We start from the raw sequence: 69466 nt of genomic DNA, 5'->3' as shown, positions 1-69466 counted from the left end.
GGGCCTTAGGAGCTGGGCTGGTCTCTGGCTCGTGCGGTGCTTTCTGCTGTGCTTCAGAAGCTGTTATAAGGCAAGCGGCAGTGCTGCTTGAAGATGCCCTGCTTACTGCCTGGTAACTTGGTGCAGGGCACTATGGCATCACTTCTACACAGACGCTTTGGATCAGGCTTGGCCACTGGATTAGCTAGACTTCTGCGTCTGGCCTGGTCTGGCACTTCTAATGATCCTGAGCTGTTAGAGCCCAAGTGTGGGGCAGCTGGACTTACTCGGGGGCAAATCTCTATAGTAGCTGCAAAGAGCTACATGTTTAGTGGCCAGACCAACCTGGTTCTCCACAGCTGTCTTCAGACAGAGAGCTGCATTGTTTGATGTGCTAAGATACAGTCCAAACGAGCCATCACCGATCCCACATTTAAGACATTACTGGCCCAGCTTGGTGCCTCTGGGATTGGTTTATATGGACTTTCTTCTGGTGTTACAGGAAGGGCTTAAGGCTTGGAGTTAGTGGAGGTGTTTGAGGCATAAGCCCTGTGTGCTGTGGCATGTGGGAGTTTAAGTGGAGGTTTTGGGGGTTCCTGTTGCAGTGCACTCTAGGAGGCTTCGAGGAGCTACAAAGCATGAAGGCAGAGAAACGGGAGATGCTGGGACTCCCGCCACTTCCGGAGGACAGCATCAAAGTGATCCGCAACATGAGGGCTGCATCCCCACCAGCATCAGCCTCTGACCTCATCGAACAGCAGCAGAAGCGAGGGCGGAGGGAGCATAAGGTGAGGCCAAGCATGAGACAGACTGAGAGCCTTGCTTCACCTGTAACAGGACAGTGGTTCATGGGGCAGGCCAGTTTTCCCATAGACATGAGTCCTGCAAGCAGTGAGAGAAGAGGGGCAGGGGACAGATGAGCCTGGGTAGGCCCTGCACAAATACTTTTCCCCCTTAGCATCCACACTCTAAATCTGAGCTACAGGGTATTGGTCTAGATAAATCTATGGTCCACCCCAGTATGATGCTGCTTTTGTTCATGTGGGATACTGGTGTCATCTCAGGGTGACTTGCTTCCCTAAGTGAGATTCCCCATATCTCTATTGACATGACATTCACCTCGCCCCACACTTGGCTGACTTCTTTCTTGGTTCCAGGCCCTGATTAAGCAGGACAACCTAGATGCCTTCAATGAGCGGGACCCTTATAAAGCTGATGACTCCCGTGAGGAAGAAGAGGAAAATGATGATGATAACAGCCTTGAGGGCGAGACCTTCCCCCTTGAACGAGACGAAGTTATGCCTCCACCCATCCAGCACCCTCCGACTGACCGCATCACCTGCCCGAAGGGGCTGCCCTGGGCCCCCAAGGTCAGGTCAGTCCTCAGCACCATAAAGAACTTCTTGGGGTCAGAACAAGCTTACATTGCCCTTCTGGGGTGCTGGAGTGTTCAACTTCTCCCCCCCACCCTGTCCCAGGCACATAGGGTTGATGGTTAAGGTGAGAGATGAGTTGTAGCTCCTTGGTTGTAGACAGTCATTGTATCATGTAATAACAACAGCCAAGCTCCTCTGGCAACTCTCCGGTGATTACATTGTTAAGACCAACCATCCCACTAGCAGGGACATGGGCAGTGGAGGTGTTGGCAACATGTCATTGATGGTGGTGGTTTATGTTGTGATTCTTTGTAGAACATATCTTGGGTGTGTCCCTGGGGGCAAGATCGCTACAGCTTATCCTGGGAATGATCTGCCTGGAGTGAGGTTTTGGGGGTTTCATGGCAGCATTTTGTTTAGTTCAGGAAGTTCTGCTGCTCAAGATTGCTTTTCCTATCTATGAGTGCTGTGGTGTATGGGAAATGCTTAGATGTGAGGCATGATCAGATGGGATATGTTTTCCCTTCCTGTCCAACAGAGAGAAGGACATTGAGATGTTCCTGGAATCCAGTCGCAGCAAATTCATTGGTTATACCCTGGGGAGGTGAGTTGAAAGGCAAGCCAGTTTACTGGCAGCACTCAACTAGAGGGGAGGGAGTATTAGGCAGAGCCAGATGGTGGGTCTGCTGTCTTGGAGAAACTGCTCCCCTTTCCTTCTGAGCAAGAAGGGTGTTTGTCAGACTGAGCGTGCAGTCTACCTCTCTCTCTTCAGTGACACGAACACTGTCGTAGGATTGCCTAGGCCCATCCATGAGAGCATTCGGACCCTGAAACAGGTGAGTGCCCCTCTTCAAGCTCCCGTCCTCACTCTGTGTGTTGTCCAGGGGCCTCTGTCCCTGTAGTGGGTGGCCCCTCCTAGCACAGTCATGGCTTGGGCCAGCTGTCTTTGAGCTACAACCCTGCTGGCCGACAGGCCTGGAGCCTTCACCTCTCTCTCATTTTTGCACCTCTGTCCTTTTAACTCTCTCCAGATTCCTTTGTCTGCCCTGCAGCTGGTCAGACTGGTTAGGGTAGCCCTTCCCCAGGTGTGGCGACTAGGCATTGCTGATTCAGCCTTTGTGGAGGAAGTATTCAAAGCAGTTGACATCTGCACTGTTTGCTGTCTAGTTAGAGAGGGTTAAATCCAACAAGAGAGCAGAGAGGTGTTGCTCATTGCCATTACCTGTGCTCAGAAAGATGATCAAGGAGAAGGTAGTGATAAATGAAATACTACAGGCATCTTCTTAGTGCCCCTCCTGATTTTACCTTGTGCGTGCAGCAGCTGTGGTAACTAGCGCTGGGCTTCTGTCTCATGGTTTGACCTTCCATGCTCTTGTCTCTGCACAGCACAAGTACACATCCATTGCAGAGGTCCAGGTTCAGATGGAGGAGGAGTATCTGCGCTCCCCACTCTCTGGGGTGAGTGTCCTCTTGGAGTTGTGCGTTGCAAGGGGTGGAGTGAGACAGAGGGCAGAGGCCTAGCTGTGGCACAGGTCCTATGGGGGTTTCTTCAGGATGATCTGTCCTCTGTGATCCTCACAAGGTGACCTCCTGCTGAGCCTGCAGTGCTGGTCCCTGAGGTCACTGGAGAGAGGTGGTCTGGGGTTGTGGGGGCACTTATGTCTGGTTCTGTAGAGCCTGCCCATGCACCTCAGTGCGAACCAGCCTCCTGCCATATGTCAGAGTCTGGAGGTGGCACCAGGGCTGGGCATCTCACCCTCTTCCTGTCTTAGGGGGAAGAGGAAGTGGAGCAAGTCCCTGTAGAAATCCTGTACCAGGGGCTCCTCCCCAGCCTGCCTCAGTACATGGTGAGTTGTACCCCCTCTGCTGATCCTGCCCTTGCTCCCTGAACTTCAGCCCTTCTCTCCTTCCTTGAGGAGCACTGTTGGGCCCTGTCCTCCTTCATTCTTCAGACTAAAATGGGTTTCCCTGATCACAGTGCTTTCCCCCTCATCCTCTCACCTCTTGATGTGAGGAAAATTCTTCTTTGTTGGTTTGTTCCTGCCTGCATCCTTTAATACTTTGGACCCATCCCTACCATTGTTTCACCCTAGGTGTGGCTGTATTTCAGTGGCAAGGAGGAATGATGATGAACCATGTATCCAGTCACAGGCCTCCCCTGTCCATTGCCAATGTTATCCAGTAGCACATGGCTAAGGGAGAGCAGTTTGGGGCAGTAGAGTCAGTACCTCCTGATGCAGCCTGCCATCCTCACCCAGCTCTTCTCCACAGATTGCTCTGCTCAAGATCCTGTTGGCTGCAGCCCCCACCTCCAAGGCCAAGACAGATTCCATCAACATCCTGGCAGATGTCCTGCCTGAGGAGATGCCGTGAGTGCAGCTTGTGGGTGGGGTGGAAGCTGTCTGTGTCCCCCAGCCCCTAACTTAAGGTTTGGCCAGGTTGTTCAGGCTAAGAAGGCTGGGATCTGGCTGCTCATTGGATGGGAGACCTTTGGGGAATCTCAGAAGGGTGCAGATGGTGCTGGGATCCCAGCAGCAAGTACCTTCCCTCTGTTCTGGGAGGTGTCACCTGTCTTATGACAGGCACATTCCCTGTGGTTTCAGCCCAGAGCATCAGGCTAAGGCCAGTCTATTTGTGATTTCAGTCAAACGTGGGGGACTTTTGTTAGTCATGCTCCTGAATTTGGGCAGCTTTCTAAGCTCTGCATTTCCATGATGCAATTTGTTTCACCCCAGAGGTGACTGCATTTCAGCTGTGAAGTGGAGGAGGTACCAGCTATGCACGTGGTTGTGGTTTGGAGGCTTTGGGCTGAGATGTAGCTTGTTTACTGATGAAGTAGAATGTGAGGGGAGGAGATGCAGGAAGCAGCCTGGAGAGGTCTAGGGGCTATTGCCCTGCTTTATCTTTTCATCTGGGTTATCTGGTGCTGTCTCCTGTGGCTGTGGGTTGCTCCTCACTCTGTGCTAAGATTGTGGCTTTGTCATCCAGAACCACAGTGCTGCAGAGCATGAAGCTGGGGGTGGATGTGAATCGCCACAAAGAGATCATTGTCAAGGCCATCTCTGCTGTCCTGCTGCTGCTCCTCAAGCACTTCAAGTTGAATCACATCTACCAGGTGAGCCGGTGTGGGGACCTTTGCTGGGCACAGCTTACCTGGGGAGCAGGCAGCACTGGGGGTAAGGGCAGGGGCTGCCTGCTCAGCTGCCTGCCTTGTCTTTGGTCTTAGTTCGAGTACATGGCCCAGCACCTGGTGTTTGCCAACTGTATCCCACTCATCCTCAAGTTCTTCAATCAGAACATCATGTCCTACATCACTGCCAAGAACAGGTGACAGGGGGCTGGGAGCCTAACACTTGCACAATTAGGGTGCCACACTGACCCTGTCACAGCTATGGGCTGAGATCGCTGCACACGGAGGGCCACTGTGGGAGAGGGGAAGGGTATCATCTTGTGGAAGGGTACCCTGGTGGGATCCCAGTCTCGCTCTGCAGTGGGACACCCAAAAATAGGCCACCCACTCCCTCTCCCTGACAGCTTGCAGCGTGGCCCCCAAGAAGGAAGTCGGACTCTGATCTCACCCCAGACTCCTTTTCCTGCTGCCTGAATCAGTAGCAGTGTCCCATCTCTATATGGGCTTGGGCAGTTGGGAGCCCTTTGGGGCAAATGACCACAGTGACCATCTGCAGGATGCTGCTGCACCATGGGGTTGTGGGTGGCAGGGAGTCCTGCAGATGAGTCTACTGTTCTGTCCTCAACCCTGAGGTATTGAGGAACAGTGGAGACTGATGCCCTCTCTCCTCCTCACAGCATCTCTGTCTTGGATTACCCCTACTGCGTGGTGCATGAACTCCCGGAGCTGACAGCAGAGAGTCTGGTAAGCTAGGACCCCCGCCCCACTGTCCCTCCCAGGCCATGGCACCCCTTGCTGGGGAGGGTATCCTTGGACAGGTATTCTTTTGCATTACAGAGGGGCTGGACAGAAAGGAACTGTCCAGTAACATGTGCAGGGGAGGTGCTCTTCTGCTTCAGAGTAGGTGGCTATAGCTTGGGAGAGTAGGGGCTCTGTGCCTTCTGGGACAGCCTTGGCCCTCAGTTGGCTTCACAGGGCTTGGGATGATCGGCAGCAGTTGGAAAGACCCTGTGCATGCTTTCTGAGCAGGGCAGGCCTAGGCAGCTCCTCCCAGCAGCAGCACTGCATTACTGCTGGGCTGGGCCACTCATGCCCCCGGCTCTGCTCTTCCCACAGGAAGCAGGCGACAACAACCAGTTTTGCTGGCGGAACCTGTTCTCCTGCATTAACCTCCTGCGGATCCTGAATAAGCTGACTAAATGGAAACACTCCCGCACCATGGTGAGTAAGGAGCCCCTGGCAGCTGGGCTGAGTCAGTGCAAAGTGCTTCGGCCTAGGTGGGCATGTTGGAGGGGTTGTAGATCCCTGCCCTGTGTCTTAGGAGCCCAGGCCTTTGGCCTAGCCTTGTCTTGGTGCCAGGTCCAGGCTGACTTACGGGCATGTTTTTCAGATGCTGGTTGTGTTCAAGTCAGCTCCTATCCTGAAACGTGCCCTGAAGGTGAAACAGGCTATGATGCAGCTCTATGTCCTGAAGCTGCTTAAGGTGCAGACCAAGTACTTGGGACGGCAGTGGAGGAAAAGTAATATGAAGACCATGTCTGCAATCTACCAGAAAGTGCGGCACCGGCTCAACGACGACTGGGCCTATGGAAACGGTACCGCCTCTCTTGTCCTCTCCTGTGCTGCTCCACAGAGCTCTAATCTAGCCCAGAGGGCACCACTGATTGGGCATGAGTGGAGGCTTTAACACCAGCCTGGGAGGACTCATTGCTTGCTGGTGCTGTACTTCCATATTGAAGATGGGTGGGGGTGGGGGAGCTGCTCCCACCATGATAGAGCCTCAAGTTTCAGGTGGAACCTGGCTGGCTGCATCTCCAGTCCAAAGAGGACCCAGTGCGTGTGATATAGCCAGTCCTGACACTACATCCCATCTGCTATCAGAACCTTTGCTCCCCAGCGTAGCTGAGCGACACATTAAGGAGATGGAGTTTCCACAGTGCTAATGGCTTGGTTCAGTGGGACAATATCTCCACTGTTGGCAGAGGCCATGTATTGTCAGACAAAGCTAGAATTACTCCCCCAGCCTCTGAGTACCCTGTGTTGTTCCCCCTGTGCCCAGCTGTTGATTGCTGATACCCTGAGGGGGCCAAAGGAGGGTGCTCTTAAGCAGAGTAATGCTGATTAGGATTGGCTGCTCCTTGGCAGCTCTCAGTTGGCACGGATTGAGAAGGTAGGCTCTGCTCCTGTCTCTCAAAGGCCTCATGCTCTGCTTTGCTCCATGCCTAGATCTGGATGCACGCCCCTGGGACTTCCAAGCCGAGGAGTGTGCCCTACGAGCCAGCATCGAGCGCTTCAACTCCCGGCGCTACGACCGGGCGCACAGCAACCCTGACTTCCTGCCCGTGGATAACTGTTTACAGAGTGTGCTGGGCCAGCGCGTGGAGCTGCCTGAGGACTTCCAGATGAACTATGATCTGTGGCTGGAAAGGGAAGTCTTCTCCAGACCCATCTCCTGGGAAGAACTGCTGCAGTGATGCCTTTTGCCAGGCTGGGGTACCAGCAGAGACTTGGTGCTGGGGTGGACATGTTAAGGGGAAGTATGGTGCTCCAGTACTTCGGAGTTCCCTCATGAACAGGAGGCATCATCCAAGAGTATATTGGATGCTTATCTTGCTGGGATCCTATGACCCCAGCTGACTTCCTGCCCTTTGGGCAGGGGGCTAGACTCGATGATCTCCCGAGGTCCCTTTCAACCCTAATGTCTATGAAATCTATGAAATGTGGCTGCCTGCCTCCGTCTGGCACACATGAGGGTGTAGCCCTGTTGTTATGAGCCTCTGCTGGTCCTGGTGAATCTTGGGCTCCGGGGTGGCTTTGTCTCCACACAGACTCAGGAGGGGCCTGCAGCTAGGACAGTCCTCTCCCCTGCCACCTGGCCCTGTCATCTCCCAAGACACTAAAGTCTCAGAGTGGGAAGCATGTTCCTTTGCCCCTCTGCTCACCTCAGACGGCCCTGGGAGTTGGATGTGGGGGCTGTTCTAATCCCCGGTCATGGCCTTTGTTGGCGTGGTGCTCTGCTTTCCTCCTGTGCAGCCGAGGTCATACTCCGTTATGGGCTGTGAGCCTGGGACAGCTGTAGCTGCCTGGCCTATGCCTCTCACTCAAAGCACTTGAGGTTCCTGCTTTAAAACCAGGTTCGATCCTCCCTGATGGCGACCCATCCAAAGCAGAGCATTACATTAGCCGCCTACCTTGTTAGACTGTCCATTCCTAACTGCGCCTTCCCCTGGCAGAGAAAACAGCAGCCTCTGCCAACCCCTGTAATAGGTGGGAGAGCAGTAGGGGAGGGGACAAGAAGGTGCTGCTGCATGGAGGGGAGAGGCCTGGGGCCCAGCTAGCCACCAAGTGCATGCTGGAGGTGGGTGCCGTGGTGCTCTTGTCATTGGGGTGGGGCTAACATCAGCCTGACCTATGCCAGGACCTGGTATAACAGGCAGGATCTGTAGCAACAAGGCCACTGCGTACAGAAGCAGCTGGGAGCTCTGCTACTGGGCTGCAGTCCCACCTCTGCCCTCTGGATGGTGCGGATGAGTTGTACAAACATATAAATATGGTAACCATTCTTCTTGTGTGATCTGTCAGGTTTTTAATGTCTCTATGACTCTTTCCATTAAATAACCTTGTGCTTGGACTCAGGCGCAGCATGGCATGGGGAATCGTCCTTCCTGCCCCCCTTCCCAACCCTTGTGGCTACTCCTACCTCCTTGCTCTCAGCAGAGGCAGCCTCAAGTGTGGGTCTGGGTGGGCATCTGACCACCCATCCCTGTCTCGGGTGCCAGCACGCACCTCTAGACATGAAGGGGGTTTCTCCTGGGCCGTGCACTGATAGGGGCAGCTTTCCAGCATAATCGCATCCCCCAGGACTGCGCTCTTCTCCCCAGGCCCTGGTATTGAGTTGTGGACTCAAGTCACACAGAAGGAGAGTCTCTTGAACTCCCTTGCTGTGGTGAGAACTGTGTTATGGCTGGGAATCTTGTAGGCAGCCAGTCCTAGATAAAGCAGCCTCCTCTTCCTGGGGCCATCAGCATATAGTAACCATGTACCTCTGCCATTGTGGCTGGGTGTTGGCATGTGGTGGGGAGAGGGGGACTTGGTTGGGGCAATGGCATGGGAGGAGCTGGGTGCTGGATAATGGTTGCTCAGAAATGCTAGGGCTGATCTCAGTGGCCTAGGAAGCCCCTTTCAGGCTGGGAGGTGAGTTAAGATTGGAGCAGGAGAAGCAGAACTTACCCTTGCCCTTGCCTCCACCACAGTCCTGCCCACCTCCTGGGTATGTGCACAGATTGGCACGAGCAGGAGAGGAAGGGAGGCCAGGAAGACCCTGGGAAGCTGCTTGCTGTGAAACCTCAGCCCAGCAAGAGGCATCCCAATGCAGGACATTAAACCAGCACAGGTGATGCTCTGGGGCCAATGGGGCAACAGGCGGAGGCCCAGCCTGCGTCTCCACGCTTTCCTGGTGCTGTGCTGTGCTGGTGACGCAAGTGCAGTGCTATCTTGGCAGCCAAGTTTGTTGCATGCAGCTCGGATCCTACACAATTGCAGTCTGCGTCTTGTCTGTGCCCAGCTCTGTGGCTGGCAGCTGGGGCCTGGCATGACTGCCAAGCCTCTGCCCTGGAGCCTAGCCCACCTCTCCGTTGCAGCTGAGTCCTTTCCCCTGTCTTGCCTGAGGCAGGCTGGAAGCGTCAGGGACCCTGGAGCTGGGGCTGCTGCAGTACCAGAGTTAGCTGCTGGTGCTTTGAGGTCAGAGTCACGGGGTACTGGGCACGATGTCATGGCAGCTTGGTTGGCTCCACTTCCTGCCTCTGCCATAATGCATCTCCTGACAAGCTCCGGGGGCTGTGGGGAGTGAGCTGGGCCCTGCGTCTAGCATGGGCATTGCCCAGCGAGGTGTGGGCTAGCACTAGCTTCCCAAGCGCTTGCTGCTGGCAGCCACGTTCCAAGCAGGCACTTCCTGGCACGGCTTCCCCAGCCTGGCTTGCCCTGCCAGCTAGCATGCCGAAATGCTGCCGCGCCTTCTGCCCCAGGCCTCTTGGACGGGAGAGGGGAGTGCTATGGAAAGTTTAACAGCAGGGGCCTCCTGGGTAAAGCAGAAGGGTGGAGTTGAGGCGCTGCATGAGAGAGGAAACCGCTGTCTGGTATCTCTTGCCACCTTGGCAGGGAGCTCGCTGCATAACTTGGCTTGTCCCGGGCTTGGCTGCCTCATCTGCTTTGTGTAATGTGGCAGTTCCTCCCAGGCTCAGAGCCCCTGTGCCAGGTGCTGTACGTGTCTGCAGAGAAAGATGACCCCTTCCCCAGCTGGCTGAGGGACCAAACAACCAAGACAAAGGAGAGATTACAGTAATCCCTCCTTTCCCTGTGGCTGGAAAGCAAAGGACTCATTCATGGTCCCTGAGAGACTGGCAGATGATTCCTGACCACTGTCTCCTTTAGCTCCTCAGCCTGTCCTTGTCTGGACCCAGCTTGTAAGGTTTTATCACCCTCCTCTGAAGCACTGCCTGGTGGCCACAGCCAGCAGTAGGGCCATGGCTGGGATGAGCTGGTACCTCCTGCCATTGCACAGGGACCTCTGGAGGACCTGGCTGCGGGGTCTTCTTGTGTGGGCCTGACATCAGCCTTTCTTACTGATGTTCTCCACGGTAGTCGCTTGCCTTGGAAGATGGGCCCCGTGTCTCCCTTTTTGTTCTGAACAGCTGTCAGCTGTAGCCACGAGGTGGCACCAGCCCAGCCGGAGCTGGAGGCTGAAGTAGGTCCTGCAGCTCCCCGTGCCGTTTTGCACAACCCTGCTCTCATCCACCTGCTCTGATCAAGTTCTTAGCTCCAGCCTTCTCCTGGGCCTCTGCCCCCAGCCACGGTCACCTCTGCTCTCACAGGTGCAGCACTGCTTGGGGCCTGCAGTGCTGGGCTGGCTCAGGAGGGACAGGTTTACTTTGTCCCAGCAGCAGGTGATGGAGCCTGTGACTCTCAAACTTGTGCTGTGTTGCAAGCAAAAGCAGGCTGGGATCTCCCAATCTGCCTGCCCTGGACTGGGAGGGGGAGGACAGGCTCTGGGTTGCAGCAGCTCTCTCTATTCACCTGTGGCTGTGGGCTAGGAGCTCCCTAAACCCTGAGTCCTGGACCTGCTGTGGTCAGGCTTCACAGAATCCTAGAAAAGGAGGGCTGGAAGGGACCTCAGGAGGTCATCTAATCCAACCCTCTGCTCAAAGCAGGACCAGCTCCAACAGGATCATCCCAGCCAAAGCTTTATCTAGCTGGGTCTTCAAAACCTCCAAGGATGGAGAGTCCGCCTCCTCTCTGTGTAGCCTGTTCCAGTGGTTCACTACCCTCCCCATGATATTTTCCTAACCTAAACTTCCCTTGGTGCAACTTGAGACCATGGCTCCTGTGGCACTCGGCAACGGAGGAGGAAGGGGTTAGTGCTGGCAAAGCCAAGGGTTGTGCCATGAGCATGAAGCAGGTGCTCCCAGCTGTAGGCTTTCCCCAGCACAGCTGTCAGTCATGAACCATAGCCACCATTAGTCTGGTGTTGCTCCCCCATCTCTCCCGACTGGCATCACTCTCCTCCTTTCTGCTTTGCCAATAGACACCCTGCCAGGGCACTGTGCTCCTGGCTGCCAGCATGGTGGGGTGAAGGGAGCGCAGGCTTGTTTCCGGATCTGTAAATTGATGGTGCTGATAATGCCCCGCTGTGAGCCAGGGGTGAAAGATGCCAGATATGAGCCGGGAGCCACTCCAGCCTTGGCTTCAGCTGAGATTACTGTAAGGTTGGGCTGGTTTGGGCACGTGCCTGGTGGGGACCCTTGAGACACTTGTACTTGTGGTCACTCTGGGGCTGTTTGCAGATCTCCTGCTCAGTAGCTGGTGGCATGGCGTAGGCCTCCCTCTTGCTGAGCAGGGTTCTCCAGAGCTCTGGGAGCACATGTAGCCATGGCCTTGCCCCTGGGAGGGATCTCTGCATCAACCCAGCGTGTTTTTGAGAGTGCTCACGTGTCGGGACACTGGTGTCGTGGCTGCCAGAGGACGCAGCTCTGTGCTGCTATGGCCTAGCAGTGCGGAGGGCGCGTCCAGCGAGACTGAGCCATGTGCACGATGCTCCAGAGCTGACTTTCCAGCTCTGTGGTCTCTCCGGCTCCCCTCCAGGCAGGGAAGGGAGCGAAGGGGATTGGCTGGACAAGGAGCCAGGGAGAGGCTGGCTGGGGGGGGTGACATTTTGGGGCTGCCGGAAAGGAATGTCCTGCTCCTGCCAAGACAGCACCCACAGACTCTTGTGCTTCCTGCTCCCAGCTTGTCTGATTGGACGTGTGGTGTGGAGAGGTAGAAGCTCAGGCTTTGCCCGACGAGCCCCACTTGCTCCCACCCTGGCTGTGCTCCAACCCCTGGGGCAGGGACGCCTCTGCTGCTGCCTGCAGCCCCCTCCCAGATGTGCTGCCCCCTATGCAGCGCATGTCCTTTCTGCAAATAGAAGGTGTGCCCATGCCAGTGCTGCCCCATAGCACCCCTACCTTTGCTCTGGTCCTCTCAAGCCAAACCCTGTTAGGGGGATCAGACTTTTCCCCAGTCCCTTTGTTGCTCCCTGGCTCTCACCAGTGCCACTGGGAACTGCATGTCCCCTCTGGATCAGCCTTGTGATGCTGTCTGCTGTATGGTGGAGCTCCTGGCATCTGCCACCTCTTGCCACATGACAGCAGGGTGTTGCCATATGGTGATGATGCTATTGGGACGTGGCCTGTAAGGGATAAGCTGAGTCAGCTGCTAAGGGCTGAGCAAGGAGAGAAAAGGCCCCTCCCACCATTAGCAAGCAGCTGGCGGGGGGGGGGGGTTCTTGGGAGACAGGCCAGGACCAGACAAGCCCGGGAACCAAGCACTGCAAGGACTAATGTAGTTTAAGTGACTGCAGGGTGAACAGGGCTCTCCTGTGAGCAGTGGTGGAGCCGAGGCTGCACACCATCACGGAGCCCTGTGGATGCCCTGGTGCCTTTGCTTGCAGGTAAGACATATGCTGGCACAGGCTGTGGAGGGAAGCTGGGGAGCGGCGCTGGCTCCAAGCGTCTATATGGTAATTCAGCATGATGGTTCAATGGCCAAGGGCTGGGGATCTAACAAGAAGCAGTCGGCTGCCAAATGACACCAAGCAGAGCAGGCCAGAGCACCCCTGGGATGGGCTGCAGGGATGCCAGGGAGAGGAGGAGCCCGGCAGCCACGACTGAGGTCTTCTGAGCCTCTCTGCTCCCCTGGGGGAAGGCTTCCTCCTTGGCTGGGTGGGCAGGCTTTGGCTCTGTACCACCCAGCCTGGGACCCTTTGGATCCAGGTGCCATGCATCAAAGCCCTGCAGGCAGGGGAGTGGTGCCAACCAACTCTACTCACCAGCTCTGTCGCTGAGGGAAAGGGGTGAGTGCTGATGGGTGCTTGACACCTGTGACGAGATTCCCTGGGTTTCAGCCTCAAGCCTTTGGCTGACTCCCTCCTGGAGCTGTTTCTGGAGCTGGCGGGAAGACACAGCTAAAGACAAGGGTGCAGGGTCAGCTGGAGAGTTAGGACCAGGGTTTTGAGGCACCTCCTAAAAACATCTCCAGGGATTATGCTGAATTGTCCAGCCCAGCCCTCTCTTTCCCCCTCCAGCCCTTTGATGGAGCAAGGGAGGGCTGGCATCTGTGCAAGCCCTGCTATGCTTGCTGACCAGGCCCAGGGGGCTGTAGACTCATGTCCCGTGGTCTGCCGGGGGTGCCTGTCACCAGCTTGTGGGCAGAAGCACTGGCCCAAGCTGCTGCATTTGTGGTGTAGTAAAGCTCCAGGCAACCAGGGGAAAGGGGATGCAGTTGGGGGAGCCCTGCGTGCTGCCAAGCTGGGCAGGAGCCTCAGACACATGTTCAATATGAAGCCCCCGTCTTGCTGCCCTTGGAGTTTAGCTTCTGGCTATCTGCATCCAGCGGTCGCAGGGATTGCATGTCCCAGCCTGGGGTCCCCGTACCTGGGACATGGGTGCAGAGGGGCCCCTCTCTGGTGCACACGGGCACTCCCCACCATGGAGCAGAGAGGGGCTGTGGGGGCCCAGCCATTCTCACATGTGGGATTGCGGAGCACAGGATGGGGCTGTGGTGTCCAGGCTGTGCTGGCGAGTGGAAACTATGCCACAGGCCAGGTCAGATGGGCAGGGTGAGTTTTGGGGATGCCCTGAGGAGGCAGTGGCCTCTGAGGCTCCAGATAAGGCCTGGCACAAGGCTCTGGGTTTTCCCTTCATATTCATGAAGTATAAAGGGGCAGCTGTAAAGCTCGCTGCTGGCTGAGCTGTCCTGTCGAGACAGATGAGCTGCTGCAGGGCCCTGCTGGATAATTGCCAGCAGCACAGTCTGGCCCCTCACTCCCGACAGCAGGGTAGCAGGAGTTTCTGCTCATTCAGAGATGCCCAATGTGGCTTTACTATCTCTGCCTCTCTTCTCACTAGCAACAGGGCCTGGACCTACCAGCTACACCCGTCCCTCTCTCTATAGGCCCCAGCTATATCAGCCTTTGCAGCTGGTGGCCCGGAGTGAAAGAGGTACCTTGCTCCAGGGCTGGTCTCTTGTTTTTTGTTGTTGTTTTTTTTCAAACGGGGGAAACTGAGGCACAGAGCATGAGTGACTGGTGCCTCCTGAATCTGGGGGGGCACCCACATAGGCTGCCTGACAGCTGTGGCCCTGTCAGGCAGGGCACAAGCCCTACTGACAGCATCAGTGTCGGCCTGTCGGGGGGGCATCAGCCCTGTTGGGGGTGGGGGGGTGGCAGCGTGCATCCCCATGCACCCCCTACCACTCACCTATGACACGGAGTGATTCAATGACTGACTCAAAAGCCCCAAGGGAGCCTGGAGCAGAGCTGGAGCTTGGGCCCGTGTCTTTGGAGTAGTTTCCTTGGCTGCAAAGTTGCCCTTCCACTGCCAAAGCCAGGCCATGATCTGTATCCTGGGGGGGTTGCATCCTTGGGACCTGGATAACTCCTCACCCCAGGGCTGCAGTTACAGATGAACCCAGGGTCATGTGCAGCAGCCAGGAAAGGTGGGGCGGGGGGGAGGCACATATCCTTCTGCAATCACACTTCGCTTCCCCTTACAGTGGCCTCACCCACCTGGCTGGTGTGTTTTCCACGTCTTGGCTCTCGTGTCAGTGCCCTGTGAGGCTAGCAGGAGGAGCAGCGTGTGGATGAGTCTGCCTGTGTGTCCTCAGGGGCAGGGGTGTAAGCCAAGAACCAGCCTGTAATGTGGGGCGTGAACCCATCAGTTGTCTCCCCGCACTGGCAGGGGGACCGCCAGAGGCACCTGTTCTCCCACCCCATTCCTGGAGCCAGCAAGACCAGCCACAGAGGGTCCCCAGGGTGCAAGTCCCTGCACAGCTCTGCACTGGGCCTGACCTCAACACGGGTGGAGTGGAGGATGGGACACGTTGGGCTTGAGTGCAGAAGGAGGTTTCTTCCTTGCTCCAGGTGTCTCTGGCTGCTTCCACTGGCTGCCACTGCCTCCCAGCCACAGCTGCTTTGAGTTTCTGCGGCTTTCCAGGCAGGGCTTTGTGTGTCAGAGGCTGGGATGCATAAGTGGCTTTTAGGGAGACTGGAGATGATTCATTCCCTTATTACTGCTTGGAGTGGGGCTGGTGAGCCCTCGGCCTGTTTCTTGCTGAATTCCCCAGTGCACCCCTGCCTGCTCAAGATTACCCAGCCCCGAGCTGGATTGGGAGGGCCAGGTGCTGTCCATCTGGTACGGATCAGGAGGCTCCTTCTGAGGGGAGGAGAGGGACTCTGCCTTCCAGTCTGCAGATCCCCTGGATGAGGTATCGGCATCCTGCTAGGAGCTCAGCCCATCTCTGGCCCTAGGGGTCATTTGCAAACTGGAGAGGCTCCACTGATACCCACGGGGGCATTTAGGCCCACGGCTTGCTGAAGCTGATAGAAAGACTCCTTTTGGCTTGCAGGGGCCTGAGATTCAGCCTCTGGGTTGTATTATGAGGTGGGTACCTTGAGGCTGGGGGGCTTTCCCCAGGGAGCCCATCCAAAAAAATAGACTATTATAGGTCAGAAGCAACTGCAGTGAGGAAGCCGGCTTACTGGGGATGAGGGGACTTTTGGCAAGGGACTCATCACCCAGAATCAAAGGAGCATCTGGAAGGGTTTCTTTGGGCCAACATCTCTACTGAGACACTGCACCCATGGGTGGGTTATTGCCAGCAGCTTTGGCCCTGGCGCCTCTGGGTCTCAAACACATCAGTGCTGTTGCCTGAGCTAGGAGATCTTGCTGCGTTAGCCCAGGCCACTGGGGCTCTGCTACCATTACAGCAGTGGTTCGCAACATTTTTGGACTCGAAGCTCACAAGTTATGGATGGGCCGAGCGGCAGCCTGTTTCAAAAGCTCATTCAAAAGTGTCCCGGAGGAGCCCCAAAATAGTGTCAGGGCACTCAGGACCCCACAAAACTGCCCGACTTGTCTAGCTGCAGTGGGCACACCATGGTTTAAAGGCTAATGATCCTTTCAGTGCAGAGACTATTACTTACTGTGTAGGTACAGCACCTAGCAGCATGGGGTCCTGGTCCCTGCTGGGTGCCATCATACTAGGAATAACCAGTGGTTAGTCTTTATTGGAAAGGAGAGGCTGGGGTGGGAGCTGACAGACAGGACTCCCGGGTTCCTCTCGTGGCGCTACCGAAATGCCTGGCCACTGCGTGCGTGTGATTTCCCTGCTCTGTGCCTCAGTTTCCCCATCCATGAGATGGGGCATGCCATGTCCCCACAGGGCTTGGGGAGGGCTCGGGTAATTGGTGCTTCTGGTGTGCAAAGACTAGTGGGATTTGTTGCCTTGTTTCCCCTAGCTGCACATGGTGACTTGCCAGGCCCGCGCTAATGGAATTGGAAGGAATTTGGTTTCTCTAGTGTCCTGGTGTTTCCAAGGCTGATGGCTTGGGAGGGGGATGTTGTTCTTTGTGAAGAAATGTGGTTGTGTTTATTGGGAATGGGAGGCCTGTGCAGCTTGAATTTATTCCCCTTGTAAAGCCCGCCGGGGTCCTGGAGAGATAAGGCAGGATTGAATGGTTAATGCTTCAGAAACCACAAGAAAGAGCCCTGGCTTTCGTCTCTGCCCAGGGACTCAAGTAGCTGCAAGGGGGAGCAGATGGGCTACTGGGGCTGTCTGAGCAGAAATCTGGTGGGGATTTGCCCCAGAGCCCCTCAGCTGCAAACTGCAACTCCTCCTCCTCCAGGCTGTGCTGCAGTCACTGGGGTTTTCCCAGCGGCTCCTGCCAGACTCACTTTGCCAACCTAAACTCTTGGCCCTGCTCTGGTTGACGGCAAACCCTGAGGTCCTGTGTATGGAGAGAAACCAGCAAAAGGGAAATGTGGTCTGTGCAATTTTTACCTTTCGGCCCTGCCCGGGGGTGCTACAGAGGAAGCGAAGTGCTATCCCGGCTGCAAGCCTGCTGCTCTCGTCACTTGTCCACGCTGCCTCCTACATCCGTAACTAGAACGCAGGAGTCCTGAAATGATCCTAGTGCCTTGGGCAGAAGATAGAGCCCCCAAATTGATAAAGCCCAGTGGTCCTGAATCCACCTCTGACCGCTCAAGCACATTCAGGGCTCCTGGATTATTTCTGAGCTACGCTGCAGACTTTATCATTGGGCAAGTCAGCTTCCCTGCTCTGGCAGGGAGGCTTCCCCATCCACCCAAAGAGGATAATGATGCTGCCATTCCCTCCAGCGGGTGTGAGGCAGGAGCAAATTAATGTTTGGATTCTCTTTCCTGAAGCAGGCTGAGCTCCATAAAGGAGAAGGGGAAAGAAGTATCTCTTAAGCAGGCAACTGCAGACTGAGAGTAATGGGAAGCTGCTCTTGTGATGAATGCAGTGGGCTGGGAGGTGGAAGATCTGGGTCTGGTTCTTGGCCCTGAGCCTTTCTGCATGCTCCGGGACAACTTGCTTTGTCTCTTGAAGTGCAGGAAGAGAAAGCCACGAGGATGCTACTGAGATGCATTGTACCATCTTCCACCAGAGAAATACCACATTCCTTGCAACGTGCCTACCTTTTCTCTGTAATCAGCCCCCACAAACTGAGGTGCGAGTGTAAAGCGGGGAAGCTGACTTTCTGCCCTGAAGAGAAGCTCCCTGCTTTGATTTCTGCTCCACAATGCAGTAGCTGTTGCATTACTATGCAGGCAGCTTTTCAATTGACTTAATGGCTAATTGTTCTTCACTCCAGGGATGTTAACAATCACTTCTCCTTATTGGTCTTGACAATTCACTGTCAGGAGTCCTAACAGCCAGCCCAGCCTGGGCTAACTGCCTTGTAGGCCACAGCTGGCTGTGGCTTTGCCTGGCGGCCCTAACTCGGCTAATGCCTCCGTCTGGCTGCTGTCTGGGCCTTTCTACTGGCTTCTGGGAGAGCAGCGTCTCCATTTCTCTCCAGCTGTGGCAACAGTTCTGACTAAGGTCTGCTTTAGGAAGTCTCTGTTCTTGTCTTCCATGGCTTTCCTGGTTCCTGACCCTGCCTGGCTCTGTTCTTGGACTCCAGTTGGTGGATTTTCCCTTGGATCTGGTAACTTGGCATCTAGTTCCTGGACGCTGCCCCTGCCTATGTTTTGCCCCTGGATTGCCCGCTGCATCTGCTAACTAGATCTCAGCCTCCTGAGCCTTCACCCAACCTGTGTTTTTGGACCCCGTCCCAGGGTTTCCCCTTTGGATCTGCTAATATGGCTCTCAAACCCTGACTTAGCCTGTGTTTTAGACTATGCCCCCGTCTCCACTGGCCAGACTGCCTGGGACCATTAGGTCTGCTAATCAAGTTAACCTTAGTGCAGTTTAGCTGCCTGCTACCTGCTCCTGGTTTCCTTTCTCTTATTTCAGCTTTCCTTAAGGAGGAAAGGGAGGGCGAGTCAGGGAAACAGTAGCTTTGTCCCTGCTCTGTGCCGCCACGACTGTGGAAATCTTTTCTTCATTCTACCTTTTAAAAATAAGGTGCATATTATATTCTGGGGCACATTGTATGCAAGAAAATATGGCACTTGCACGAGGGCTCACAAGAGGCATACTCGCAGGGCAGCTTGCCTGCTATTTGAGAGTCAGCCAGCTGGAGAGTAGATGTCATGTGACACGGGAGCAATCCCACAGTCCAAACCCTGGTGTTAATGGTTGTGAATAAAAGGTGCGTTGCAAGGAGCCTATTGTCCAAGTCCCTGCGTCACCACAGCTATGTGAGGAGCAGCATGGATTTGGTAATAACTTTTATTGGGCCAACTGTATAGTTTAGAGAGGTGTTAGACAAGTTTGACCCGAGCAAGGGTGCCGTGTGCCAGAAGCTTGGATCGCCTCTCTCCCAACTGGAGAGTTGGCCCAGTAAAAGGGATTACCAAACACATCCTGCTTCTCACATTGTAAAGAGCAGCCTCAGTCGGTGGACAGCTTGCCAGCACAACGTGGGACTGAGCTCTAATAAAGAGTTGAATGGCTTAGGGTGAGGGGCCCCACAGTCACTTGGCATCATCCCTACGTGTGGGTGGAGGGGGGGGGTCTTGGTAAGGTGTTGCATCCTTCTACCTCTCAAATACAGCCCTGCGAAGCGACTCCACCCAAAACAGCCAGGACCGTTACCCGCTGTGCTCAGGATGGAGCAATGACAATGGAGTGGGGCTGTGATGTGAGGGGCCTGCAGTATCGCACCGTACACACACCCTGGGATGAGGCTGGGCCTTGCAGTGGCATTGAGCAGCTAAACGTGGCAAGGAAAAGGCATCGTGGAAGAACCGAAGGGGCCATATTTGCTTGCTTGCAGAAAGACCGGTGAGACTGGCTGCTGGATGCATATCGTGTGCGTTGGATCGCTTGCGCTTGGTGTGGCACGCGACAGGAATAGTGCAAGTGGCCAAGTGTGTGTCCCATGTGAGGGTCCCTGTTCCTGTATCTGCACTGGCTAACTTTCTGAAAGCACCTGTGTAGTTCCAACAGCGGTGGCTGTCATGTAGGCAGGCCTCTGGCATCTGTAATACTGCTGATGCGTACAAATGCTTGCAGCCCCTGTCTACACCTCTGTGCCCACCAATGGAGCAGCACTCATGGGTACTCGCAAGGCGTGTAGTTTAGCAAGCAGACAAGATGAGCGTGGCTGAGCACAGGCTTGCAAAGGGAAAAATGGAACGGCGGTGTCTCCGGGATGAGGTGTTGGGAGAGCCAAGCACTTAATCATGCTGCTGAAACCTTGTGCCCCGGCTCGCTCAGAAATGTTCCCCAGCTGTGGAGCAATCGAGAGCTGCTGCCTTCATAGCACTGGAGGAGCCATAAATAACTTATTAAAAATGTGTTTTATTGTTTATAAATGAATAGCAAAACCTTTGCAGATGTATCGGCACAAACCGGGCCTGCAGCTGAGACTTGCACCATAGGGCTTTGATTCCAGGACCCACACCCACCCCTGTGGGGAGGTTGCTACCCAACATCCCAGCCAATGGAAGGGTGCTAGGATGAATTAGACTTGAGGTTAGCAAAGAGACGCACTTCCTGTGGAGAGAGGAGATGGCTATGCTCGCTTTGGCATTCTACTTTGAGCAATTTCCAATAAAATATGGAGTCTCTCCTACTGGGAGTTGGGCCATCTCCAGTGAGGTCTCCTGTATGGGACTTCCTTTACGGAGAGTAGCTTCTCTTATGCAGACTATGGCTTTTTCCATTGTGGGGTGTCCACGTGAGGCCTCTTGTTGCAGTATATAGGAATATAAAGTCATATCCTTTTAAATAGCTTGTGAGGGTTGAGTGCTGCTCGCTGTTTCCCATATTTGAGCACTTACCAGGAAAGGCCTGGAGTTGCAGGGTATATGTAGGCATGCCTTTCTTGGATGTAGTTAGCTAGTAGGCAGAGCTTTGTGGGGCTCCATATGCCCTTTAGGTGCCCATGAGGGTTCTTCCTATTATTTTTGTCTTGTCAATTTGCATGACAAAAGTGCCTCTTTAGGGCTCCATAAGGGCTTTTCTTTGCAGGATCTTGTGTATGCTTCTATATAGATTTCTAGTATTGAGCTTCAAACAGTTTCCTGTACAGTGTATGGCTATCTCCAGTCTAGAGTTTGCTGTACAGGACCACCTGTCCGGGTTGCCAGCAGTGTGAATATGGCCAGTCCACTTCATTGCATGTCCTATTAGAGAGCTCCGATTTAAAGAATATGACTGCCAGAGGGGAGTATATAGGGCGACCCACAACAGCATCAGGAGCTGTCCCTCTGGGTGGTGTCCCAAGATCACTCTAAATGTGCAACGTACATTTGTAATCTCTGGGAGACCCCTGTCTCCAGCTGGGAGCGTGGCTCTGTGCTCAGCACGCTGATGCTGGCACGGAGAAATGATCCTCACCTAAGAACCTGTGGAGTGGAGTCCCCCCCGAAACCTCCCACGTTAGAAACCAGGAGCTCAGATCCATCACGGCCCTAATCCATCTCCATTTCTGGATTGGAGAACCAGCAGGATATGGAATAAAGAGCGAAACGCAGCAGACTAAGGGGCTTATTCCACAAGGGTGGTGGTTGTACTGTCAGATAGTTGCTGTATTTGGCTTGATTCAGGCAACCCCAGGGGGGACGAGTTAGCTGGCAAACTATTGGATATTAGGCACTTATATGGATTAACAGATTAAATGGCCCAGCTCTCTGATGGGGTAGGATGTTGCCATGAGCCACCTTTTGTACAAGTGAGTAAACCAGAGGACCGAAGTGCTGCAGTCCCACAGTAGGACAGGCTTCAGGCTTCCCAGCTCCCATTCTCACCCTCCGGATGCAAACCCGTGCTTATTCTACTGACATCTGCCAGGCCCCTCTGTGCTTGGTAACTATGTTCTCCCAAGGTCTTTTTTAGTGGTTTCTGGTTTGCGGTGGGTTAGAAGTGCAGTAAGAAGAAATTCTCTCAAGGTATTTCAATGCTCTCAGACTTGGTAAAGCTTGTCTTGCATTCAGAACTTGTCTAACTCTATCCCAACTCCGCAGTTGGTCCCATAAAAGACATCACCCTAAGAAATGCTCTTGTGGTTAGTGCACTGAGTTGGGACTTAGCTGAGCTGGGGTTAATGTACAGATCTGTTATAGACTCCCTTCATGCCCTTGGGATTGTTTCTTATTGTTGCTGTCTACAGCGCCCAGCATAATGAAACCCTGGTCTTATCCAGAGTGTTAGGTGCTACTAGAATACAAATGATTAACAGTAATGAATTAATATTAAGTAAACTGTGTGGCACCAAGCTGGGGGGAATCCCAATATTTAAGATCTTCCTTCTACATCACAAATTTAAAGGAAAAAACCTATTCTGGGGACCAGTGTCAAGTGCTTTACCCAAGATGACACAAGGAGTGCCTGGCAGAATGCATGTCTAATGCTGGAGATTGGCTTAAGTGGTCTAATGGCCCCTTTGACCTTGAACTATGGGAAGAAGTTGGACCCCAGACCTCCCAGCGGCATTCTAGGACCTCCCACCTGATGGTCTTTCTCTCTGCACAAAGCCCCTGAACTTTCATGAAGTGCTGTAGGAAAGGTCTGAGGCTTTTGATGGGTTTTCTCTGAAGCAGTTCACCCATCCTTCCCCAGGGGTGTTTGCCTGCTGTTGGAGACTAGCAATTTCGGATTGGCTCCTGGACGTGGATTCATTCCCTTCTGAGGCTCAGAACTGCAGATGGGCCCAGATGTGGGAAATGGGGAGGGATCTTGGATTATTTGCTGCTCTGGTAACCTAGGCAAGTGTCCCCAGGAAGGTGAACCTCACTGGCCCTGCACGAACCCCTTACAATACACCCCCAAATTGCCAATGGACCATCTTTGCGTTTTCTCTGCCCTTGAATGGATTACCTTGTCTACTGCACTTTTGTTGCAGTGACAGGCATGAGTTTTGATCTGGGTGCAATCCCAGACCTTGCTGAAGCCCATGGGTGTGCTAGTCACCTCTCATCTAGGCTGAATGAGGGAGCAATTCAATATTATTAAGAAACGGGCACCAGAAACATGAGGAGCCACCGTCCATGGTGCAAGTAGCCATGTGAAAGCCTGAGCAGAAGCTGAGCCACATGATGTGGGTGGTTTCCCTGGAAGCTGCCTGTGTGGGGTATGCGTGACTGCAACATGAAAGCAAGAAGCGTGCTGGAGAGAGCGAGACAGCTTGGGCACTTTGAGCAAAGCAATGGTCTCCTCTCATTTCTTCCTATTGTCTTTAGGGACATTCTTTATAAATAAACCAGATTGCACAAAATACTCCCTCCCTGACCTTAATGGAGGAGTCCAGTAAGGCCCCACACAACTGGCTAATCACCAAGGCCAAGGGGTGAGTTGGAACAGGGAATTTCTACCTATAAGTAGCTAACACATCCCTTGACTTCTGGCTCCAGGACTTCCCTCCTTCTGGTTCTGCATTTTTTTTTGAGGAGGTAGGATTTCTCGGGACCCCATCTCCTCGGCTTCTCCTCTCCCTGATGCCAGGCGCAGATTGCAGGCTGTTCTTACCAGGTAGATTAGAAATTACTCTCCCTGGGCCCCAAGTCTCAGCTCTTGATTCTCAGCCTCCCCTACCCACCCCGAGGTGCTGTCTACACATGGGAGCAGCCTCCAGGATGTTAGAGGAGCACCATGGGGTATAGGACCAGCATCTGTGATGGCCCCTCTCGGGATCTGCCAGGAGAAGGAGAGGTTGAGTTGGTGAGCAGCAACCTAGAAGAGCTGGCTGTGCCATTCGTGGTCTTTTACCCCCTAGCCATGGACATATATGCATGAAACTGCATCTACACTAGACTGCTTCCCCAACACTCTTCCTAGCAATGGGAGCTCCAGTGTCCCTGGCCATTCGTTCCTTAGGAGATCCCACACTTGCAGTATGTGGTGTACACATTAGGGCTCTGGCAATTGTTATGCCTGGTTGTTGCCTCCAACATGAGCCACAATGATGCAAAAGTTGAGGCAAAGGAACCCATGAGTAGGCTACGCCTGGGGAATGCAGAAAATGGGGTTAGAATAGGAGCTTTTGTGTCGCCTCTGAAACCTGTTCATCACCGAGTGTTTCTTGGGGGTGTCTATGACCCTCACGTACCTGAGGTATGAGGAGACATGCAGGGTGGAGGCTGCCATGTTCCTCAGGTCATGCCAACCCTGGCCTCCTGGTCATCTCTGAGGTGCCAGCTGCTGGGCTTGGAGTGCAGGGAGGTTGAAGAGAAGAGGGAACCACAGGTGAAGGGCTTGCTCTCTCTCCTTTGTGGGGAACCAGCCTTGAGAGTGGCCTAGACCCCAGGGGGTGAATTGTGTCCGCAGCCTGGGCTCTTTCAGGGAGATCATGTGGTCCAGTTAAGCAGGCTGGCTGGCTCTTTGGACTTCATTCTCAGTGTAACCAGGCTGGGGGATTTGTAGTCGTTGTCTGAGGCTGATTCGAAGCTGTGGTTGCTGAGCGAAGTGGGGAAACTATGGATGGAGTACAGGCTGTTGATACCAGGATGGTGGTTGGGAGAACCAGGGATGCCCATGAATCCGGCGACATTCCCATGGGAATGCGGGTATGGAGACATGCAGGGGGATGGGATACCTTCAGGGGACATTATGCAGGGGCCTGCAGGGTTCCCTGGTGCAGGGCTGGGCCATAGGTTATTCTGCAGCTGGAGGAAGGCAAAATGAAAAGCAAGGCTTGATTAGTGGAGGACTGAGGGGCACATTCATAAAATCATAGAGAAGGGGGGTTGGCAGGGGCCTCAGGAGCTCCCATCTAGTCCAACCCCCTGCTCAAAGCAGGACCAGCCCCAACTAGATCATCCCAGCCAGGGTTTTGTCTAGCTGGGTGTTAAAAACCTCTAAGTGGGTGTGTCTACACGAGACACTTACTGCACAGTAGACTAATAACACTGAGTAGTTGTGTGGCAGTCAAAAACGGTGCTCATACACTACTGTGCAGTGTTATTAGGCTACTGCGCAGTAAGCATAACAAAAAAACTGCGCTGGTGCGCTATAGTTACTAAACTAAATGCACAATAACTACTGCGCATTAATGAACGTGCAGACGTGGCCAGTGCAGAGACTTCACAACCTCTGGTTAGCTTGTTTCAGTGTTTTATTTCCCTCCTAGTGAGAGAGGTTTTTCCTAATATATAACCCTAAACTCCCCTTGCTGCAGCTTGAGACCACTGCTCCTTTTTCTGTTATCTGCCCCCACCTAGGACAGTCCAGCTCCATCCTCTTTGAAACCCTGTTTCAGGTAGTTGAAGGCCGCTATTAAATCCCCTCTGTCTTCATTTCTGCAGACTAAATAAGCCCAGTTCCCTCAGTCTCTCCTCGGAAGCCATCTCCACAACCCCGTAATCATTTTTGTTGCCCTCCACTGGACTCTTTCCAATTTGTCCACATCCTTCCTGTAGTGGGGGGCCCAAAACTGGACACAGTACTCCAGATGTGGCCTCATCAGTGCCGAACAGAGGGGAAGAATCACATTTTTCTTGCCCTTCCTGTATTCTTTGTGATGTGGCTGGCATGGGGCTAGGGGAGAACTAGGATATACATCTCCTGGGTAATTCTCATATATATCAACATTATTTTTAATAAAAATAAATCAATAGCCAGATCCTGACAAACAAAAATTTTTTTTGTATTTAGAAATCTGAACATGCTGAGTCAGCCCAGCACCGCCTAGCACTTCTCTGTGGGGATCTAGTACGGGCTGGGGGACCCCAGTCCCTTCCTATGGGCTTGGCTCTCTGCCCAACCTACTGCTCCTTGACACTCAGTCCACAGGGAACCTGGTCTGTGGATGAGAACAAAGGAGACTGGGTCTCCCATCACCTCACGGGAGATGTAGTTTGGTCACAGTAAGGAAGTGTAGTTCAATGCTGAGCTGACCTAAAATGAAATATTCAACTTCCATTTTTCTAATTGAAAACTGCTGCCGGAAAACCCTTCCTATGGAAAAGGTCCACATGGTGGAAAATGCAAGTGCAAAAATGGTCTCATGCTGATTACATTTCCACCCTGTCCTGTATTTCCAATGCCCAACGTTCAGGAGTGTGTTTAGAAACAGAAATGTGAATCCATGCATTAACGATCAAGGGGGGTACTCAAGAAATTCACAGAGATTGGGGGTTTGGGTTTCACCTGACTTGGCAATCACGAGCTGGGTCCATCTCTAATCAAAGGTTTGGGACATTGGTCAGGTCAAGTGGGGCTTATTGCGGACGTTGAGATGAAAGCTCTAGAGTCTGGCAGCGTTTGGCTGGAAATCTTGCAAGGGCAGGCTTTCCAGCAAGATCTCACGCGCTCCAGATATACCCTGATGAAGGATCCCTAGGACTCTGCTTTTTGGCCTGGGAAATAATCAGGGATCCTGGTTTTCTCAGATAAAAAAAAAAAAAATCCAAAATGTTCTGATTTGAAAAAGTCACATTTGTCTGTGAATATAATGAAGTAGGTATGTATGTAGCTTCATTTTAATCATGGAAAAGTGTGAGTTGGGGTTACTCTTTAAAAATCAGAAAATTTGGAATTTTTTTTTCCCCCCGAGAAAGCCAGGATCCCTGCAAATAATTAAACAAATTCAAATACCTTTTTTTGAGGCTTTGGAGAACAATTGGTCTCAGTTTGGTCCAAGATGTAGACAGAGGCTTGGATTTAATCCATGCACAACTCGCTGAGTGTGTTGCATCCAGTCCTCTCCGAGTCTGAATCATGTGAGGATGACTCACTTAGGACTCGGAGCGACAGCTCAAAGGGGAGAGACTCCTGCTTCCAGCTCTGGAGGTTCGCTGGCACCTAAGCACTGGTGCTAAGAAACCGTGGCGGCTCCGCAGCCTTTGGGGATGAGCTGCATCCGAGGGGCATTTATCTGAACGTGGGGAGCTTTGGGGGTTTGGCTGAAACCGGACTTGACTCTGTAGCAGCCCCGGCTGCTCGTTTTACCAAACCAAAACGTCACGGGAATTCTCTCCCGATCGCTCCAGCTGAACCCGTTTCTAACTATACACTGTCCTGCCAGTCATCGTAAAACAGGGAGCTGCCAGAGAGGAGCCAGCTTCTGCGGCCAGTCTCGCTGGAAATGGTTCCTGGGAACTCCTTGCATTTAACCAGGGCCATCTGGGCTTGCAGGGATCTGAACCCTGGAATTTCAGGGAGGGTCTAAAGGACTAATCCCTCTATCTGGCAGCAGTGGAGGACTCCCCGGGCCCTGATTATCTTGTACATGAAAGCCTCTTAATGCTCCTTGATGCTTCCTTACATTGGTGTGAAGGGACTTTACCCATAAATGATGTGTTTGTTTTTTTTTTCTTATGTGAACTGGCCCTTTGAAGGGGAAAAAAAATGAGCTAACTAACTACCACTGGGGTGAGCCTTGACATTGCTTTTGCTCTGGACATGGTGAAGCCTAGAAATGAGTGGAGCTGGCTTAGCACAGCCCTAGCTAGCATGGGACCAGAGCTGCTCTCCAGCTGTCTCAGGCACTCAAGGCTGCTTTAAGGCGATGCCCTTGGTTCGTTTCTGGGCTTTGGGGTGGAGTGAGTAGGAGGGTATGCTTCATGGGGGCGCTATCAGGTTTCCCATGCAGATGGGGTAACCTGCAACTTCTCTGGCAATGCTGGCTGCAAAAGCTCAGAGGCGTTTCTGTGAGCTTCGAGCTTTACTGATCATCTCTATGCAGTGCAGGGTTCTGGAGAGAAGGGACCGCTCCCTCCAAGTCCTGCTCCCTCACACGTGAGGCTCTGCTAACTCTGGCCAGGGACCTGCAAGTTGGGGATGTCCTCAGGGCATTAGAAATACAACTGGTGAATGTGAGGGCAGCCGCCACTGAGACCCAAAATTATGCTGGTGACGTGAAGTGAGCAAAGGCCTGGGAATGGGGCATAATGTGCTGTGGTTCAGTGGCTGCCTCTCTTCCTCCACCAGGAAGTCTGGGGCCAGGCTGTCCTCTCGTTTACATTGGTACCACTTGGAAATAACTGCAATACCTTGAGTGGAGCAAATCCAGACTTATGCCAGTGTAAGCGAGAACATAACTGGAGACACAACGGTGGTGTGTGTGTGTGTCTGTGTGTGCGCACACGTGGCATGTGTGGGGTGGGGGGACAGGACACACCAATGTGCCTGTTTGTTTTTTTTTGTTTTTTGTCCCAGTACCTGAGGGTAGTTTTCAGCCCTGGGCAGGACAGAGATGTCGTAGGTGGCCGCAAAGGGGTTTCTCACCTCCTGGATCTTCCCATAACGTTCTCGTTTCCGCCACTTGGCTCTTCTGTTCTGGAACCAGACCTGTGGGATGGTACAAAATGAGTGAGCAAAGGCGCCCCTTTTAGCAAAGAGAGGCACTGAAACAGAAGAGGGTCAGACGCATCCCAGACCTACTGAGCATATGGGGCTCATAGTGGCATGTGGCTGGGGGTTAAGGGGCCCTGTGGTACCCTGGGGCATCCTTTGGCCATGTGGCTGTAGCACAGAGGACCTTGCCACTCTACTACCCCCCAGCTGACTGTCGCTTTAAATGGTTTAGGCAACGTGATAATGGGACATGCAATACTCGCATCTGGTTACTTCCAGTGGTGTAAGTGGAGTTTGTGATCTTAATGAGGGACCAAGGGGTTGACCAGAGCCAAAGGTGCAGAGGGTGGGCATGGGCAAGTGTCACCCACATGCGGGTATCTCAAGGCTTGTATTCTGCGTTGACATTATGGGCTTGTTTCTTCTCGCATCGGGGATCAGCATGAGATCAGTCCCAAGCATGTTTCCAGTCATGGAACAAGTAAAGCATGGAGCCGTTGTCTCCACCTGAAAGGATGAAACTGCTCTTGCCCAGAAAGTTGCCTGTTCCTTTGAAAAGCATGTTCTTGAATCAGCCGACCGACAACAACCGATCCATTATATCTGAACCTCTGAAGTGGATGGTGACTGAAAGGCCGTTGGTCTAGTTCCTAGTTGGCAGGTGTCCACAGCACAAATTTAATCCCATCGCAGGCAGAAATAACTGGCTTCCTTGTTGGCTTAGGATGGAAGTGACCACAAACTCAACTCCCCACCCTGTAGCATGGCTAGTGTCTCTAGGGCAAGCTTGATATTCATCTGTTGGGTGGCATATGACACATTTATCTTGCAATTTCCCATACTGTGCCGGCTCAGTCTCCAAGGACTCTTTGCCTTTTAACTAGTCCGTAGAAAGGAGAAAAGGTGTCTTGCCTCTCCGTGAACGTACAGAGTACAGGTTGCTGGCCTGACCACTATAACCAGGCAGTAAATAGTTTCTTAGACACTGTGTCTGAATGGCTGCAGCCTTTGGGCACTTACCGTACACGCAATTTCTGTTTGCAGCTTCCAAGGTCTCAGGTTTCACTAAGTGTCTTCTGTGATGATACACCTTATACATGACAGTGAGTATTGTCTTGAGATCCATGCTCTGTACAGGGGAATAACCTGCGGATGTCCATCTGTTACTGCAGGCTGTGCAGTCCTGGGATGCAGCGATGGAGCTGCCGCACGGTGATGGCTATGGTGTGGGGCTGTCCAGGAAACACTAGCGGCATTCTCTCCGGAGAGGCTGAGGACGAGGTGCTATGTCTGGTGGCTCCTGCCCTGGGTTACAAACAGTCTTATTACTTCCTCAGGCAGCTCCATTGGGCAGGAACCTCCTGAGATACCATTGCAAGGTGCTCCAAGAGAATGCAGAGGGGCGTTTAGCCGTGTCAATCCAAAGTCAGGCAAGGGTGACACCTTGGAGACGAACTGGGTCAGAGACGCATGAACTTTCATAGGCAACAGCCTACTTTGTCAGACCCTAGGGATGGACTGTGCTTGGTTGCAGTCAGCCGCTTCAGCCGGTGGAATAGCTCCAAGGTGCCACCCTGCCCTACCTTCCATGAGAGACGGTGGCAGCTCTGCCCCGGTCTTCCTGTTGGAGTGATGTCAACACAGGCCCGTGTTCCCATCTCCCAAGCTGAGGTTCCCTAGAGCTGGTTTCATGTTTCGGCCCCTCCTCCCCCTGAGCTCTGGCACGGACTCGTTTCTAACAGGCTCCATCACTGCTCTTCAAGGCAGAGGCCACTGATAGGGAATGATCCCTGCTCCGGATGAGTGCTGGGCTGGGCACTGGATTGCACGCCGCCTGGAATTTGGAATTACCCCAGACTGAGGCCTCTCCTTGGCTGGCCCCCTCCTGTCTTTCTGCTTAGATCACCAGCCGCAGCACAGACTGTCAGAGGTGGGCCCAAACCCCAGCCTGCAATCCAGATGTGTCTGCACCATTCAGATCCTGGGGAGAAATTTATGACCAGCCCCTAACTGTGTAACCAGCTGAACCAGAAACCCCTGGGTCCAAGTTCGGGGGCACTTTGAATCTGGTGTCTTGGTTCCTTCCTGAAATACCCATTCCTTTTGAGCTCTGCATATTTCTTCTTGCCCATGCTGTGGCTCTTCTCCCGTCCCACAAAAACTTTCTGCCCTTTCCGTCACCCTGGTGATTTAACACTGGCTCCAGCCCTATCTCTTGCTTTCCCCTCAGTCTCACCTCCAGCGAATAGGAGTAGCTTCTAACCTCCAGACAGCCTCAGATGGGGCTTCCCAGTGACACTCAGTGCGCCGCTGGCTGGGTGACAGATCGGCATGGCGTGCCCCCTCCCAAGCGTGCTTGCTGGCTGAGGCCAAGGAATGTTCCTCCTGTCTCCCCGCCCCACATGGGAGCAGGATGCCGTCTCCATTTTTGAGCTGGAGGGATAGTCTTCCTTGCCCAGAATTACATTTGGAGGCTGGCCTGTCCTCTGCAGTGATATTTAATAGCCAGTGACTGGGTGGATTGCTATCCAGATGCGCTTTGCAAGTCCTGGGAGCCAATTTCCCACCGTTGCCTTTGCTCATCACTCTCACTCACTCTGGTATCTGCACTCTTGTGTGCCCCTGAAAGCAGGTCCTCTGCCTTTTCCAACACAAGACTGAAATAGCATGAAGCTGCCTCTGGAAGAAGCTCAGCCTGCTTGATGCAAAGGTGGTGCCAGTACAGAAATGGGTCCTGCTCTTTGCCAGGATCGCCCTGGGTGTCACCTCTCCATCTATTAGAGGGATGAGTAATCCACTCCAATCTAACCCCTAGCATAACTAAGGGTGCCAGCCGTGGGAACCTGCCAGCTAGATTGGATGCTGCTCTAGAAATGCAGTAGGATGTTATTAAAGGATGTCAGTGAAGGAGAAGGCCAGGCCGAAATGAGACTGAGAGAAACTTGGGCTGCCTCTCAAATGCAGCTGCACCTGGGGTGGCTCTTGGCAGGTTTCTAACAGTACAAAGTGCTTTGCATCAAGGATACTAGGCAAGGAGGGGTGCACTAATCAGCTGTAAACTGATGAAGGGCTTAGGGAGGCAGAACTTGTGCACTGTGGTCTTCTGGTGACACCTTGCCTTGCACCTAGCTAGGGGAGAGGGTCATTACCTGAAAGAGCATCATCTTCCATGTCATCAGTGACACATAAGAAGCGTTTCCTCATCTCTCATCCTTGTACAAACTAGACCTGACCCTGCTTGACTTGTATAATCCAAGTGTAGCTGGAGCTATTGCAAAGGCAACCTCATGCCTTTATCTTTGGGGCAATGAGCAGGGGCCCTTGCAGACATACCCCCTACCCTCTTCCCCTTACCTGCACCCTGGCTTCTGTTAAGTCTGTCCGTAGTGCCAGCTGCTCCCGAGCGTACACGTCGGGGTAGTGAGTTTTCTGGAAGACCTTCTCCAGCTCTTCCAGCTGGAAGGTGCTGAAGGTTGTCCTGTTCCTCCTCTTCTTGTTCTTGTTCTTGGACAGCTCCATGGAGTCCGTGAGTTCAGGGGAGATGTGCTCCCTCAGGTTGCCCAGAGAAGCCACCGGGGAGCATCTGAGATCAGGGGCATCTTCCAGCGGGCCTCGGCAGTTGGTAGGCACTGGGTGGTACGCCTGGCCTTTGGAGCACTTCTCTGCAGCTGCAATGGGAACACACAGAGAGCGGCGGGGGAATGAATCACAAAGCGATGCCTCTCCCCACAGACCCCCCACGGCACCACTCTCTTGTTGATGTTCTCTACTGTTTCGTGCCAGACATTTTGGCGGTGGGGGGAGCGGGGGGTCACCAGTGTATTAATGCATCACACATTTTTCCAGTTTCCCTACCAAACACAAAATCTGCCAAGAGGGCACAGGGGTGGGGACAGAGATGAAGGCCCGTCGTCCTGGCAGGCTCTCTACTCTGCTCCATCAGGCGCAACCCAAGCATGGGCAGGCTCTCTGTTCCTGGCAGTGGCTCAGTTGCTTGGGCCTGGGGTAGGGCAGGCTGGGAGAATGGGATTTGAGGGGGAAACGCTAAACAGGAGGAAGCCACGCAAAGGCAAACCATCACGCGGCTCTGCCACTAGAACTCGCCGTGCACAGAGGGGAAAGCTGATCTGTCCACAGGGGAGGATGGAGGGAGCCTGGGAGTGGGTTGTTTCAAACTGGGGTTTCCTTGGCTTTACCATTCGCTTGGCTCCGGTGGTCAGAACTTTAGGCTGATAATGAAGACACCTGTATTTAATGCCCTCCTCTGCCACAGGTTCCCCATGACCTTGGGCAAGTCATTTAATCCATTTCTCTTAGGCACAGTGGGGACGGCATTGCCAAGCAAAGCCTGCTGGAGATTGTGACTGCAGCAGTCAGGGGAGTGTATGACCGAGAGCTCTGTTCCTGCACGGAGCGCACTGTGGGAGCATCTCTGCTCAACTTTAAAGAGGGCATTATCGCAGTTACCAAAGGCAGTAAGATCGCCTTTCCTTGAATTTTCCTTGATGCCCTGCCCTTGCTTGGGGTTAGGATCTGGTGGCAACTGAGGGCGCACACACTGTGCTAAGGTCACTCAGCCAAGGCCCTGTCAGCCAGAAGTCTCCTTTTAGGTCCCAGTGGGAAGCAGGAAGTCCCAAGCTAGTGAAATAGTTCGGCGTGAGGCCTGGAGCAGTGGACTCGTAGCGGCAAGAAACGAAGAGTAAGAATGGGAGTGAAATGAGGAGTGAAGGGAGGGGAGATGAATGAGCTGAGTTAGGTGGAGTGAACTTGGAAGTCTCAAGCGCTGGCTTCATCAGCACTGCCCAGCCTCATCCCGGCAGCTGAGAATAGTCTCAGCACCACTTGCTAAACTCATCCACACTCTCCCTCTCCCTTCCAGCATCCGGGGGGTTGGGGGGAGCATTGTTCCCGTCTGACAAATGCCACAGTAACTTGCCTGGCCTGGTGAGGAACAGACATCTAGGTTCTTACCCGTAGTCTGCTACTGAAACCCTTTTTGCAAGTGAGCTGGAGGCCAGGAGCTACCCCTGCAGCTATAACTCCTCAGGAAACCATTTGGAAGTACTCCTCCTCCAAAAAATATCCTGGTGCCTTTGAACATCCCGGTCGAGAAAGGGCCAATTTCTCACCCTGCCTCAACTGCTTGAGAAACTGCCATAGAGAAAATTGCCCGTGCGGGTTTACAGCAATAAATTTGCGCTATGTTTTTCCTCCTCTCCCTCTCTGGAATTTATAATGAAATGTATTGGAAGAAATAAATCACAGCACCGACCCGAAAAAGGGGGCTCAGCCTGCCTTTGTCAGCAGCAGGGTTTGTTGTCTGCTGCGAAGACAACAAATAAAAATGCGAGAGGAAGCTGCCCAAATTGCAAAGAGGTGCATGGGGGCAACTGGTGCTAATGGGCTTTGCGGATGCCAGTGGAGTGAAGCTGAGCTGAGCTGAGGCAGCAGCTGCCCTCCCCCTCCAGCAAAACTGCACAGAGTACAAAGAGGGAATGTGCAGCGGGGCCAAGGACCAGGCCAGCTGGTCCCAGGGGCAGGAGGCGGCATGCAGGGGCCAAGCCTGGAACGTCCTGGGCACTGCGCTTTGATGTGCCGTCCTTGCCGTGTCCCTGCTTCCCCACTTCACAGTGATGTCTGTGTTGTGCCCACGCAGTGGAGGCATTGCAACGGTATTTATTCCACAAACTTCTGGGCCTGGCAGGGCTCTGTGGTGCCAGCTCCTGCGTGTTTTACCCTATTGTCAATGCCCGTGGGGAAGGGCCCTGCTAGGAAGCTGCTGACCTCACCATTGTCCTCGCACCTGGTTTAAAATCACCTGTGATGGCTTCAGCAGGTGAATGGAGGTAGGAGCCCGGGGGAAGGAAATGAAAAGGGAAGTGGGGGTTGAACAGCCTGGGGTGAGGGCCAAGAAGTAGGAAGGGGCCTTGAGCATTGCCCCTGTTTAGCCCTAGGAGTGTTGTCAGCCCTTGACTGGACCCAGCCTTTCCTCCAGGCCTGCCGGGGCTGCCTTCCTCGCCCAGGTCTCCTCTTGCTGCAGGAAGGCGCTGGGGCTCTGCTGCCTGCGACTGGCCCTGATCCAGCTCCACGAAGCACAGCAGGGAGTTTGTTCCTGGGCACCCCCTGTGCCGGGATCCAGCTCCTGTCTGACCGCCCCCAGCTGGTGCCCTGTGCTGGCAGCTGCGGGGAGGCAGGGTCCAGTGCACCGGGGGCAGCCACAGGGCTGGGAGTCCTTCTTCCTCCCCATCCCTGGTGAATCCCCCTCCGTTCCCCGGGCTTGACAGCGACCCCAGGCTGGGCGGGGATGGGGACCCTACCTCCTGTTGCCAATCCCAGGCTTGGATTAAACCTCCCGGCTCCTAGCGGCACTTGCCTGGCCTCCAGCACACACGCCGAGCCCTCAGGAGCTCCCTTCTCCCCAGTTCCCGTTGCTCCCATCCCCTCCCCGGGCGACCGGCGCTGCTGCTGGGTTTAAAACCCGGGACGCTGGAGCCGTCTGGGCTCGGCCAGGCCAGGTCTCAGGCCTTCGGCCTCCAGGATGAAGGAAGTAACGGGCTGAAGTGACCCGGGCTGCGGATGCGCTCCGCAGCGCGGCGCAGACAGACGTTCGCTCCCCGCCACGTAGCGGCTCTCCGCCGCATCCCGAGCCTAGCCTCGGACTAGCCCGGCGCGGATTAAGCCGGGGGTCCGCTCGGAGCGGGGAAAGGCACCCAAACCGGAGGCAAAAGGGCGAGAGGTGGGGAAGGGCGGGCAGGGCAGGCGGGTGCCGAGCGGCTGCTCAAGTCTCGGCTGCGGCCGGAGGGGCCGAGGCCCGGTGCTCGTGGAAGAGCCGGGGCGGGGAAGCCAGGCGCGTCCCGGGGGCGGCGGGCGCGCGTCTCCCGCGGGCCGGGAGGGCGCAGCCGCTTCCCCCGCCGGCATCCCGGGCCGTCGCGGGGCTCGGCCCGGCGCTGGAGCTGCCCGCGCCCGGGCGGGACGGAGCCGGGCGCCTCCCCTGCCCCGCGGCTGCCGGGGCGCCCCGAGACGTCGGGGGCAGAAACGGCTTCCTCCGCCGTCCGACACAAGAGCCCGCTGCTCCGGCGCCGCCGCCCCCCGCGGGTCGCTGACCCTACCGGCCCGGTCCCGTCCGCCGCCGCGGGGCGGGGGAGTCCCGGCCCGACGGCGCTGGGGCCGGGGCCGGGGCCGGGGCCGGGGCGGGGCGCCCCGCCCGTGCCGGGCGTTGGCGGGACCTCCGCCATCTGCCCGCCAAGGGGCCCGATCCCGGGGCAGGACCCCGGCGCGGTACCTGGGGCGGCGGCCGGGTAGCACGGCTTGGCGGGGCCCGGCGGCTCCAGGTAGGCGGCGGGGGCCCGGTAGCGCGGGCCGCGCTGCCCCGGGGGCTCCGGGAAGGCGCCGCAGCCCCGGGGGCGCGGGGCCGGGCCGGCGGGGCAGAAGGCCGGCGGCTCCATGGTCCCGCGGGCGGCGGCGGGGCGCTCCGCGGAGCCGCAGATTTTGTGCTCCGAGGGGGAGGCGCCCCCCCGGCCCGGCCCGGCTCAGCCCGGCTGCACAGCCAGTCACGTGCGGCTCCCGCCGCTTTGATTAACCCCCTCGGCCCGGCCCGGCCCGGCTCCCTCGGGGCCGCCCACCCGCGCCGCGAGCTCGCGGGGCCCCGGGCGCGGCGCCGGCCCCCGGGAGGCCCGCGGGGGACGGTGCTGTGCCGGCCGCGGGAGGCGAGCGCGGGGCGCAGGTAGACGCGCGGCGCTTCCCGAGGGCGTCCGGGAGAGGGTAGCGGGGGCGCTGCGCGGAGGCGGTGTAGGCGAGGGCGAGCCAGGAGAAAGCCGTTACCGAGGCTCTCCCTCCCCAGGCAAGAGTCTCCGTGGAGCGGTTTAAGACCCGAGTGGACAAAGCCCTGGCTGGGATGAGGTAGCTGGGGCTGGCCCTGCTTTGAGCGGGGGGTTGGACTAGGTGCGACCCCCTGAGGTCCCTTCACCCCTCGTCCTCTGGGGTTCGCTCATTCCAGGCACGAAACCGCAGCAGGGGTAGATTTAACCCAAGGCAGCTCCTTCGCCCAGCGGGTCACGAAAGGGTGGGACTCGCGGCCACCACGCCGGGAGGAAGCCAGATCGCAGAGCCGGGTTCACAGAGGGACTGGGCGCACGCCTGCAGGGAAGGGGCATCAGTCGCTGTTGAGCATGGCGGGGAAGGGGCAGCCTTTGAAGCGGAGCGCCCTGGCCCTTCAGTGCCAGGCTCCAAGTGAGAGGTGAACGGGCGGAAACAAAAGCAGCAGCCGCTCTGGGACACAAGAGAGTGGGCAAAGACAGTCTGAGCCACTCAGTGGCACGTCTTATGTTTTATGATGCCTCAGTCTACGAGCTGCAGCAGCGCGGTGCGCTCTCCTCCCTTGGCCCTGTCCTGGCACGATGAATTTGGACAATCATTAAAAATGCTGCCAGTCTGTACGTGCATACAGACAACCAAGGTTTTCTTTTTCTCTTTCCCCAAAGACTAAAGCCAAACGCCTGAAAAATAAAGGGAAAGTACAACTCTCCCACAACACTGCTGAATCGCTATTCCCCGCCCCCCCCACACCTTTATTAATATCAGGTTAACAAAAGCAAGAAGGCACAGGCTTGTTTTAACGAACAGCAGTGGGCATTTTTTTCCTGGGCAAGAGATGCTTTAAACTGCTCTTTAGGAGGGAGGGTGAAAGACCATCCTGGCCCGAGTCTGGATCATGCGTGACTGTGGATGTTGCTGTTTTTCAGTCCTTTTTTTGGTATCCCTGGTTTTAGTGAGGGGGGGGGGGGAGGGGGGGGAAGTGCAAGCTATTGATGTCAGTGTATTCGGTTCTTGGAAAGCTGGTAGGACTCAGGTAGGAGATGAGAGATTACTGGCTAGTTAATACACAGGCTGGGATTGTACCAGGGAAGTAGTTGCCTGGCTTAATTGCAATGAATGTCTCCTGTTAATGATCCCTGCAGGGGAGGCTTTCTTTGCTGCTGAGAACCCCATGCAGGCAATTATAAGAAGTGCATGTGGTTGTGGGGAGAAATGTGTTCTGCTTCTGCTCTCCACGGCTCTGATCCAAAGTCCGATGAAGTCAACAGAAAGTCCTTCCACTGACTTCAACGGTCTTCTGCTCAGCTCCTGTATTGGAAATAGAGGCCTGAGAGCTATAGGATATCGATCTGAGAAGCCCTGTGAAAAAGGAACCACAGGAGTAGTTAGTAGGTGGATTAGACAGCCAGAGTAAAAGACGGAGGAACTAGTGGATCACAGAACATAATGCATTGTAATAGAATCAAATCATTATTTATTATCTGTATTGTGGTATTAGTGCCAGGCACTATACAAGTATAGAACAAAAGGACAGCAATTTTTGCCCTGAAGAGTAATATAATATAATATAATATAATATAATATAATATAATTTTCAGAATCTTCATAAACATTACAGGATTAATAGAATAGTTTCAGATCATTAAAAAGGGTAGCTAACAATATAATAAACCTATAGCACAGAAGATGTAGTACAGACAGAAAAGATAAGTGCCTGGGTTTGGAATATATCATAATAAAATCAATGCTTACATTATTTAAGGAAATGTTATTTGTTAAAGGCAGAACTGGAATTAAAGCCTGCCAATCTTACACACGTGAATAACCCTTCCGTAGGAGACTGGACACACATTAGCTTAGGGTGAGTGAGGATATATAGGCTTGGCATTAGAGAAGTAAAGCACTTTGGCTGAAGTTCAAGGATGTTTTTAATGGCTTTACTGAATTGGGGCCTGGGTCAGAGAGCCTCAGTGAGTGGGAAGGGAAAAAGAGAGACTTTGTGAGGTGCTAGTTACTTTGAATAGCATATCGATCGACCGATCTATCTTCCAGTAATAACTCGCAAATTAAAGAAGAGGTTTTAATACAATTTTTCCTTGAGAAATGTTTAGTTCTCCAAGCAATGTTTCTGTTTATTCTGATATTATCCACTTAACTTTCCACACTGGATTCTTTCACAGCAGCTGGAGTTTCAGGGATTTTCCCTAGTCAGGGACTGTCGGCAGCCTGCTGTGCATTATAAATCACTGCTAAGTAGGAACTATAAGACCCCTGGCACACAACAAGTCATTAAATATTATTAAACGTAGCAGAACTCCCATAAAGCCTTATTGCCTTAAACATACCTTCCAGAGTTTGAAAAGACCCTTAATGTGTTTAAAGCCCTTTAATAATGGGGAGCTAGTCTACTCATATGTGTGCCTTTGGCATTGATAATCTGTATCCCAGAGATAACTGTAATCAGATGGCTCGAATGCAGACTGGCTTCCAGCAGAGCTGTGTGTGCACGCAAGGGGTGTATGCCGAAGGGGGGAGTTTGAACCGGACTGGAACCTCTCAGCTAGAAGACATTTTTTTGATATCCTTCTGGGGACGGCAGATAGTTTGGCTTTCGTTTGAGTCTCACAATGTGCGGGGTTTTCTGTCTCGTGATAGCAGTGGCAGTCTGCAAGAATGAGCAGGGGCCAGGAGCGCTGGGGTGCTCTTCCTGGATCCGCCACTGACCAGCCGGCCTCAGACAATGTGCTTCCACTTTCTGAGGCTTTGTTTTCGTGTGTATATAAGAGAAATAGTGACCCTTCACCTGTCTGTTGGGGAGCATTTAATGAATGGATATTTGGGAAGCGCATAGAAACGATCAGATGAATGGAGCTGCTGTATGGAAATGCAAAGCACTCTTGTTGTCTTCTCTCTTTTTTTTCTCTCTCTCTCTTTCTGTGCATGTGCTAGTAAAACCTCAGGGATATATTCTGAACTCTACTGTCTTCCTTAATTCTGCTCTCTGCAAGAGGCTGTCCAAGCTGGAAGCGGAGTGGAATGGAAAGGTCAAAATGGGACCCACTTCCCATCAGAGCTGCTTGGGAATTTTTTGACAAAATGGTTCTTCCCTGGAAAAGGCTGGTTTGTCAAAACCGGTTTGCAGGCCTGGGTCATTCGGCCTGAACGTATTAGTTTAAAAAGTGTTGAAAAGAAACCTTTGCTGTGGCCAACTGTAAAATGTTTACATTTCAGAAATGAAAAAATCCCACCGTTTCATTTTTTTTGGTGAGGTGCAAACATTGTTGACTTTTCTTCCTGCTGGAGAAGGGGGAAAACATTCTGAAATTCCAACATTTTCCTGCGATGGCAAATCCCTTTTCCACCCAGGACGAGCTCTCACTTACTGCAACCACATCAAAGGCCTGCTCCTGTTCCCACTGCTAGCAGCCTGTAGAGCTCATGGTCATAAGGTATCACTGAGACCAAGGATTTAGCAGGTTTCTCCGGAGGAGCAGACATTTATGTGCTAATAACTATCTAAGGTAAGAACAGCAAAAGTTTGAAAACTAACCCTGAGTTTGGCCAGGACTATGAGTACTCCTATTGTATGACAGGAGTGAACCTCTAACTGAAAGAACCAGAGGCTAGGGGCAGACATTACATTTATCCATGGATAAATGATGCCCACATTTATTCCAGAACAAAAATATCCTGGGATTGACACATACACATGTTGCCCTTCTAATCAGGGTTTAGGGAGCAGCTAATGCACTGCTGCTTTTCTGCCACTGATTCAATGATGCTGTCCTGGAATAACTGTATAGGTATATTTTGCTATATCCTGAGATAAACTGTAACTATCTTTTAACCAAGAATTTTTTTAGGCCTTATCCCAGGATAAAGGGCATGGGCATCTGCAGGCTTGCACTTTGTCCCGGGATAAAAATGGTTTATCCTGGAATAAATACAATGTTTATTTGCAGCCAGAGATATTTATTCTCGGGGAACAGATTATACCAGCTCAGTGCTGTCCTCTGAAGCAGGTGATGCCAGCCTCTGCAGACAATAAAGTACTGGACTAGACGGACCAGTGGCACGATCTAGTCTGACATGTCCTATAATCCTACGTCAGTAGCAAAACCCTAATTAGCAGCAGCAGTCTGCAGCACGGGTATGCCGGTGTGATTCTACGTGCAAAAAATTCTCTCCACAAACTGAAGACATTTTCTATTTTTTGTCCTTCTGACGTGCCCCTGCTCCCTGCTTCTAATGTGCACATTGTTGTAACTCCTAGAGAGCAACCGGAAAGACTCGGGCAGTTCACAGCAGGTCCAGGGGATAAGATTCAGCAGATGGGCCTTTTCTCAAGCAATGGTCGATTTTACTGTAGCTTCGCAAACCCGAAATGAAATCGCATGCCTTTGGAACCCACCGAGAACAAAACTATAGCCTCTTCCTGGTGCTGGGGGAGTTTGGCGTCGTGGCTGGAAAATGTGGAGCTGGATTGGTTTGAAGTGGCTTTGCCACAATTAATTTAAAGTCAAGGCAGAATGGGGGAATCCCTCCCACTGTTAGCTGCCCTTGAGTCAGCTTACGTCCCTGTTGTTAATGGAGCCTGATTACATCAGAGAGAAGTTCGGGATGCTCCTCCAGCTCTTAACTTTCCTAATGTTTGGGGCCGTTTGGATCCACGTTTTTCATTTGACTCATATCAAGCTAGAGAGAAATTTCCACAAACATTGGCCTGGCTCTATTCCAGTTCAAGGCACCAGTACAATTCCCACTGGCTTCAATGGGAACGGAGTTTGACCACCACTGTGCGCTTTTGGTACCTCCACCCATGGGCTCCTGGTGTGAAATTGAGGCCTCATCCAGATGTAAACTTCTTCCCAAGCTCAGGGGCATTTAGGTTCAACTTCAGGCCCTATGGAGTAAGTTCCTTGAGGAAGGGACTATCTCTGTCCTACACCTAGGTTAATGACTGGGGCTTTTAGGCACCATCGTAATGCAAATAAATGGATCAGCACCAACCCCTACAAATGGAATTAGAAAACAATAGGGGTAATAAAAGGTTATAGGTGCCTCTGGGACTCTGTCCAAGGCCCTGTAGAGACACTTTGTTGACTTGGACATTTCGAATAGCATCCAGAGTTTCTGCAAGCCTGTTATTTTGAAGGCACCTTCTATGCTGTGACAGCATTTTGACCTCTAAGGATCTGGCTAATTCCAGGCTCAGGATAAAAGTTTGCCAATTTTCAGTGACAGCTGCCTCATTATGAGATCAGTGGTGGTGATGCTGCTGCTGGTGATAGGGCTTTGCTGCCATCAGATCTAGATCCAGACAGAGCTCAATTTCTTCCAAACTGAGAGAGGTTTAGGTTGAAGGTTTGGGCTTTTCTAGATGAATACATCTCAGGTGGCCTCCGGTATATTTGACTGTACTACTTGAGTTTTCTGTTCCTGCTCAGGGTAGGAAGAGGTGGGGGAGAGCTGCCCTATTAGGGAAGCTTTCCCTTCAGCATTTTGTATAATACTGTGGGCCCTCTGAACACAAAGGGTTTCTTTGGATATACTCTGGGACTGTCATCCAGGGCAGGATCAATGGGCAGCAGAAAAGTAGGATGTTTTGGGAACAAAGCGGGAGAACACACACTGCTTCCATACTCTGAGAGGTTGATGGAATAGCCATAACTGAAATGATGGTCTCTATTGAGTCCCAAAGATTTATGATGATGCTGGCAGTCAAAATAATGTATAAGCCTCCTACCTAATAAAATACTGAATAAATATGGCATTCCTGTTACACTGAGTGGCTTAAGCATTTTTTTAAAATCAGTGAAAGAGGAGTTGTATCCTAGGCACAAGGATTGATTGCCCTTATTTTAGCCTATTGCTTCGTGTATAAGGGTCCAGGCCTCGGCTAGTGTAAATCAGCACAGCTCTGCTGAAATCAAGCTGAATCAAGGGATTTGGCCTTTATAAATAAGGCAGAAAAGTATCTAGCTAGGATAAAATTACATGGGCAAACTTTGGTCCATAAATGTTTAAAGCATCAGTTCCCGACTTGTGGCCAGCGGGCTACGGGCTGCCTCCAAGACCCCCTGATACTGTTTACAGCCATAGGAAATTTTACTGTCTAGAAATCCATGTTTTTCAAGCGGACAGGGATAGCTATGGATGAGGCTACTTTCAGGGTTACTGTAGGCCAGCAAAGTCTGGGGGCCAATGGTGTTTATTAGTTTTTGGAACCCTATAAAACTATTTCCCTGACTGATATGTGAGGCAGGGTCTTTTGTAACTTGTATATTGGCTGCTAGTATCCTGCAGCAATGAATTCTAGTAGGAAGTTATCTACAGAGAGGATCCAGCATAACTCAGTTAAATTTCTTTTAAGGTTGTTGCCTTTTCGTTTCATAAAGTTCCTTCCTGTTATAGGTTAAGTTTTATGAAAGAGGCTTTAGTTTTCTCCGCTGGAAACATTATTTTATAGACCTCAAACATGTTCTCTCTCATTTTTCACCTGCCCAGACTAAAGAGACCTGGTCTCCTTAATCCCATGCTCTTTTCTGATTCCACAAGCACACAATTTAGTTTCGTAAAGCTGCAGGAGAAGAAAACTTGGAAATATGAGAAAATGTGCTTACAGCCTTGCTCTGCAGAGAGACAGTTGCCTCGTCTATTTAAACAAAGTTCTCGTGGAGGCATTAGTTATATCTTGGGGTAATATCTCAGCTGAAGAAAATGAAAATTATTTCCTTGGCCCCTCTGTGGCATTTTAGAACCTCTTGGCAACTGAAAAGCCCTGACGAGTATCCAAGGAGTTTCTGTTGTTTCTCTGAGCCTGGTCTCAATGTTTCTTTGCAAATCCTGAGCTCTTAATATAGCACGATCTCTTCCAGGAACACATGGGTTGATGGCAGGAAAAGAACTTTATTAACACACCCAGGGAGATTTTTCTTGCTGATCATTTGTCAAAATGTTTCACATCACGTTGTGCCTAGGAGATGGAGCCCCTTCAGCAGGAAATCCATTGGTTCCACAAAGCCGAGCCCAGTTTTGTTGTTTTGCAGAGCTGGCAAAATATATAATTATCACATTTTCAACTCTTGCAAAGGGAGCACAAACACAAATACGCATACAGGCATTATAATCGCACACAAACGCATAATATAGCATGATACCCATTTAACTCCCCCGCACGTACAGATACAAGCATGCATAGGCACACAAAGACTGCATGCTGTAATCACAAACACATCTGCACCTATGTGATATATACAGAGGATAAAGAGGAATATGACTACGAATGCGCACATACCCAACCACATACAGATAGCCTAGTTATACAGGCAATAATTACATTCATATGTATAGACTCATGTGATGATCACATCTTCCTTGTAGGTATTATAAACATATGCTATAAACATGTGTGTGTACATGCAGACTCACAGTCTCACAATAACGCACACAAATGCACGCACACAAAGAGGTGTGTGAAATTCCGTGGTTTATTTGCTGTAAATGCAGTTTCAGGTCAACCTGAACTATTTGCTCACTTGTGTTGAAAAAAATTTGAAAGAAGTCAAAATGTAGCATGATGATATTTAAAAAAAAAAAAAATGCTGAATTTCTATTTCAGAGCAGCAGTTCGATGAGAAATGTTATTAAGTTGGAGGAGGAGGGGGAAACCCCCCCCCCCAAAGCATTTTGTTTCAGTGAGAATGAAATGTTTTGGTAGAAATGAGTTTGGGTTTGGTGTTTTCTTGGGAAAACTGAAAAAAAAAATTTTTGACTTGACTCACCGTAACGTTTTGGGTTTTTTTTTTAAATTGTTAAAATTGTTTTGATTCAGGTGCCAAACTGGAAAATGAGTTACTCACCCAGTCAACTTGTGAGAGCCAACCCTACCAGACGGACTACACTGATCTACACCAGTTGAGGACTTGGCCCGATCATTGAGGACAATGGGACTAGGCTGATCTGTGCTAGTTCAGAATCCGACCCAGTCATCGAAAGCCGTGGGGCGATGCTGATTTACTCCCACGGAGGTGCTGGCCCGGCCTGATGTGTAGTTGCATAATGTGGGCCGATACACTGCGCTTTACGTTTTGAGACTGAATTCAACTGGACACTTTGTGGTTTGTTGGCTGTGCATTGCCTCCTCAAACCTGAAAGGATTCCTCCCTCTCCCCGTCTTAGTATAAACTGTATTCAGCATGTTTCCAATATTGCGAGTTTAACTCATACAAAGCAGCAGTGTTTCCCTGGCTGTTTTACACTTTAATAGGGAAAAATTTGTACTTTGTACATGAAACATGTGGGAGATTTTTTCAGTGTGCTTCGGAAAGTGCTTTGCGCTGCCAAGTTTGGCCTCTTCAATTTCTTTTTCCTTAGAGTTGCTCCAAAGTGAAAGAGGAAAGAAAAAAAAAAGAGTCAAAATGAAGTTTTAAATCACTGACGATGAAAATGGTAAGTCACACAAATGGAGGCTTAGAGCCAAAACCAGCCGGAGGAGAAATGGATTAATTTTCTTTGGAGGAATCAGGACAAAACTTACCCCACTGATATCACTGAAGCTATTCCAGATTTACACCTGTGTCACTGGGTTCGGAAGCTGCCTCCTCACCCCAATTTCTGTTCCCACTTGCCCTAATAGAAATCTGGAGCCATTAAGCTGGATGGAATTATTGCAGGTTTACACCAATGTGGAACAGGCCATAGAGTTTACACCACCATGGGCCCAATCCTCAGACGATGCTAATTTGAAGTCAACAGCTCCAAAATTAAAACCAAGCATGTGGCTTGTGGTGTGCATTACACATTGGACTCCCACAGTGGTGTAAATCTGGAGCAATTCAAATCTAGCTATGGACTTATGCCACATTTGGAGCAGTAGAATTGGATGCAGAATCTGGATGTCAGCCCCCACATTCTGGGGCCATTATTGAAAGGGAATCAGGAGCAACTCCAGTGATTTAAGGGGAGGTATTTCATATTTGCACCAGTGCAACGGCCTGTCATGTAACACACGCCATCATGCAGAGCAGATACTTGGCAGACGCTGCTTCTATAGCGCTCTGGCTTTAGTGGAGATAGTACGACAGCCACCAAGTGAGAATCTGCCCCGCCGGAGGTTATGTACGGAGGTTAGAGTTTGTCTGAGCTGGTGACCATCTAGAAGAGCCCCACTGCCATCTGTGGGGTTGTTCCAGATTTACTTTGCCGTGGCCAAAAACAAACTTTGGCCTCCGGTTGCAAAATGATCAACCATTGGCTTAAGCACTTGGAAGTTGCAAAGTACTGTGACTTGTGTTGGCACTGGGTGCTTGTGTTGAGTGGGCCAAACTCGGTTGTGGTGTAAGCAGGTCAAAGTGATGCCAATGGAGTTAGACCTAGAGTGGATTGGCCCAGTGAGCATAACTTGTATACTTGGAGAGGGGTGATAGCAGTGAAGGAGAACAATTAACCAGGGGCAGTGGGGCGAAGTGGGGTAAAAGAGCTCCTAGCTCTTTAAATGTCTTAATGGATATGGAACTCCTCTCTTATCCTTGTATAAATTAGGATTAAGTCCAGGGACATCAATGAGGTGTAAACCACCACGGGCAAGTAGAATTGAGGTTTCTGAGAGTCATGTTTGGCCTGAATCTCCTCCCGGGTACACCGGGGTTGCTGTGTTAATGAGCTCAACCCCGAATCCCCTGCTAGTCGCACCAATTGAGGCTCGAGCCTGTGGACTTCAGTCTGCTCACTCCTGATTTACACCAGGGGCAAGTGAGGTCAGACTCTTGACCATTAGCTCTGTAAGCATAGTGTTTCTTACAGAGCCTGGTTGTTTTAAGGTTCCCTCTGATGCCACTCGCCGTGCGCCCTTCGCGCCATGTTCTGAATGAGCTTCCCCTGAGCACCCCATTTACACATCACCTACAGCCCTCTGGTTTTGGGCCAGGGCCATAGCTGGTGGCACTGTCCCAATTTACACTAGCGGAGGACCCGGATTATCTTCTAGCGACTGCCAAAGGAGGAGACATGTGGTGCTGGATTTGGGAGCTGCATGTGGATACTGAGATGGTTTGGAAGAGGCTCGTTCCTCTGTTGGGGATGGACAGATTTATTCTCCTCAGCTCTAACGAGACATTTCCAGAGCCCAGTAAATTATATGCCCCAAGACAGAAGAAATCTTGCCTCATAAATCAGAGCTGCGGCTGACAAGTGCTGCAAGCATCTTTATCCTGGTGAGTGGGTTTTTTGAGGTCCCAGGTACGGCAGCCTCCACCGCAAATCCCTAATAAATCTGGGAGCAATCATTTTCCACAGAGAGCCAAAAAAGCGCCGGAAAACATTTTCTTCCCTTAAAATGTAAGTGGAAAATTTATTGTGGAGAGGCTGGGAGGAGCCTTTCCCAGGATGCCACAACAAACTGCACTACATCCAGGATCCCGAGGGGCCTTAGATGGTGGAGACAGGGGAACTGTCAGGGTGTAAATCAGGAGGAGCCCCTTTGAAACCGATGGGGGATAGAGGTGTCAGGGATGGGAGAATCAGGCCCAGTGGTTTTCGCTGCCACACCAAAACCAATAAAGGGGCTAAGTGAGATTGAAATGGCAGAGCTTGCTGCCTTCTGTTTTGTGTTTAATGCTTGAAAAACTCTCCCATCAAAAGGGGGGGGTGGAGGGGGCGGGGCGGGGGTGGCGTTATTTTATTAACTAGCCGACACCTGAAAGTAATTGGGTCCGTCTTGGTGGCTGGGAGTGGAGAAGGGGTATTGTTCTAGAGGCGTCTCTGGGGCTGGGGTACAGGGATATAACCCCTGGGCAGCTATTTCGCTTAGGTTTTTCTTCCTTTCACTCTGCTCTGAGGCTCATTAGCTGTGGACGGTGAAAGCTAACACAGAAGTCCCTGCAAATGTAAGCCCAAGCTCTGTCCTGGGGACCCGATTATACCCCCACTGAAATAAGTGACAAAGTCCTCACTGAATTCGGCAAGGATCGCTTTCCGAAGATCTGCCAACGCCAATGGTCTGGGTAAAAATTCAGCCAGTTCCATTGTCCTCAATGATCAGGTGTATGGGAATCATCTCTTGGCTTTGGATCCCAACACAGACAATGTTTGCTGAGCATTGGTATGGGAGACATGTCTTTGTGATTGTCCCTTCACAGACAGTCGTGTTACTGCTTAGGTCATTTTGCCCAGATCAAGCCTCCTCTCTGCACTTGCTGGGATGTAACGCCTCCTCCTGGTTTTCAAGTCCACGTTTCATAACATCTCACTGCCCCACCATGTCGAGAATAACTTTCTTCCCTACGCCCTGCAGCTGACAAAATTCCCGGATGTCTTCTTCAGCCATCCAAGACCCAGAAATACTTCGTTAGCTTCTTGGGCCAGGGACCAACCTTCTGTCCCTATAGAATCATAGAAAAGCAGGGCTGGGAGGGAATTCTTGAGGTCATCTAGTCCAACCCTGTGCTCAAGGCAGGATCAACCCTATCCATCCCATCCCGTCCCATCCAAGTGCTCGTTTGACATGTTCCTAAAACTGTGCAAATCTGCCAAACAGCTATGAAGCACGTTGCTCCAAAACACCAAGAACAACCTAACCTGCCACAGTTAAAATGTGTGTATGGGGGCGGGGGTTGCCAGTGGGACATACACGGGGCACTGTCAGTGTCCTGCTGCTGCAAGGTTGTGCTTGTACAGCAGGAAGCACAATGAAATCCTGATCCATAGTCATAATCAGTATGTGGTAAAAAAGGGTGAGGCTTTACTGCCTGTCATCTGCTCATGTGCCTGTTCTTATGCTGCAGTGAATAGAAACTTAGCTGGCATAGCTGAGCTCTGCACAGAAAAAAGGTGTAGGTGACCATGGTTTACCCAGCACTTGCCATGGGCAAGAGCAGGCACCCACACAGGTACTGCAGAGCTCCTAATGCATAGTGTAAGGAGGTGCAGCCTTCTGGGGCTGCAACTGCAGCTGCAGGTAGACAGCAGTTAATAGTCTGTCTGTTGGGAAGGCTGGGAGACAGCTGCAGCTGATGATGATGGTAAAGGAGGGTGGACCTGCAAAGAGGATTGAAAAACTCCAGGAGCAGAGGGGAGATTGATGTACATGGAGCTTGGGATGCCCCTTTTGAGGCCTGATGGCAAGTTTTGATTTTGTTTGCAATCTTGCCTGTTTTAGCATGTGTTTTGTTTGCTGTGGGGACAAGGCTGCCCTGTGTAAAATAAAGTGGCTGGACCCTGAATCCAGAGTTGACTGGCCTTGGTATGGAAGCTGGGTGAGAGACTTGCTTACATAGTCAATCCCTGTTCTCTTTGGCTCCTTGGTTAATTTTTTGGGGGTCTACTTGCTGAGATTGGGCCTTGTGGGTGCTATTGCAATGTAAGTGTATCAAAATATTGCAAAAAAACAAAAGGAAAAGGGTGTGGAGAAGAAGCAATATGCAAAATAAGAGGTAACAATGGGGCAAATCAGTGTTCACATTCTTCTTTGTTCTTTTTTTTGTGAAAACTGTCTCTATTTCCCCCTAAGTTTTCTCCTTGTGTCTTTTTTTGTTTTGTTTTTAAAGAATGAATCACTCCTTTAACAATTGTTTTTAACCTTTCATTAAATAAAACCAAAAGAGAATTGGAAAAAAATTAAACGTTCCAGTTTCTTTTCCCGTTGCTCTGCTGGTAAAATGTGCCTCTCTTCCTGTTTCCTCACCCTCTACCCCCTCTAAGAGCAGGGACAGAAGAGGGAACCCCCCCCCAAAAAGGGGGTGCCCCCCTCGTTCTAAAGCTTTCAGGTTTTGAAAACTCTACAATGGGTTTTTTCCTCTTGTTCGTTTTTTGTTTTTCTTCTTGGTCCCTAAAATACCCCTCTAAAATATTTTTTACTGGGCATCTAAAGAAGCCAAAGAAAAAAACACTTGAAAAATGCCTGCAAGCAAATGGCTATCCTTTCCAGTGATGTCCCATCTCTTTTATATTGGTGTAGCTTCATGAACACCAACTCAGCCATGCTGTTTCATGCCAGCTCAGTCTGATCAAACATGATTCTGCATTTAGCTAGCACGCTGTATCTGTAGATCCTCAAACTCCCTACAAAGTTGGGTAAGCAGTTTACATGTGGGGGAAATGTGGCCCTGAGGAGACAAACGGTTGTCTAAGGTCATAAGCAGATCAGTGGCAGATCCCGGCATGAATTTGCTGGTCTGTCTGCTTTTTATCCTAAGGCCTATCTCTAGCCCTGCTCAGGGAGCTGCCTTAGTGCTGTAAGGACTCTGCCAGCTCTTTATTTGGCTCCAGAGAAGAGAGAGTGGGTCACTAGAGTGCAAAGCATGAGGAATGCTCTCTGCTTTCCAGGGCTAGCAGAAGGCCATGAGAAACCAAGTCTAAGTGAGAAGAGCCTCTTTATGGTACCAGAATATGGAGAGCAGATAGGTGGTTCAAAGTCACAATTGTCCTATCTAGGTCCAGCACGAGGGAATGGCGTAGGTAAGAATCGGGCCCCTGCTGTATTTATTCCCAGCCTCTTTGCTCCCCACAGAGATCTCCCAGCAGCTTCTGTCCAGCAGGTTTCAAGGGGACTTGGGTGTTTTTTTTCATGTATGATAATTGATGGAACTGGGAATTAAATCACTTCAAGCAATCAGGCTATTAAAGACCTCTGTACCTGTCAGAATGAATGAAACATGACAACACAAAGACCATTAAAGGTCACAATAAAACCATATGGTCTGTCGGGCTGTTGCTCCAGACCCAAGATGTACAAACCAGTTCCTGCTTCCCTGCCTCGGCAACATCCAGGGACTCGGTGCAGGTCCGCGTCATGATGTAGCAGATTATGTGCAGCGTATATGGGCTGCATGTGCAATTTGGAACGGGTTCATGCTCGGACAGCTGATAAGAAAACAGCCATGGAGATGGTGGTGGGAACCAGGCTGTCATTCATATTTCTGTAGTGTTAGAGCCATGATTTGTCAGATCTCTTGAGCATGCGTGTAGTGTTTGATGGGTGGGCTGAAGGACCCTATTGTGCTTTAAGTTCCTAAAGCAGATCAAGCAGGTACTGGACTGATGGCCATCAATGGCCGGCTGGAGGGATAGATAGACCAAGGGAGAGACTTCTGGTCTGGATTAAGGTTAGTGTTGAAGGCTGAGGCTGGATAAGGCCTAGGGATGGGCACTGGGTTGCTGTTCTCCAAGACACTATCCCCAAACCTGTGTTTTCAACCCAGGCCAATTGCTCACCTGAAGGTATGTGCTAGAATTTGGGATCTGTTTTCACTCAGGCTGGTCACCGGGTCTCCTTGCAGCGAGGAAGCAGGAAAAATCATTCCAGGGCAGACAGTGCTCCAGTCCCTCCTCATCATTGCCCATCTGCCCAGGAGCCCAGACCATATTCCCACAACTCGCGGGGAGAGAATCCAAGAAAGACTCGGCTTCCTGGCAGATGCACATCTGTTGGGTATGCCCATAGAAGTCCTAGCAACATATACAGGGGCCGTGGCACCAGTGTGGACATGCAATAAGTTAGCCAGGGCTTTGCAGTGTGCTGCTCACACCTAGGTTAGGCTAGTATGGGCGCTTAGATCTGGGTGCTGATCACCCGGGCTTCTCTGCAGTTCAGGTACACCACCAGGTACTACTGCATCTTGGAGGCTGCTCTAGTGTCCACCTTGGTGGAGCTAAGCTCCATCGGCCTCTGGTGATCCAAGAACTGGGGACCCAGAGAGCTGTCACCATCTCTGAGATGCAGTAGGTCCAGCAGAGCCAGTCTCCAGGATGGGGTCCAAAGCATTTTACAGTGGGCAATAAGGCAACCGTGACCAGAAGGAATGAGGTGTTTCCAGCTGCAGCTTGAAATAAGGGGAGAGAATGGCTCTGGCCCAGGTAAATGGGTTGTTCTAAGGGTAGGATAAAGTTTTGATAACCAGAAATTTGTCCTTTGTGGGCCATCTCCATTGTTGCCGTAACCCCATTGACTTTGGCAGCTGTACATTAGGGATCAGCCTGGCTTACTGTCCTGCGCTGCACTTGATACTGTCTTAGTCTTTGCATACAGTGACTTGGACCCTGGAGCTGAGCTGGCTGTTCCTGCTGGCATGATGGGAAGGGTCTGGTTTCACTCTGTGGCCTGGGATCTTGGCTGTAGGTCTGGAGATGGGACAGCTAGCAACTCCCTGAATATTTCCTGTCTCCTGTTTTTTTTTGTCCCACCTTATCCCATCCGATCCTCATCTCTGCATTGCCATTGCCCTATTGCACTGTCCCCGAGTTGACCTCTCTCAGCCTGACCCATATGCTAAAGGTTTCCCTTTCCCTTGGCCCGTCCCGATAAGGAGACCAGAAACAGCTTTGACCTTTCAACTGCAAATATCTCTGCCATGAACCTTAAGTGGGTTCATGCCTCACTGCTCCCTTGATCACACGCTAAGAAATAAAACTGTTTCACTGAACCTCTAAGCAACCAGGCACTACAAATCTAGGGCACCAGAAGCTGCTTTTGTGGGTGCAGTAATACTCCTGTAGTCACTGGCAAATATGCAGCTGCTGGAGCTGCAAGAAGGGGGCTGGGATACGTGTAGTGTTCCCCATTCACACCTCCAGCCTCACTGGAAGTTTTACCTGGATGGTGGCTGCCCAAGATAAGCTCAGAGCCAAGCAAGCAGGGGCCAGTTCCTCAGATGGGGAAAACTGGTGTAGCTCCATTAATGAGACAGTGGATCCAGCTTACTCCAGCTGGGGTTTGGCTCAGTGCTCGTAACTCATGTAACTGCCATCCTCAGTTAATTCAATAAAGGAGCGTAAAATGAGTAAAGAGCGTTCCAAAGACCAAGGGGAGCCAGAGCTGAAATTTCCTCGGTCTCAGAATCAGATGGTGCCTAACTCCTCTCTCTGGTGTAAATACAGAGTAGCTCCATTGGAGGATGCTCTTGTCAACGGTGCTGGTGTTTATTATCTGGGCAAAGTTACTGCCTGGTTGATCCATGTGAAAGGAGAACTGGGCATCTGAGCATAACCCCCTGAATGGAGATGGGCTGTGGCCAAAGCCCTGATAATCTTGTAGGCAGCTGGAGGAAATCTCACTCCGGGTAATGTCATGAGGCTTTGGTCATTCACTTCAATGACATCAGGACTCAAGGTCCCAGATTCTGCCCCCGGCAGCAAGAACCCCCTGAGCTGCCGGACCCGCGGTGGCAAGGCAGAATGAGGCCTGGAGGGGCTTGTTTGGTCAAACGCAGATGGGAAAGGGATGGTTTATTTTAGGAAAAGCTTTCTTCTTAAGTGGAAGCACATTGAGGAGTGCCCTTGAGGCGAAGTGCTCCTTGCACAAAGAACAGGAAGAGCCAACTCGTTCAACCCAGTGGCCTGCTCTCCGCTGAGCTCAGTCCCCTCCAAACCTTTTATGTTGCACTTTAGACTGGGGTGAGAGCTAAACACAAGCAAGGAGCGGTATGATGCAAACTGATCCATGGAAGTGATTGGGGCTGTAGCCATTTGCACCAGTTAAGATCCAGCCTGAGGTCTTGTCTACTTTGCAGAAACCAATTTGTGGCTTTTCTCATTAGCACAAAGGTCTGTTTTCTCATTGCAGCCATTTCTTTTCCCCCCGTGTCCGCTACTACATTTTTGCTTGGCCAGCTGGCTCTTCCCATCCTAGGAAGGCTGTAGGAATACTCTTCGTAATGCAATACTACTTTGTGCCCAAGGATCATCGCACCCAAAGGAAGAAGTTCAGTGCCTGGATCTCCATTGTACAAGTGGGGGGGAATTTTATGCACAGAGTGGGAAGGGAAGTGACTTAACTAAGGACATATAGCAAGTCATGTGCAGAGCTGGGCTTGGACCCAGGAGTCCTGATACACACTTCTGTACCTTAAGCATCACCCTGGACAAGTTAGGTCTGTGTGTAGGCAGTTTACACAAACTAATCTCACATCTCATCTTCTAAATTACAGTGATCCAAATACACGGGCAGGTGGACAGTTGAATAGAAATATTGAGTTTTCCTCTCAAAAACGGTGTCAAAAGGATTTAAGCTGGGTTTAACACCAGGCACATTAATGAGCGCAACCTGTAACTGTGCAGCTAATTTCTGTTCCTGTTATTATACCACTGGCACGGGTTATTTGCAAACGAACAGGGCATCTGCAGACAGTTGTATTGTTCACTCTGCTGCTACATTATCTGCTTTCTCCTTGACTTTAGGTTATGTCTATGTTGCGACTGGAGGTGTGATTACAGCTTTCATCTAACAGAGGTGCGAAAAGCAATGAAGCTGGGGTAGCATGGACTGCAGTGCTAGCTAGTAATTAGAATATGTACACAAGGTTTCAGGCAGGCTTATAACCCATACTGAATTCCCTACCACCATGTCTTTACTGCTATTTCTTCCCCTGCTGAGTACAATGCAGCTAGGTAGGCAAGGAAAAGCTGTTGCATTTTTCCCATGACCAGGTGTATCTATGTTTGTCCTGGAACAGACATATTACAGGATTGACGTGTGCACACATGACCCCCCCAACCAGGGTTCAGTGCTACTTTCCTGTCATTGATTCAATGATGCAATCCCACGACAACTGTTCAGGTGTCCTTCACAACGTCCTGGGACAAACTATTAGTACTTCGTATCCCCTGAACCTTGTAAGGGTTTGTCTCAAAACAATGGACACATACGTCTGAACAATTGCACTTTGTTCCGGGATAAAATGGTTTCTCCCAGGTCAAAGGCTGTAGCCTGAGTTATGGCTAGATCTGAATGGGTTGCAGTTACACCTCCAGATTGCTGTGTAGACATGGGTTAAATCCTATTTCACTTCACATGGGTAAATGGCCCATGCGCAGCCACAAAACTGCAGTGCTTGGTACTTGCAGGGTCTGCAATCCAGCTCGGGGCCTGCAGTCATGAATGAGTTCAATGGGGCTGTGCTCTGACTGGGCAGATGCATGCAAAATATGCACACCCATAAGGCTGGGTAAGTCCTGAAGGATCAGTTAAAGAAAACCTGAAGCTGGATACAGGAAATGGGCCTCCTACATTTTAGCCTAGTAGCCTAGTGATTAGGGCATTTGCCCAGAGAGCAGAAACCCAGTTCCAGATCTTTTAGCTATGGGGCCAGGTCCTCCGCTGACATCAGCTGGCATAGCTGTGTCTGAAGCAAAAGAAGCTGTTTGGATTTATGCCATTTGAAACCCTGACCTGTCCTCTGTGAATCTGATTTCACTCGGACTAATGTATATCAGGCGTCTCTATCGCAGGTAGGGAGGTAGCATGGTATCTATGCTGATGCACTGCTCTTAGCTTGGATACTGGACAGCTCACGTGCCAAACTTCAAGCACATCAGTAACTCTGTCAGCTTCAGTTTAAGTACCTCGCTGAACCAGAGTCCAATGAGATCATTTTCAGGCTTTATATATTTCCCCTGATATTAAGCCTAAATTTTCCCTGCTGCAGGTTAAGCCCATTAATGGTGTTTGAGCTGGTTCAAAGCTTTCAGAGCAGCAGGGGGCAAGCTCAGAGTAAAAAGCATCGACAACCTTTGACAAGTTGGAGTAAAAAATGTCTTCCTTTCTGTACTGTATAACCCACAGCATTTTCTGATTAAGCCTCTGCGGCAGGAGCAGGGAAGGAGAGGGAAACCTGAAGCATCACCTTCTTCCATGCAGAATAGGGGACGTGCCATTTCCTTACATATTAGTGTAATGTAATGACTCCCTGACTAAGCCAGAGAGGGAGCAGATGTTACGAGTGATGTGGTAGAGCGTGATGGACTAGGTCCGTGTAAGGTTTCTGAGGACGCTTGAGGCAGGGTCTCAAAGGCTGAGGGCTATGAAGCCTTGCCACGGGAAGTATAGCTAGGAAAAGCCCTGAAAATTGTGATGAAATGTCTGGTTTAATTTTTGACCAAATGGGAAGAATTCGATAACATTTGGCAAATTCCACCCCCTCCCCCATTTACTGACATTTCAGCCTTTTTCTTAAATAGAGGGGATTTTATTTATTTATTTTTAAAGAAAATGTCACCCCTTTTGACCAGCTCGCACCAGAAGTTTCTTGACTGATTGCTCCTCTCCCTGCCCGAGCGAGGGCAATGGGGAGAAACCAAAGGCGGAGGTCTCCAAAGCTCAATCTCGGGAGGACACCTGAAGGCAGAGAGTGTGCACCGTCACCAAGGAACTCATTGCTCCACTTCCATTTTGCTGAAAGGGCATTGGATGCACTGCTGGTCAGCGTGGGTATCTTGGGGGCTGGTGCAAGTATCCGGAGGTGTTGGTGTCCTGAGAGCATGCAAGAGGGTGGATAATATGTACAGGGGACTGGCAGTAGATAGGTACTGGGAGGTGGGCTGCTTGGGTTTAGAAGCGGGTAGCGGTGGTGGTGTGGGGGGGTATATTTTGGAGATAAGCAACTTAGGGCAAATTGTAGCTTTGGAGCAGTATGGATCTTCTGGGGACAGGGCAGGTGGTAGGTCTGCCAGGGTGTAAACTCCTTAGAGGAGGCACTTCTGAGCCGGTATACCAAGGCATCAAGGAAGCTAGTGGCAAATGGGTGATCTCTGTGGTGATGTCTATGCTGCAGTCAATGGTTGCAGCCTGTGCTGATGTATTTTACCTAGCATTAATCCACCCAGCCAGGAGTGCAGCTGTGGGAGCACGGAGCTAACAATGGGTGGGGGGGATGCTTGTCTGAGTAGTTACCTAGTTTCTTGGGGAGGGGAGGTGGCCTCCAGTCCCGATCTCTGTGCTACCCCAGCTACATTCCTAGCAGTACCCGAGCTAGGTAGGTTAAAGGTGCGGGTATGTCTATGTGAGCTGCAGTCACTGTGAAAGAGTACAGCAAGCAGGGGTGGAGACCTACCTAAGAGAGGGTATTAGCTGTGAATGACTAGGGAGCTGCAGTACTGAGGAAGGCACTGACTGATGGGTTGGTTTCCTGGGGGCTGTAATGTTCTGGTTGCCAACTCTGTATGCAGGGACTGTTTCTTCCTCTATGCCTGGTAAGTACTCAGCACCTTTGGGTGCCTAAGAAGCAGGGCTGGCCAGAAAATGGAAATCCCTTCCAGGGAAAATGGTCACATTTGGGGGGGAATATAGTGCAAGAAGATGCAGCTATGTAGATACAGAGCAAGCAGATATCCAGCAAAGACAAAAACTGGAAACACCCAGAGTGGAGATGAAAAGTAAAAAATGTGTGGGGGATTTTTTAGGGGAGTGGGGGGGAGAAGGGCAAGGGGAGAGATCCAGGACATTTTCCATTTGGGAGACCTGAAACAGAACTCTTCAGCCTGCAGGGAGTAGGGAGTTGAAGAGTCAGGGAGCTGAACACGTTGATTTTTTCCCAAGAGAAAACCAAAACTTTTTGGTAAAATTGGAATTTTTCTAATGAAGCATTTAAATTTGGATGGGAAATTTTCCAGAGGAAAATTCCATCTCTGCTATGAAACAAATGCAGCAAGAGGGAGGTGGCCGTGGCAGTGGCAGGTGGTGGCTGTGGGTGAACTGGTATGGTGGGAGGTTGGTTCAATTGTATCTGTCCATCTATATATCGCCCAGTTTTCTGTTGTGCCCTTCCTAGGAGGCTCTGTATTTTGGGAGGATGATGTTGGCAAATCTAATTTTTTATCAAACCATTAGGTTGACATCTAATGATTTTTGTGCATCTCCAGAGAAGAAGGAAACGGCATGGCCTCTGGAATCCTGTTCTGGCCAGGAGGATTACAAAGAGGCGCCTTTTCTACCAGCCCAGGTTTCAATGAGATGTTTTTCAAGCGGGAGGAAAAAGAATCCATGTCTTTATTCTATAAGCATGTTTACTGTGACCTAACAGATTGCACTCTTGCATCCAAAGGATGGTACTTAATGGGTCCCAGCTGTGGTACCATGCTGTATTGGTCTGGCAGAGCTGCTGGACTCAGCCTTGCTTACACTCTGAAATATTCCCCTGATGTTCTTCCCTTTAGGCTTTTAGATCATCTGGGTTCAGTCGGGGAAGTAAATTCAATAACTTCGTAGAGGGCATGAGCTCCGCTTACTGGGGTGAGGCCTTCGTTAGCCTTAACCCCGCTCCCTCCGCTGCACGGAGGAGTCATGCTTATTAGCAGGGGCAGATGCTCGCAGCAAGAAGGCAAAGTGTCCTAGTCTCTGCATCTGATCTAAGAAATTCAGGCCACATGCCCCAAGACACCACACGTAGAACAGAGGGGAACCTGACCCAGCGTCTCATGAATAATACAACCCTGGCTGAGTTTGGGAAATTGTGGGTTGGAATGAAGGATACAGATACAGTGCAAGAGGATATCTAGCAAGGAATGCTGGGGTTGCTATTGCTCTCCTATATCTGTCTGTCTATCAATTAGTATAATATCTGGGCATCTTCCATATGAACTACTCCAGGTTTCATCCAAGTATGAAATGCTCAGGCAAAGGCCCCACAGCTTGCTATGGGCTAAAGCTTGCAGTCCTAATTCTCACCGGCTTCAGTAGACCTTCAAATGAGTAAAGATGGCAGTATTTGCCTTGTAGGGAATGACTTTAGCCACGTCTGGGTCAGAGCACGGCAGCTTTTCAAGAGCACCGGGGCATGGGAAGTGAAGAAGAATATTGTCTCCCATTCAGAGGATGATCAGGGAAGCAGAATGTATTTGTGGATTTGGAACTTGGCCAGGAGGTGGACATTAGGTCTGGCAACAAAAAATGCATTGGGATTAGTATTGCCAGTTCCCTGAATAGTCAGCTTTATGGTGAAAAGCTGCTGAATGTGGCAAAATAATGGAAGGCTTCCTGGAGAAGGAATTAAAATAGGTGAGGGAGACCACTAGGGAACTTCAAGATGGAAGACCAAAGTGAGGGGTTTTAATGGTGGTTTTGGATATGGGGACCCTCTGCTTTTGAGATCCCAGCTTGAGAAACCTTAGGAGCAGCCATCAGCCCCCAGCACATGCTCACTTTTGACACCCAGGGCCTTGGGGCTGCCTTTTCACAAATGCTGAGCACTCCCATGTCCAGCCGCTATCACTGGGAGAGACCACTATTCAGTAGGAATGGAGAACATTGTCCATCCGCTGGCAGTGAAGGAGTGAAGTCATTTGGTCATTCCTAATGAGGTCAAAAAAGGATTTTGTTTTCATTCACGGAGATGCTGAGTGGATAGTCTGGCTCCCTAACTAGGTAGGAAAGTTTTTCCCCAACCTCAGAGCCAATATAATATGGGCCATGTGATGAATACACTGCCATTGTGTGATGCAGGCGACGTTCCGCCATACAGTGGAGCACGACACGTTGTTCTCTATGCAACCCTGAATGCCACTGCAGAGCTGCATAGCGCCATGCAACAGGGTGCTTGGCACTGTGATGGACTTTTGTTCCCCAGCTGCAATGTCCCCCAGTTGCACTTGGATGTCCCTGAGGTGCAGCCATCCAGTGCTTTGAGAGCACATCCCTGGGCTAGTGGAGCTGTTTGCAAGCTGTTGAGCCAGAGACATGAAACACAGCATTTCTTCCCGGGAGTGAACTCCCAAGGATGCTGGAAATGAGGGATTTGCTGTAAGAATAGCATCCTGTACGTAGCTCCCATGTTGCCCATCCCATACCCCTGCTGCTGCCACCCAATCCCCTCCCATGTCTTCATTTCTGCCCCTTTACTTCTCCCTCTGCTTCCTCCACCTCCACTCCCTCCCTTGGCTGTGACCTCCTCAGCCGGGGACCGACCACATCTAAATCAGAGCCAATATGCCGAGAAGGTCCTAGGCCAGACCTGCTTTTCCCCAGTTAGTCTCAGGGCAGGAAACTGGGCAACCTCCACCTAGTGAGAGCTGGTGGGGGAGAGAGAACAGGGGACGTCCTGCATAGATCAGAGAAGCTCTCTGCTGGAGGAGCCTGATTCAGCTTGATTCAAGATGACAGTCTTCAAAGGAGATGGCTTGGGCCCTTGTCTATTTTTGGAAGCTGCTGCAGCTTTTCCAGGAGCCCCCTTGCTCTTGGCCCCCGAAGTACCCAGCAGCATCCTCCAGCCTTTTCTGGAGACTCAGGAATGCACAGGAGCACCTGGAGGCAAAGCCCGTGTTTATTGTTCTAATAAATAAAGTGCAGAAGGCTCCTTGGGGAGCTTTCCGTGGGCATGAAGCAAGGAAGAGGGGAGGGCTGGAGGCAAGGACCGAAGGGAGGGGGAGAGCAGGGGTAGCGGGAGAGGGAGGGCCAGATCCTCAGCTGGTGTAAATCAGTTTGGAGTTTGGTACTCAGGTGACTGACAGCAGCTGGGGATGCAGCTCCTCATTGTTAAAGATATTCCCTCCCCTCCTTGCCACTCACATATGGGTCTCCAGCAGGCTTGGGGGCTGCAAGCAGGGCCTGGGCTGAGCTCTGAGCACAGACGGGGATGGGAAGGCGTGGGCAGTTTTTAATCTAAGGCAGTTCTGAGGCTTGGGCTGGAGAGAAGTGGATCCCTCTGAGGTTATGGTGGCTTCTGGGTTTGAGCAAACCAACCAGGGCTTGTGATTAATGTCCACCAGCATCTGAGATGCTGGTGGACACTAGAGTCCCCAGTGCCTGCTTCCCTGTTCGCAGCTCTGCAGATCCACATTTCTACCTGCCACATGTTGGGCAAGAGAACAGCCTAACACCCATTCGTATGGGCCTCATTTTACCAAGTTAAAAAGTGCCCATGATGCCCATTCTAGTCAGGAGCTGAGACTCTAGCCAGGATCCTCATGTCCCAGGTGCCAACACTGCCAGTAAGAATTTTGCTTTTGGACTTGGACTGATAATTGCTTTTGCTGAAGAAGATCTGGTTCACTCTCCCATAGCTGCGTTCACTCTACAGGACTGGCAGCAAAGAGTGGCCCTGTCAGCAGGCAGGGTGGACTCTAGAAGACCCAGGAAGCAGACTGATTAAGTAGGAAGGCAAGTGATTTTTTGTTTGTTTTTTGGGTTTTTTTGGGTTTTTTTAACAGAGCTCTGTAACCTCTACCAATGAGTCCCACTTGCAAACTACCAGTATTGTCTTGGCTCCTCAGGTTGGGAATCCTCTTCCTTGGACCTCTTTAGCAGATTTTAACAACTACTTCTTGTCTTTGCAGCAGCAGGACATTGACAGTGGCCTCACATCCCTACTTTGCCTGTGGTAGGTTAGGGTGTTTTTGCTGTTTTGGGACATTGCTCCTGGTTGTTGGGTGAGGGGACTGTCCATAACATTTATAGAAAGAGGTTAGACCCTTGTCTAGGGTGGCTTGGATGGGGATGATCCTGCTTTGAGTGAAGGCTTGGACAAGTTGATCTGCTGGGGTCCCTTCTAGCCCGACGACTCTATGCTTCTATGAGAAACTAAATGTTTTTCTCACCTTCCAGTTCCTCAGTTCAGATGCAGACTTGGTCAACTTAACGGTAGTGCCATGATGCTTTGGAAGAGGCACCTCTTTGGGAATCCTCTTTCTATTGAAACTCCTTTACCTGTTTTGTTCAACCCATCCCTCTCATACCCATATTCTTAGGTGTACCCACCACTCATGCATGCCAGGCCTTGCTGTACTTTCATAGCGAATCCTGAATTACACAGTGCAGTGAGTCCATTGCTGAAATACGGTCATGTTTCATTGAAGAGGTTCCTCTGGGGGTTCAATTTGCTCAGTCAATAAAGATGTACTATTCAGTGGATTCCTTGCTTACCTTGGGTGACCTGGAAACAGGAATATTAATTTAGCCCATGTCCCAGTCACTAGCGAATGGGGCGGTTGGAGACTTCACTCAGAAGGCATCAGCCTCAATGTGCAGGACTCGTTCCCAGTGCCCTCACATCAGCACCAATTTCCTGCAGGATGCAGTGATAAGAGGCTGGTCCATAGCAATGGAAATTCAGTGCTTGATGTCAGGGAGCTGATGCCCTGGAAAGGCTGCTGAGAAGGAGCAGATCTCAGCCGTCTCCTCCTCCCAAAATATTGTGTGAATTTCTTGCTGCTGAAAGATGATGGGCTGAGGGGAGAGCTCCAAAGGGAAACATTTCCATAGGAGAAGGCAAGTCCATCAAGCTCAAAGCCTTTTTTATGGGAAGGTGTTGACTTCATCCCATTTTTCAGCGGGGAAACATAAAAGCGGACAGCTTCATTGTTTCGTTTTTTCCCCCCTTTCTTTTCATTTCAAGAAGGTAAAATTCTTTTGTTTCCATTATGATTTACATGTGCTGCGTTTCAGCTGTCTGTTATATGAAGCCACTGCTTTTATAATCGTGATGGCTAATAGCATGATAGAGTTAATAATCTATTGGTTTGACCTTTCTTTACATAAAACAATTCCACGTGATTGAAACAAAACATGTTGTTAGTCCTGAAATGAACTTTTCCAGAACACTTGCTCTCGGGGGAATGTAGATATTTTACTTTCTGTTCCAAGTCCAGAATGGGGGGGATTGAAGACTGGAAAATCTGTTTCTGACCAGCTGTAACTGAATCATGGGACCAAGTCTTTTGTTGGTAGGACCAGCCTGGCACTAAAGGATGTCCATGAGACTGTTGCCACTGTCTCCGGTAGGTGGAAGTCCAGGCTTGTATTTCCAGCATAGGTAAACTGGGTCCAGAAGTTTCCTTGCATTGTCCTTGCTGGTGTGACTCTCCTTTGACTCCTAGAAGGTGTTTCTAGGAGAACGCAGGACAGTTTTTTTTTATGCTATCACCTGGACTTAGTCCAAATCCCCTGCCCTCATTTCACTGAGGGCACGATATGGTGACAGGTTGTACTTGCCGCCAGCCCTGGGTCAGATTCAAACCAGTGCCTGCTGTTGCTGCCCTAGTCAATCTTTCAGCAGCCCTAAATGGTACTATTTGGTGTCTATTTTGTATGGGGCCTTCTGCTGGTATCGTGATGGAGAGGGCCCAGTCCAGGTAGCCTGTTTCAAATTTGGAGTGTGGTTGCTGAAGCTGTATCAGTTTAAGCCTGAAACAGTACCAGGTGAGGTGCATCCGTCCTTGGCTTTCCACCTTTGAAAACCCTCCCTCCAGACTCATTGCTCAGAGTACTTGGGTGATGTAGGCATGAGAAGCTAAAGAATTTAAACATAATCATGTTATTCCCTCGCTCCTGCCCTGGAGACTCTCAGGGCAGAGACATCCAACCTCTGACCATCAGTCTGGGTCCTTGGGGAGCTGAGGCACCCTCCATCCTCCACTCCTGGAGACTGTCAGAGCGGAGGCAATCCCACCGTGCGCATGCCTCATCCTGGGTTATGGCATGGCCAGCTTCCCAGCCTATGACAGCAGCCTTGCTATGACCCTGGTGTCTAGGGATGGCCCGATATTTTTTTATTTTTTTCCCCTTGCCCCAGCCATCCATGCAGAGGCGGCAAGAAGAAACACTTGCACTTCCTGAGCGTCTGACTCCTTTTCCCAGATGCCTCCATGTTGCCCCAGGGCAGGGGTTGCTTGCAATTCCCTTATCCCTGAACTCACCCCCAAACAATGTCGGCTCCACTTCCCATTTCCCTCTCCTCCTCCTACTCACTCCCCTTATCTCCTGCTCCAATCTGACCCCCCCGCCGCACTCCTTGTTTGGAGCTGCGCTGACCCAGAGATGCCATCGCTGCCGAGCAAGGCTGCCCTCGGGCCTGCTCCTCAGCTGCCTCTGCCTCCTGCTTTTTGAAAAGCCCCGGTGTCATAACATTGATTAAAATAAACACAGCCAGTATTTTCATTCCTAATCCGATTCTGAGCTCTCTCTGACCCTCCTGCTCGGGACCAAAAGGAGTATTGTATGACAGGGCCGCATTCCTGCCTGCTTCTTGCCTTCCCCATGCCAGTGAATTGCTTAGGCCAAGCACTGAACTAATAAAGCTGCAATGGGAAGCTGAAGTGCAGATCTCCAAACAGGACATAGATTAGCTATTGCAGGCTGGTCAGAAATGTCTAGCGCTCTGGCAGCGGCCAGATGGCCACAGGTTATTTCACCCATACGGATCGGAGTGATGGGGCTTGGCACAGCCAGACGTAGGGGGCGATTTACCTGGCTGAATAATGACACAGCCCTCCTTGCTACGAGAACTGAGAACCTTGTGATCACTCCTAGATTTCAGCCTCGCATACTAGCCCCCTGAGGTGAGGAAGCATTACCCCCAGTTTAAAAACAGGGCATCCAAGATGGAGTATTTCAAGTGACTTGCTAAAGGTCACGTGGGAAGTCGGTGGCAGACGTACCTCTCCTGAGCCCCTGCCACGGTGCTGACATTCACCCGGCATTACTAACACTTCCTATTTGTTGCCATGGTCCTTTATTTTTAATTTTTTTATTTTATCTGTGTCATTTTCCTATAGCGAGTAAAGAAGAGGGCAGTTCGCAGCAGGCAGCAGCAGCATGCGAGAAAGCAGAGAGATGCCCTTATTTATTAAATCAGCTTTTCTACTTGCAAGAGGGGAGAACTTCAAATGAGAGGGCTTTTCCCCCGCTTTAATTCCCCTTATATCAGGGGTGGCAAAATGCTGCCCGCCAGGCCATTCTATCCTGCCTGCAGGGCCCCCAAAAATTTTAGAAAACGAATACTGATATGCCCTGAGCGGCCTGTCACGTGGCCCTCGATGGCTTGCCAAAACTCAGTAAGCGGCCCTCCACCCAAAAATAATTGCCCGCCCCTGCCTTACATCCTCTGCGCTGCACGGGAGTGCTGAGTTTAACCTAGGGGTGCTGGGGACTGCCCCGTCCACTGATGTCTCTCAGCAATCACAGATCCTGAATTACTTGAGTTTTCTGATCTGGTTAGGGTCTATTGTGTAGGGATAGAGTGGCAATGGCGAGTTCAGCTCAATTCAAAACCAGATCCTTAGCTACTGACTTCAATGGCCCTAAGATGATTTCTACCAGCTGAGGATCTGGCTCTTGGAGCCCTTTTCCCCTTCCACAGAAAATCTGCATTTATATGTCCTCTAGAATTGCAGAGATTTGGATCAAGGCTTTGGGGTGGTCTCCTTTTTGAAGGGATTGCAAGCGGCCTGCTCCGAGGCTTTGAAGTAATTTGAGACCTGCTGCTTTTCACCTTGGTTCAATTTTTTCGCTGTAGATGTTTTCCACATCAGGCCATTTCTACATGGTCCCAAACCTCAGAAATACGATGCGATCTCTCTGGGCATCTCTCTGCTTTCTCGCATGCTGCTGCTGCCTGCTGCCAACTGCCCTTTTCTTTACTCGCTATAGGAAAATGACACAGATAAAATAAAAAAATTAAAAATAAAGGACCGTGGCAACAAATAGGAAGTGTTAGTAATGCCGGGTGACTGTCAGCACTGTGGCAGGGGTACCCGTGGCCCGGCACAGAGCTGTGAGTGTGGAGAAGCTCTTACACACAGGACTATCCAGAGCATCGTGACAGCTTCTGCCTTTGCCAAACTGCAGCACAGCAATAACTAATGATCTTAGCACACTGCCAGAAGACTGACCAGCAGAGGGATCAGAGAAGAGAGAGATGTTTCCAATTTAGTTTTGTTACAAAGTAATTTTTTTTTTTCCAGTTGAAATATTATCCCAGGAACAAATACATTCAGAGGCTGGATCCTCCACTGGGGTCTTCAGTGAGGCTGGCCTGATGGACACCAGCTGACGACATAGCAAGTTTATTGTCAGGTATGTCAGGCGGGCTGAGAGTTGCAGCGAGGGGGAGGGAGCTGTCTGCCCTTCCCAGACCTGCAGAGGCCTTGCTAAGGGCGGGGTGGCGCCATGAGCTGGGGTGATCACTCAACTCCCCAATTCGGGAGCATCGCTCAACTCCTTGTTTAGCCACGGACTTCTTGGGTTACTGTAGCCGAGTCACGTAACATACCCCATGCCTCAGTTTCCCAACTGTAAATTGGAGATAGTTGTTCCCAACCCCCCAGGGCTGTTATCAGGACATGCTCTGCATCTACAGCTGTGTGAATAACTGAGCTTCTGATGTGCCGTGAAAAACTGAGAAGAGCAGTTCCTTTCAGAGCAAGCCATTTTTGTTTGCCCTGAAATGAAATGTTTCATTCTGGGCTTTTAAAATGCCTTCTGCAAACAAACTTGGCATGTGTTTCAAACTTTTCCAGCTAGAAAACTTGACAGAGTTGCTTTGTCCCAATGAATGTCCTGCTATTGTTGGATGTGATTATGGATGGTTTTTTACTGAAAGAAGTTGGTGAAATCAATGCACATTTGCAGAATATTTGGATTGACCTGCATCAGCATACTTTTTTTTTTTTTCCATGAAAACAGTTTTTGGACAAAAACGTTTGCCCAGCTTCCTAGGACATTCAGTGGTGCCATGATGACATCTGCTGTGATCCAGTCTGGTTTGATTTGCTGGCCCCTGGTATGAGGGGGCCGTGCTTTAGATGTCCTCGTTCTCTCCCAGTGGGTGGCTATCAAGACTAAGAAAGATTTAAACCAACCCTTGGCAAAGTTAGGGTGGCCATCACAGAGGACAGTCCAGTTGTCCTCTGTCCTCTGTTGATATGAAACCAGATGCCTTTATGGCCCCTATTTTTCTCTTGAAGAGAAAAATAGAGGACATAAAGGCATTGGGTTTCGTATCAATAGAGGACAGAGGAGCAGAAAACCGGAACGCCCTCTATGATGGCCACCTGAGGCAAAGTGGGGGCTCGGTCTGCAGGGAAACTGGATTTCAAAGGTCACTACCCCTCTGTAAGCCCTTTGTAATTGAGAAATCTTTTTGCTGGGCTGTCTAACTCTGAGAGAGACCTGGGGACTTTGTGTGCAAGGGAGCGTATGGTGGCAGGAACCTCTGACTAAGCTCTGAATGGTGCAGCTCTTTCTTCCATTGCTGCAGCGGGGACGGGCAGTGGAGGGGCTGGCAGGAGGTCAGAGGTCACACAGGGGCAGCCAGATGTACCATTGTCAAATGAAGAGCTGAGATCCTGGTCCCATGTGACGGTACTGAAGATTGACAGTAGAAGTTGCTTTCTTCTGACACTGAACAAGGAACTCTATTAGAAATCAATCTTATCCCTCTCCATGCTTGAATGTTGAATTTAATGCCCCCCCACCCACTTGGCTTCCCGGTGCAGATGTAAAGCAACAGTACATACCGCCTCATATTTCAGCATTGCCCAATTCAGCCTCACGCACCAGAGCTTGGCTCTCCAAGACTGCAGCTTAATGGAAACAACCGCTCTAAGAGCTTTTTGCCAGAGGATTTCAGTTTCTGCATGCTGTAGATGCAGTAAGTCAGTCAGTCTCGCACTTGCCTGGTATGCTGTGTTATTATCATTGGGGAAACTGAGGCAAGAGGGTTGCTGCTTAGCAAGTGCTGGGGGATTCAGCAGAACGTTGCACCCTGCTCTAAGGCCTGCACTGGCTTCCAGAGGACTATGAAAAGCTGGCTCTTGACTTAGCCACATGCCTTCCTCATCATGCAGCTGTCCCAGGCAGCACCTAATCAAAGCCCCTGGTTTCAAAGAAAAGAGGTTGGTCACAGGAGACGTCGGATCCCAAACTTGCTCATCTCTTTCTTCAGTGTGACTAGGATCTGCTGTTATTGCCAGCACTTTATTGAGCTCCTCTCCCTAGGTTTTCTTTTAGGGGAGGGTGGAGGGGCTTGGGGGTGAACTGCCGATGCTTCTGACCAGTGAATTAAATGGACAAAGTGTAGTTTGTGAGATGAGAGCAGATTTGGAAAGGACAAGCAGGTCTCTGTGCAGACTATTTACCCTGCTGGTGTGTGTATGCGTGCGTGTGCAAATGTGACTGCACTTGAGGATGCAAACAATGCCATACCTCTGACAAAAGGTGCAAAAGTTTACACAGTGATAAGAGATAAAACAATAAGCAATGGCAGTGACTGTTGAGGAGATTTTGACACATCTCTTGTAAGAATAATTGGGAGAGAATATGTTTAACCTTCTCAAATGCTTTGGGGAAAAAAACTAGGCTGGGATCACGTGACCCCAGTGCTCTTTTGTGCCCAGGGCAGGGGGGTCGGACTCGATGACCTACTGAGGTCCCTTCTGACCCTAAAAATCTATGAAATCTATAAGCAGAATCAGTCAGTCTGTCTATTGCTATACCCTGCCTGCATTATACCTGCCACCCACCTCTCCCTCTCTCCTTCTTGGCTCCCTTAAATAATATATTTATTGAACTGAAACTTCTAGGTGGGCCAGATCCTATGAAGTGCATAGATTGGGCCTGTTCTGGGCCAGGATTGCTTTTATGTTCTGTACTTGTACAGTGCCTGGCACACTGCGGCTCCCAGAAGCTACTGCACTACAATCCAGTGACTACTGCTACAACTGAAAATGTTGTGCAGATGGTATAAATTGATCCAATGCCACTGACTTCAGTGCACCTGTGAGACTTAGCAGTCCTTGAAGATCTCGCCCAACCAGAATAACCAACTCCTGCTACTTTGAAATATTCTGTAACTTCCAAGATTATGATCCCAGTGACACATGATGTGTAGCCAGCACATGGAGCTTGGGATAGGGGCTCTTCAAGCTAAATCCCAAGGGTTAAAGAAAAGAAATAAAGGCCCAAACTTCAGATTTGCTACAGAGCACTGTCGAGGTGTGAGGGCAGGGCACTTTGGGTGTTGTGTTTGTGCTGAAGGTAGCCTTGGTTATAAGTGGGGCCTGGTTTTCAGACTGGAGAGGCAAAGACAGCCAGATGTGATGCTCTGCTGAGTGCTGATGCAAAGGGGTATGTCCTCCCCACACTAGTCAGGTGGGGTGTTTCATTCATTCACCCTTTGCTTTTGCCTGAACTCTGTGGCTGGAGAGCTTGCCCAGAGCTGAGCTGCCTGCTGGCAGGGCTCGTAACAGCTATAATTTTGCCGCCATCACCAGAAGTTGCATATTTCTGTTCCGTGCCAAAGGGGACTGGGCTAATTAGGAGGAAATTAAATTTGCACTCATCAGCTCAAGGTGAGCTGAGCACAACCTGGACGAGATAGTCAGTCATTTTGTGTTTGATGGGTTCCCATTTCCTGCTTTTTGAAGAAAACACATGAAATTGGTTTCAGTTTTTCAAAACTGCTAAGAAAACAATTGGCGCAGTGACCATGGAGTGCAAAGACATGTAGGAAGACTATTGGGAGTGGTGATGTTAGACCAGATGAGTAACAGTAAGCGAACATACTGCTTGCAGACATGGGCGGGGGGATCAAAATGGTGCTTTACTTTCAGCCTGGTGCACTCCTCTAGTGAGCCCAACACATGCCCAAAAGAAGTGTCATGGTAGTTGCACCTAGTTTTTCCAACACCTGTATAGACTGGGGGCTTTAGTGGGGGCTTTTCTGGTGCTTTTATCTAATTAATAGCTGATTGAATGAGTTTTAGGTAAGCGCCCAAAAGCCCCACTGAAGCACCCAATCTATACAGACACTGCGGAGCCAGGTTGAAGTAACATGCTGCTGCTTCCAGTAAAGCGTGGTTTGTTCTTTTTCCCCCCATGTGTATCTGCACCCTGAATGTCAGTGTTCAGGTCATCGTGCTGGATAGACTTCTCTTTCGTTTCATTTTGCAAGAGCCCCCAGGGCCAATGAGAATCGGAGCCTGACTGGGCTAAGCTCTGCAAGGTCAGTTGGTCTAGACACAGACAGAAGGACATAACACATTTGGGTCCGGATTAATTTGTGTGGCACTACGTAAACCAGACCAGTTTAGAATAAAGTTGCCACCTTTGTTTGAATCTATTCCTGGGGGTTTCTGGGACACCAACGTGCCCACGACACACGAACTCAAATGTGCCCGTGTGCTTGTGTACATCGGTTATGGATTCTGGTGCTTCGACTTTACATCAGGAAGGCAAATGCTCATTACTATTACATTTGAAAAACCCACTAGACTACTGTATAGATTGGATTCAACATTTAATATTTATTTTAATGAATGCCCTATCATTTATCTCTTGGGTGACTCTCAGCAGTCTCCTTGGAGACTTGTATCTAATTCCTGAAGACTCCTGGAGGGTTGGCAACCCTCGGAGACCATTTTTGGTTGTATGCTTCTCGAACTGAAGAGCCAACGGGGCTGTCATGACCAATTCGGCTGATATAACAGAGCAGAGAACTCAGCTCCTGTATTGGGCGTAATCATTTCAAGCTAGAGCTAGTTTAAATTGGTACATTTCTGTTTCTAAACTGAGCCTTTTATAAGAAGCCACAATCCCTACCCTCAGCTCTTAAAACACAGAAGAGCCAACCACGTTGGGGTCCTTATCCACACGCAGGTTAGACAGTTTCTAAGAGACGTCTGTCTAAAGTTACTTGATCCAGCCTGGGGGATGATCTCGTAGGACCCCTTTTTAACCGGGCATTGCTGTGATTCTGTGATGGGGGCTCCTAGGCACTTCCCGATACAAACACAAGACTAAGACCGGTGGTTCTGGCTCCTTTCTGACCCTGGGCTGGAGAGTGGTGTACGCTCAGTGCCGCGCTGGTCTGGGTTCTGGAGTCCTTGTCCGGGCTGAGACGGACATCAGCTAGGAGGAGGGGGCTAGAAATGGGACGATGCTGCTTGGACAGGAACAGCACAGACTGGGGACCAGCTGTGTGGTCAATCACTCTGTGATTTCGGAGCTCCGCCAGTGACATCTAGCGGCAGGGAGAGAGCCCGGGACTGAGGATGAAATGCAATGTGTGGCATTTCAAGGCGTGGAGCCAACATCTGACTGTGTGTGTTTGGATGCATCTCATTTCCCTTGCACCAGGCCAGAATTTGGCCCCCATCACTCCAAATTGGCACCTCCAGCCTGTCAACACATCAGCGTGCAGATCATTGCATTCACATGACTGGTTCCACTGAGTCCCAAGGGGCTCTTCTCTTGCATAAAGTTACTGACCACCAGAGCACAAACCTTTGTCATTTGAACCAAATTGCTCCTGGATGGAGCTCGAGCTTAAAGCTCTTATGTGGATGAGCTGCTAGCGGGGGACAAAGGACCAAATTTTAGTGGCGACGTGCCATGCTGTCCTTTGTTCCTGGAGGTGCTGGAGAGAAGGGAGCTAGGGCCACAACCAGC

At 51.1% G+C, this 69466-nt stretch overlaps 2 protein-coding genes and 1 long non-coding RNA gene across 5 annotated transcripts in view; 2 read left to right on the top strand and 1 right to left on the bottom strand.

Annotated features, from left to right (window-relative positions):
* The window catches only part of STRIP1 (striatin interacting protein 1), a 17796-nt gene extending 9675 nt beyond the window's left edge, over positions 1 to 8121 (top strand). The window contains exons 9-21 of the mRNA XM_090025767.1: positions 585 to 767; positions 1137 to 1354; positions 1894 to 1959; positions 2128 to 2191; positions 2742 to 2813; positions 3128 to 3202; positions 3627 to 3724; positions 4344 to 4470; positions 4582 to 4682; positions 5163 to 5229; positions 5602 to 5706; positions 5876 to 6080; positions 6712 to 8121. Of these exons, the coding sequence (XP_089881893.1) occupies positions 585 to 767; positions 1137 to 1354; positions 1894 to 1959; positions 2128 to 2191; positions 2742 to 2813; positions 3128 to 3202; positions 3627 to 3724; positions 4344 to 4470; positions 4582 to 4682; positions 5163 to 5229; positions 5602 to 5706; positions 5876 to 6080; positions 6712 to 6959 (1629 nt within the window). The 3' untranslated portion in view covers positions 6960 to 8121. The remainder of the gene's footprint in view (positions 1 to 584; positions 768 to 1136; positions 1355 to 1893; positions 1960 to 2127; positions 2192 to 2741; positions 2814 to 3127; positions 3203 to 3626; positions 3725 to 4343; positions 4471 to 4581; positions 4683 to 5162; positions 5230 to 5601; positions 5707 to 5875; positions 6081 to 6711) is intronic.
* An 11653-nt stretch (positions 8122 to 19774) lies between these two features.
* Positions 19775 to 35301, bottom strand: ALX3 (ALX homeobox 3). Of its 3 annotated transcripts, XM_090025827.1 has the most exons (5): positions 35006 to 35301; positions 31078 to 31391; positions 27589 to 27717; positions 24023 to 24092; positions 19775 to 23901 (listed from the first exon to the last, which is right to left on the bottom strand). In XM_090025827.1, the coding sequence occupies exons 1-5, from the start codon at positions 35166 to 35168 to the stop codon at positions 23822 to 23824; spliced, it is 756 nt and encodes a 251-aa protein (XP_089881953.1). In that variant the 5' UTR covers positions 35169 to 35301; the 3' UTR covers positions 19775 to 23821. The 3 variants fall into 3 exon arrangements, with proteins under 3 accessions (XP_089881953.1, XP_089881950.1, XP_089881951.1); XM_090025824.1 differs by having other exon boundaries at positions 19775 to 24092; XM_090025825.1 differs by having other exon boundaries at positions 19775 to 24092; positions 27655 to 27717.
* Positions 35302 to 35330: 29 nt separating this feature from the next.
* On the top strand, positions 35331 to 46159 carry LOC149853900 (uncharacterized). The gene is made up of 3 exons (XR_016438914.1): positions 35331 to 35446; positions 38770 to 39059; positions 43373 to 46159. It is a non-coding gene; the product is annotated as an uncharacterized LOC149853900 (long non-coding RNA).
* The last annotated feature ends 23307 nt before the right edge of the window (positions 46160 to 69466 follow it).

The sequence above is a fragment of the Crocodylus siamensis genome, chromosome 13 (genome assembly GCF_052110815.1).
Source record: "Crocodylus siamensis isolate JL-2025a chromosome 13, ASM5211081v1, whole genome shotgun sequence".
Lineage (NCBI taxonomy): Eukaryota > Metazoa > Chordata > Crocodylia > Crocodylidae > Crocodylus > Crocodylus siamensis.
The sequence above is the reverse complement of the archived record's forward strand: the minus strand, read 5'-3'. Positions and strand labels throughout refer to the sequence as shown.

Coding starts and splice junctions, on each gene's coding strand:
- ALX3 (XM_090025824.1), bottom strand. CDS start 35,168: ATGGAGCCGCCGGCCTTCTGCCCCGCCGGCCCGGCCCCGCGCCCCCGG. Junction 31,392..35,005: donor CTACCCGGCCGCCGCCCCAG/GTACCGCGCCGG, acceptor TTCCCATTGCAG/CTGCAGAGAAGTGCTCCAAA. Junction 27,718..31,077: donor TAACAGAAGCCAGGGTGCAG/GTAAGGGGAAGA, acceptor ACCATCCCACAG/GTCTGGTTCCAGAACAGAAG.